We start from the raw sequence: 72,089 nt of genomic DNA, 5'->3' as shown, positions 1-72,089 counted from the left end.
ACTCACAACTCCTACATTAAATCTAAATGCAATAAATAACAATTGCAAACAGTCACTTGCTTGAGGTTGTCAGATACGGAGGAAATGGAAGGGCCTGAGTTGAAACTTAGGTCTATCCATATAGAAAAAGTGTTTAACCTTTTTGTTACATTTGCAAATCAATCAGTCTTTCAGAGCTTAATCTCAACGAAGTGATCTGTGAGTCATTTCTGGTCCCCAGGGTAGGGGTTTTAACTGGGCTCCTTTCTAGATCCCACCCAGCCAGCACTGCTCTGGTTTGGCTGGCCCTTGCTGACATCAGCCAGGCCAGGCAGAAGTGGGGGGTGTCCTGTCCCCTGCACCCTGCTTCACAGTTGGAGGGACACTCAGCACAGGCAGCAGAGTACACAGCCTTGGCCACACACCAGCTGAGCTCCAAGGACAAGGAAAATGAAGACACACCTGAGTAAGGGGTCGTAGGCTTGGCGTTCAGCCCGGGATATAAGCCTGCTCAGAATGTGGGGTGGAAGGAGGATGTCCACATCAGAGAGCAGCTGGGGGCTGCTTCCGTGGTCAACGGAGCCGGGAGTTGAGAGGCGAGTGTCCTTGAGTTGCTCTGAGCAGTCTGCTGCTTGCAGAGCCTGGAAGGCTGCCCCACAAACTCCTCCCGGGGGAAGTTGTCACCTCGTGAACCCCCAAACTCAAACTCAGAGATTGGAACTATTATTCCTGATTCTGTGGAGCTGAGACCTGGATCCCAAGACCCGGATCTTGCTGGTGAGAACTCTGGCCTTTGCTTCCCAGGACTCTTCCGGCCCCAGCACTCTGGGTTTCTATGGTTTGGTTCTCCTGGGCTGTGGAACCTCGGGGTTTCTGGCTCTCCACACCTCAGCTTGCGTGGAGAAGCCTACTGGCAGCCTTCCCGGGTTGCGTGTGAGAGAAACAGCTGAGAAATATCTTGCCTGTGCGAAGGATCAAACACAGCCTCTGCCCCTCAGTGGGAATCCTTGCTCTAGTTCTCCTTTCACACCACAGGGTGGGCGGGCATTGGGGGGAACTCCGACAAGAGGGCCTCCTCTCGCCGGGCTCACTCACCACTTGCTAACAGTCTTACCGTTCCCCCTGCTGTGCAGAACAGCCCCGGACTGAGCCAGCTGTTCCCTCCTCCCACGTCAGCCCTCCCGGCCCCGCTGACGGTGCATTGCAGCTCAGCCTCTGACCCCAGCAGGGCTCAGTTGCCCAGGGACCCTTCTGAGCACCGGCGCCTCGATTTCCCACAATCCTTTAAAAGCCACCCCCCTTGGCCCAGAATGTGACCTCACTTCCTACTTCCAGAGAGAATAGTCATCGCAGGAAACATGCCCACTCCTGCTGGCACCTCCCCCCTTTCCTCCATCCCAGGGCCCCTCTAAGGAGCCCCTCTTCCTGTCAAGGCACCCATCCATGGTCTGACTCCTCAGGAAAGTCAACTATTATTTCTGATTCTTCCTCCTATACCATCTGTATTAGTTAGGGCTCTGCAGAGAAACAGAACCAAGAGGATGGATGGATAGATAGATAGATAGGTATATATATATATATATATATATATGGAGAGAGAGAGAGAGAGAGAGAGAGATTTATTTTAAGGAATTGGTACATGTGATAGTGGAACTGGCAAGTCCAAATTCTGCACAGCAGTTCAGCAGATTGGAAACCCAGCAAAGATTTGATGCTGTTGCTCAAGTCTGAAGGCAGAATATCCTTTTCCTTAGTCTTTTTCTCTTAAGGCCTTCAATGATGTGGAGAAGGCCCACTCATGTTATAGAGGGGAATTTACTTTACTCCAAGTCTGCTCTTTCAAATGCAATCTCATCTTAAAAATACCTTCACAGCAACTTCTAGACTGTTGTTTGACCCAGTGTCTGGGTACCGTGGCCAAAACAAGTTGACACACAAACTTAATCATCACGCCATCGGTTACAACTATGGTCAAGAGTTATTGTGTGTTTACTAAGTGCCAGTCTTTGTGCTAAATTCTTCACATACAATATTTTATTTAATCACCTCCACAACCCAAGAGGTAGATCCACTTTACAGATGGGAACGTTAAGTCACACAGTGAGGGGCAGAGCTCTGCTTCAAACCCACATCTAGCTAGCTCAGATCATGCTCCTAATCACTAATCTACACCACCTGCCAGCTCTCCTTAGCCTGGCTTCTTATTCTCTGGCTACAAACATATTTGAATGTCTTCAATTCAACAAAACAAAACTTCCCATTATCTCTTTCCTCTCTTACCCAGGGAAGCATCTTTGAAAAAGTTGCCTCTTTTCAGTGGCTCAGTTCTTAATTCCTCCTCAACCCACAACACCCCAGCATCAGCCTCCACCAGAACAAGCAGACAATGCCGACCAAGGCCACAAATGCTGCGGCATTACCAAAGCCACCGGATGCGGCCCTTTAACCTACGCATTTATTGTAACACTGAAGCAACTGTCTACAGTTTTAAAAAAAATTAGCAAAGTACTTCTAGTCAGGACGGTGTTGGTGTCAACACACAGGTGTGGCACCCATTCTGCTATAAACACATAGCAGTTATAGATAAAACTTTTTAAAACAGAGCAGGTAAAAAGGCATAACTGAGCTCACAAAGGAGATAATCAGTTTTGTAGACCAGAAACAGAAGAAACACACAGCAGAGAGTGGGGCTAAGTGTTCCAGGGTAGAAGCAAGCAGAGGTGGACAAGACTTCGGCTCCTGGGTGTAACTAATCTGGCTCCGAGGACCCAGGAGCTCAACATGCTCCAGGTGAGGCAGGGGCCAGGGCTGAATGTAAGACTGAAACTAGGGTGGGCGGGCTCTCCAGTTAGGACAAGAGACTGATGAAACCTCCTGCTAACACCTGCTCAAGGTTTTAACGTATGTGAAGCTGAGTGACGTGGCAGGCAGTGACTAGGACAGAAAGGAACCAGGTCCTGAACTGAGCCACTTGCTGCTGAGGGGATGAGCCACCCACATTGCCAATAAACAAGAGCTACAGTCGCCAACATAAGGTTCAACCAGAGGTGAGGCTGAGGGAGGAAACTGCAAAACTCCTAGATAAGAAAAGGAGAAGAGTAGAGAGAAAAAGGGAAGAGAGAAGACAGAAGAGGATCGAGCTTTAAATAAACCTGAAAACCAAAAGTCCGGAAGACACAAAAAAATCTATCTCTACGGGATAATAGCCCATAAATCAGTATTGATAGTAAAACTAAAATAATAAACCAATCTGAGAAAGAATTTAAAATAAATGTGTTTCAGGTATTTGAAGAAGAAAGCAAAGGAATAAGATGAAATAAATAAGAATAAAAAGTTGTGAAACAAAAATAGGCAGAAATGAACTTTTTTTTTTTAAAAAAAGATCGATATGAAAAAGAACCAATTAGTAATTTTGGAAATATAAAATACAGTCCCTGAAATAAAAAAATCTAATAGAGTGGATGAAATCCAAATTGGTATAGCCATAAAAATAATTGAATTGAAAGATAATACCAGAGATTTCGCCCAAAAACATGACACAGAGAGCCAAAGTTTAAAATATATGTAAGAACAATTAAGATACATGGGGAGGCTACAATGTACAGCATACAGAAGTTGCAGAGATAGTAGAGAAAAAATAATAATAAAAGAATAATAGTTCAGAATTTTCCAAAATAGTAGAAAGACTGAGCTCCCAGACCGAACGTGCATTCTGAGTCAAGTTGCAGAACACCCGATAGAGAAAATCTTAAGGCAATCAGAAAAAAGAACTAGATTATCATAAAAGGAACCACAATTAGACTGGTAGTAATATTCTTATGAGTCACACAGAGGTCAGAGATAGCAGTGATAACAGCTTACAACTAAGTGGTACTCGGTGCCAGGCACAAAATACCTCATGTATGTTAACTAATTTAATCCCACAACAATTCTATGAGATAGGATTCTTATCCATCCCTTTTTTATAGCTAAGGCAACTGAGCCAAAAGGAAGTTCAATAGTTCCTGCCCAAGGTCTCACAGTTAGTAAGCAGAGGACAAAGGACTTAAACTAAGTTGATCTGTCTCCAGATGCTCCTAATCACTGCTCTGTACTGCTTCTCATTGTAGAGAAATGTGTTCAAGGGAACAAGGAGACATAGATACTAATAACAACCTAGGATTTTTTATGTCCAGCCAAATTAAGAAACGTTTTGGCATATAAAAGTTAAAAACACATATTACTCATAGGCATTCATTAAAAGAAATATATTTCAACAAGAAGAAATTCTACTCAAAGGGAATTCAATATATATTCAAAATATATTTCAACAAGAAGAAAGACCAACTCAAAGGGAAGGTGTGGGAATCAGAAACATTTGATGACTTGATCATCTGTGTTGGTAAACTTAACAAGGAAATGTAAAAATAATGAATTTTTAAAGAAGAGATAAAATTTAGGTGACAATAACGGGGTGAGTAGCAAAAGAAACTTAAAATCATTTATGTTTCTTTTCATGTTTTAAATGAGGATAGAAATATTGAATGAATTCAGATTTTTAAAAAATTATAGTTAAATTAAAGCTAACAATAAAAAAATGTAAATAGAGCATATGGCTTTCACATTGACAAAGAGGGAAAAGAAGGAATATAGAAAACTTTATCCATGCAGCAGAATGAATAGAAAGAAGAAAAAAAGCAAAGAAAAAGAATGGCAAATGGAAAGTGCAAAATAAAATGGTAGAAATGGCTTCAAATGTATCGGTAATTATGATAAATGTAAATGGAATAAATTCACTGATGAAGAGATTATCACAGTGAATTTCTTTTAATTCTGGGGCACACTGTCAAAGGCTCATAGAACTGTAGTAATGGTAGAGAAAAAGATATACAATGTCATGTAAATACTAACAAGAAGACAGCTGGGATTATAATAATTAGATCAGACAAAATAGAATTTAAGGCAAAAAACATTAACAACAACAAAGAGGGGAGGTACATAACAGTAAAAGAAATGACCCTCTAAGAAGATAAAGTAATCATAAACTTGTATGACCTTACCAATATAACCTCAAAACATAAAAAGCAAGGCTGGCAGAGTGGCTCATGCCTGTAATCTCAGCATTTTGGGAGGCCAAGGCAGGAGGATCACTAGAGGCCAGAAGTTCAAGACCAGCCTGGGCAACATAGTGAAACCCCCATCTCTACAAAATAATTTAAAAAATTAGCTGAATGTTGGGGCATGCACCAGTATAACCAGCTGCTCGGGAGGCTGAGGTGAGAGGATCTCTTGGGCCCATGATTCTGAGATTACAGTGAGCTATGAGCCACTGCACTCCAGCCTGGGTGACAGAGTGAGATGCTATCTCAAAAGAAAAAAAAAGAAAAAGTAAATATATATATAAAAAGCAATACTGATTAAATTACCAGAAAGGAAAAATCTATTATCATAATGGAAAATTTTAACTGATCTGAAAAATATGTTATATAAAGCTGACAAAAATATTTAGAATTCAAATTTAAACAAAAACATTCAACACTTTAAAATCTATATAAAATACTGTATCTATTAAATAGAGAATACACATTATTTTCAAATACATATGAAACACTTACAAAGTGATCATATGCTAGATCACAATATTTTCAAAGAAATAAAATAATAAGTTCTAAATTCTCTGTCCACAATGCAGTTAAATTGAATATCAAACTTCCAAAATGCACTCTAAACAACAGATGAGTTAGAAAGGAAACTGTAATGAAACAGAAAATGTTTTGAACTGAAGAGTATTAAAATCATTACATATCAAAAGGCTGGGCGAGGTGGCTCACGCCTATAATCCTTCACTTCTAGCCAGGGAGACAGAGGAAGATCCTGCTTCAAAAAAAAAAAAAAAAAAAGGAAATGAAAAAGTATTTTATGTATCAAACTTAAGTATACAGCTAAAGTGATACTCAGAGGTAAATATTCATCCCGGACCCCCACTCTCAGCCACCCAGTTTCCTTCCCTGGAAACTGCTTATGTTTCTGGTTCCTCTTGTATTCTTCCACAGATATTCAAAACGTATACAAAAAAAAATGTTTAGGCTTAGTAAGGTGCAAAACAATGTGTATAGTATGTTACCATTGGTATAAAAAGTTATAAGAAATATATACACATTTCAATTAATACATCTTGAAGATTTTCCTTTTTCTATGACTGTGTGGTATTAATTGTGCAACTTGAGAGCCATTTGCATTAAAATCAGAAACAAGACAAAGATACCCACTCTCAATCAACTGTGCAGTACTGGAACTCCTGTCCAAAGCAAAGCAGGGAAACAAATAAGCAGTGTAACAATTGGAAGAGAACAGTTGAAATTTTTATTTGCATATAATGTGATCATCTTCATCGGACCCCACCCCCCTAAACCCCAAGAATATCCACTGCCAAATTATTTGAATAAATGAGTTTAACAAGGTTGCTGGATGCAGTTAACATTTAAAACATGATTATGTTTTTATATACACTAATAACCAATTCAAAATTTTAATTGGAAAAAAATCCCATTCACCATGTGTTACATCACAGATCACCATGAAAAACAAGAAAAGAACATGGTACCTGTAGGCTCCAGCTGGAAAAATCTGAATAAAGGCTTTTTATAGGGTTGCTTCATGAACCCGTGCCTGAGCCTACAGTTGTGGTTGGGGAGAGACGGATCTGTGATTCACCGTCTGCAGTAGAGCACATAGCTGAGGCCAGGAAGGAACAATTCTCTCCAAACGGGCAGGGATCTTCAGTCGCAAAAGCATTTGTTATCTACTGCACATCTATCTCCCAGTAAATAGCTCATTAAGGGCAAAGACCATGTCTAATTGTCTCTGCAGCTCCTGGGCTTGGCACGGTGCCTTACTCAGGACAGAGCCTCAATAAATGTTCAATGAATGGGTGACCCTGGAGCAGCCTCTCCCTTCCCAAGACCACACGGAATCCCACGGCTTGGGACAGAGGTGTCTCCCCAAGCCCTAGCTGGGTGACTGGGAAATGAGGGAAGTAACTGTTGCCTGAGATGATACGACCCCTTGGAAGACAAATGTGACCTCCGTCTGAGGTACTGATGCTGGGCCCTTGAAGGGCAGTGCTCTGAACTCTGCTCACATTGAACTTGGCTGCCTCCACCAGGGCCAGTGGTTTCTAGGAGTGTAGGGTCCTCTGCTCACTGGGAAATGAAGACAGACTCCCATTCTGCCTGTGTGTGGGGGGGACTGATTCTCGTTCATTTTTTGGCCTAAGAAGTAAGTGATCCTGCCTTTTAAGTGTAGATGGAATCCCCAATGCTGCTCTCTTCAGCATTAATACAGCCACTAGTTAGGCACAAAAAGGGGAAATGAGAGAAAATTGACATTTGAATATAGCCAGACCAGTGGAAATCTCTTAGGAGCAGGGGCTCCTTCTGTGTCGTTGCCCAAGCCATACCCTCTGCTGTCTCAGCATTGCCTTCTCCCAGTGCCTGACTTCTCTTAGTCCTTTGAGGCTCAGCCTGTATCATGCTTCCCTGGGGAAACTTTCCGTGACTATTCTGCTTGCAAACCATCTCTCTGGACACTGAACACCTGTAGCACTGTCATGACTATCTAATTCTTTTTCTGTATCACCTTTTTTCCTCTTAGGGACTTAACTTCCTCCCAACACTCTGGAAATCTGATGGGCTGTCAGTCAAGGGACACTGCTTCTCCCGCCATATGAAAGGACGTAAAACTCAGACCAAGAGGCCATTGGGAGGAGAGAGGTCATTAGCAGGAGGGGCTATCTGCACGCACGGGTGACTCATCTGCCCACCCCAAGGCTCCCAGGGGCTTGAGTTCGAGTGGACTTGAGCCTTCCATGACCCTTTGACCACTTGAGAACCAGCAGAGCAAGGGTCTAGCAGCCACAGCCTTGTCTTTTAATCCATAAATCGTCATATCTCACAAATGAGGGGAGAAAAAGGTGGCTGAAGGCAGAGCCACAGCTAGCACTTTTGCCTACTGCCCCAACATTCATGGATTGCAAAAGTTATTTGGTAAAGGGGTCCAAGGATGGAACAGAGGAGAGGTCGGGAACTCCACTCTTGACCTCAAAGCACCCTTGACCTCAAGGGAGCTCCTGGTGCAGGCACCCTGCTCTTGACCTTGACCTTGAGTCCTGAGCCACACAGTCTTGTGTCCTCTCCCATGCCCCTGCCACGGCCTGGCTGACACCTTCTGCTGACTGCTATTCCCAAACCAGGACTGGCTTGGCTCAATATGCAGGGCATACTGTGGGTTCTAGAGCAAGTATTGGCTGAGTGTATAGTCACCCTCCTGCTGGCTGGAGGGTGCCTGAGCAGTGCTTCTCAGACTTTAATGTGCCTAGGAATTACTCTTGTTAATAAATGCAGACATGCAGATTCTGTTTCAGTGAGTTTTGGTGGACCGAAGATTCTGCATTTCTAGGAATCCCCCAGGTGATGCTGATACTTCTGGTCCATGACGGTACACTAAGAAGGAAAGTGCTAGAAGGCTCAGCAGAGTTTGCTATGGGGTCAGGACTTGGAATTCCCAGGAACAGAGGTCCCAATAGCACCCTCATTAAAATGACCAGCTGACTCCCTGCCCTCACAGGTGTAGCCACTTAGCCCCCACCAGCAGGCCCAGCCCCACACTAAGCGTGAGTACCCCATATCTTGAGAAATACATAAGATCAGTGGTGGATGGGGTCTTCAGGGTTGTTTCCCTCTATCCACCTCACCCTCCTCTTCTCAGTATTAGTTTCCCCTCTGCATCCTCCTGCTTCGGGAGTTGACCAGCCCCTCTGCTTCACCCTGCAGTGCCAGGCAGCAACGTGCCTCCTGGTGTTATGGGTCCCCCAAGTTCTTATGCTGAAGCCCTCATCCTCTGTGTGACGGTGTTAGGAGGTGGAACCTTTGGGAGGTAATTAAGTTTAGATAAGATCAGGAGAGTGGAGCCCCCATGATGAGATTAGTGTCCCTATAAGAAGAGAAAGAGACCAGAGCCTTCTTCCTCTCTGACATGTGAGAACACAGCAAGAAGGCAGCCGTTGGCAAGCCAGGAAGAGAGTCCTTACCAGAAAACTGAATCAGCCGGCACCTTGATTTTGAACTTCTCAGCCACCAGAACTGTGAGAAACAAATTTGTCGTTTAAGCCACCCAGTCTATGTTATTCTATTATAGCAGCCTGAGCTGACCTCGAGACCTGGAGCGCCTTGTCCATTCACGGGGCAGCACTAATGAGCACAGAGATCTCTCCATGCCTTTAGGCTCAGCCCCAGTATCTCTTTTTCTGGGACTCAGCTGGAAAGAGAAATATCTGCCTGCTTCCTGCACTACTGTTACCTGGCACATAAAACCATAATACTAGTCACGGTTCGATTGCAATCCTGCATCTATGTAACTGGCTCTTCCGCTCTCCTTGAGAGCAGGAAATAAGAGCACACTGCTGGGTGCGTAACGTATCTTTGTTGAATCAATGCTCTTATTTCTGGTCCCTCTTCCTCAGGAGGACCAGCCCTCACATCCTTGGAGACGCCACCCTGTCCATCCCACAGGAGACCTTTCTAGCTTACTAGGTTCAGTTAGGAGAGTTTAAGACACCACTTCTCAAGTGTGGCTGCTCCTTAGAATTAACAGGAGCATTAAAAAAAATTCTGATTCAGACCCTTAGAGCTACTGATTTATTCGGTTTGGAGTGTGACCTGGACACCGGGATTCCTAACATTCCCCCACCCTCGCCCCCACGATGCTAATGTGCAGTGCGGTTTGAGAGCCTCTGGGAGTCGGCAATTTCAGGTTACTACCCAGCACTTCCGTCTCCAGGCAGCACTGCCCGCTGGCCTGCTCTAGTCGTGGGTCCCCAGTGCGAGTGAGCAGGCTCTTGCCTTGGCCTGGAAACTAAGCTCCTTCCATGAAGGGAGGCCACGGGACTACCCTGGTAAGGGACCAGAGGCCGGCATAAGGCAGACCCACCATTTAAATAGACATTTCACTTGAGGCAATTTTCTCCATCTCCCTAAGCCTTGGTTTCCTAGTCAATAAAATGCGATAATGGCATAGTCGGTTTATACTAGGTAATAAGCCACCCCAAAACTTAGTGGCTGAAAGCATAAATGTTTATTCTTTCTCGAAATTCCATGGGATGGCTGGGCAGCTCTGGCCTGGACTTGCTTTGCTGGGGCTGGATGGTCTAGGAGGGCCTCCTGTACACGTCTGACAGTTGGCTTGACGTCAGCTGGGGTGACAGGGATGGCCTGGCTGGTGTCTGTGTCTCCCATTATCTGACATGCTAGCCGAGGCTCATTCACACAGTGGTCACCGGGTGCTGAGGAGCTGCGAGGGAGTGAGCTCCAACGTGCTTCCATGCCTGCTTGCTGATGTCCCATTGGCCAAAGCTAGCGTAGCGGCCAAGGGAAAACTTCCCCTTCACTCTCTGAAAGTCCACGGAAAATCAACTGACAGAAGGCAGATTCATAGGAAAAAAGCATACAAAATGTATTTTAACATGCTTAGCACAGGGAATTACAGGAGAATGATTACCCAATAACTCACTGGGGTCCGGATACTTATATAACTTTCTTCACGGTTCGGGGGGAGAATGGGGAATGTAGGTAATTCTCTGGAGGGGCAGTAAATGATTATTAGAAAGAGTGAATGGACCTGAGAGACAGAAATGAACTTGTAAATTATTCTCTTTGGAATTTGAGTGAGCCCAAGAGACAGACGTAATCTGGTGAAAAGGTGAATCCAGGTGTGGTTACATTCCTTAGTCTCCTTTTCCGTGACACAAAATGACATTTCAGGGAGGGGACAGGAAGTTCTTCTTGGTGGGTCCAGTCTTTATGCAGATAGGGAAAAGCCTCTTCCAGCATCTGCTGGGCTCCAAGGGGCCTTTAATTCGAAATACTCATCATGCCGGGGCGCCATATTTCATGGTGAAAGGACTCCTTCATTTGTCAAGGCCAGCCCAGAGCCAGTGTGGGGGAAGACTGCCAAAGGATAGGGCTCGGCTTCCTATAATTATGTATAATTCAAAAAAAAAATAAAACAACTTAAAGCCCCATTTGCACCCCAACAATTAGGACCTACCTGGTCTTTTCCTTAGTATTTATGTGCCTATCGATGATGATAATAATAATCACAATATTGGCCGGGCGAGGTGGCTCACGCCTGTAATCCTAGCACTCTGGGAGGCCGAGGCGGGTGGATCGTCTGAGCTTAGGAGTTCGAGACCAGCCTGAGCAAGGGTAAGGCCCTGTCTCTACTAAAAATAGAAAGAAATTATCTGGACAACTAAAAATATATATAGAAAAAATTAGCCGGGCATGGTGGCGCATGCCTGTAATCCCAGCGACTTGGGAGGTTGAGGCAGAAGGACTGCTTGAGCCCAGGAGTTTGAGGTTGCTGTGAGCTAGGCTGATGCCACGGCACTCTAGCCCCGACAACAGAGTGACACTCTGTCTCAAAAAAAAAAAAACAAAAAACAAAAAAACCCTAATCACAATATATATTGAGCCCCTAGGAGTTAAGTTACTGATGACAGTGTTCCTGGTTCTCAGGTCATAATGTTTGTTGCCGATGTTTCTCTACAAGTCACGTGATTGATTTACTTATCCATCCTAGAGATTAATTCATTTATCCATCCTAGAGATTCTGGATGTCTACTATGTGCCAGGCGTTGTATCAGGTGCAGGGAAAGTTTTAAAATGAGTGAAAACGGCCCCTACCTCTCAGGGCCTTCATCACCCACTGGGAGAGGCATGCAGGTAAATGGAACCCAGAAGTCAACTTGAACTTCAGATTTGTATTTGCATGTGTTTTCTCTGCTCTTGCCTGCGTCAACTTGCACACAGAAATCCTTCCCTTTGTAGTTGCACAGCAGACAAATGTGTTTGTGAGCCATGTGGACTTTACTGGTAGCTTTATAGGGGACACAAAAGAAAGGGTGCATGGTACCCATCTCATCAGTCAGCCACCAACTCAAACAGCCTGTTGGATGTTTCTGTTCTTCCAGGCTCCTCCCCAGTTGCTCACCTCTAGGAGTGTTTTATTTTCTTCCCAACCCTTCCTTGAGTCCGCCCCCAGCCTCGCTTGCTCGCTTTGCCAGATTCTCTTCCAGAAGTCCCTTCCTCCCCTCTCAGTTATACACAGCGATGCAGCTCTCCCCTGGCTCCCCTACATCAAAATATTTCCTCTTTTCCTGCTTGCAAATGATACCCGCCCGGCTTAGAGGTCAGTGTTGGAACCATTCTGTGCTACTTGTAAAAAGAAAATAAAAATCTCAGGACCATCCCCTCCCCCAACTCCTTATGCAAAAGAAAAGGGAAAGCCCTCAGGCACCTGTGAAGAACTGGCCCACAGATCATTCATTAAGGACATCCCTTGCTGGCCTCCCACAGGCAAGGACACGCAACTGTAACGATAGGCCTGCAGGCTGCGTCTAGCTCCTAAAACTAAAGTCGACTCCTACTCCACACTAACAGTGAATTGCAAGTTTATCTTCACAGGCACAGAACCGAGACAAGACACCTTCAGACATTCTTCCATCTACGCAGGGGCATCTGCGTAATTGATGCTTCCATCTCTCCCTTTTTCTCCTCTAACATTTGCCTTATCTTATGTAAAATGTAGATTTTCCTGAGTCTCACAAGAACGTGACCATTTTGTCTCACTCCCCGCCTCCCATCGTTTTTTTCCTTCTGTATGCCTTTAAACCCTAAAGTTTCCAAATTCCTCTTCAGAAACACAGCTGCAGCTTTGTCTGTGGTTTGTGTTTTCCCCAGGTGCATCCTTAATAAACTTCCATTGATTGAAGTTTTTGCCTCGGTCTCTTATTTTGGGTCGACACATTCAACCAAGCACTTTGAGATCTTATTCTTCACCTCATCCACAAGAACTTGTCAAATTACTTATTCCAGTGTTCTCCCCAAGAAGACTTCTGTGAGTAAAAATTTTCTTCATTTTCTTATACATACAACTACTAAAATTAAGCATATTGAATTTTGTGTAAGAGCACCAGGAAAAGGAGTGACACTTTCTAATGGAAGCATGAAGGAAGGCTTCCTGGAGGAGGTGGCATTTGAGTCAAGCTTTGATGGAACTCTTTTGAGAAGGATAGCTATTAATTTCAAGAACTAATGAGGTACCACTTAGCCTAATTCCTCAGGCCCCTGTCCTATCTCTGCATGCCATCTTTCACCCCACCCTTAATCAGAGAATTGGAGTAAAGGAGTTACCAAGAGTGCCTTTTCTAGTTAGCTACGGGGGGCAGGGAGGCGGGGGTGGAACAGGCTAAGCCTCCTCCTATTCATGACACAGAACAAAGAAGAAAAAAATATTGGCCCTGTGGTTATAATTGTTCACCAAAAATGTCTGTGTGTCATTTGTTACCTTGGTTTTGTTTGGCAGGGATGTGGTGGTGTTGCTTCTCATATGCTTTGGGTCCAGACTAATCTTGGCACTTAGATGTCCCTTTGGCCTCACAGAAAATGATGCTTGGAGTCAGAATAAGGCAAGGAGTGCAAAGAAATTCCTCAGTAATTGCTACATTATTTTGTTCTTTGTATCAGAAGCAAGTTAGGTGAGAGAATTCATTCATCTTTCACCACACAAAAAGCACAGAGGCAGCTTTTCTCATAGGATTCGGGGCTAAAGTAGATTGTCTTCTGGACTTCTATGCAACGTTTAACTGAAACTGCAATTCACACACACACACACACAAATCTTCCATTTGAGAAGATCATTCTGAGTAGTAATAACAATTTTTTTTTTAAAAAAAGAGTAATAGTCCACTTAGAAGATGCAAAAATTGGCTGGAGGGGGTGGTGGCTCATGCCTATAATCCTAGCACTTTGGGAGGCCAAGGAGGTTGGATTGCTTGAGACCAGGAATTTGAGACCAGCCTGGGCAACATAGTGAGACCCCATCTCTAAAAAAAAAAAAATTAGCCTGGTGTGGTGGTGTGCACCTATAGTCCCAGCTATTTGGGAGGCTGAAGCAGAAGGACTGTTTGAGCCCAGGAGTTTGAGGTTGCAGTGGGCTATGATGATGCCACTGTACTCCAGCCTGGGCAACAGAGCAAGACCTGATCTCAAAAAATAAATAAGAAGAAGACACAAAAACATAAGTTCATTTGTCATTTTGAGGGGAGTGTATGGGGGTGTGTGTGTGTGTGTGTGTGTGTGTGTGTTTTAGGACTCTTTCAGTTGTAAGATAAAGTAACCCAACTATAAGTGACTTAAGCAAAGTGGGGAGTTTGTTCGTTTGTGTCCCAGAAGAGTCCAGGATAGATTAGTTTGCAGTCACGACTCCATCTAGGGGCTCTGATGATACTGTGTGAGTTTTTATCCCTCTCTCACTCAGCTCTGCTTTTCTTCTTGTCAGAGAAGACAAGACACATTGCCATGATGTCAACGTGACCACCAGCAGCTTCAGACGTACACTCTGCCAGCTAGACAACCCTGGAGGAATGTGTGCTTCTTTCCTGGTAGTCTTTGCAAAAGTGCCAGGCTTGCATCTCATAGCCTAAATTGGATTTAGGGTCCATCTGTATACCAGCCTGCACGACTCTGGTTGGCCAGGCCTTGATCACACCTAAAGCAGGGTGGGTGAGACAGATCCCAACCCAACTGCGTGGACTAAAATTTGGGGGAGGGTTTGATTAAAAAAAAAAGATGACATGGATGATATTACCAGCAAGTAAAATGGTTGGGCAACGACAAGAGATTCCCAATATAGTGGAATGTCTGCTTACTGGTGATATGGGAGAAATGAAGGCCCAAGTCTATACCAAGTGAATTGGGGTTGACAGGCCTGGTTCTCAAACCAGTCGCGTTGCTTAATGGTAAAAACAATAATATCTCAGGACCCCAAAACTATCCCTTTAAATTGTATCTGATTGTGCAGTAATTGCTGATGCTCATCGATGTCACTGTCACCCAGGGTTGCCGGTTGTCCAGGAATCGCCTGGTGAGCAGGCAGCTGTCTGTCAAAACCAAAGGCTAGAGCTTCGAAAGCCAAGGCTCGAGCTCGAAGTCGAGAGCTTGGCTGTGTGGTGCACCACGAAGGAAGGAGGGGAGAAACCTTGGCAATTTGTTTTTAATATTTTTGCTTGTTCTGGACGCCATGAAAGCTGCATGTATTGGCTCCTGACTAACGAAAACAGAGGGGAAGCCAGGCTGGAAACCTGGCCGTGTTTCCGTGCACAATTAGGTTTGTTTGTTTAGGTCTCTTTTATTTGTTTTCAGATGACTCAGATAGGAACACTGCAGGCCTTTCAAAGTGAAGTGTTTGTATGTGTATTTTAGGTCCAGGGCTTCGCCAAGTGCAGAAAGACTTGGCTCCCTGAGGTTATTTTCCTACCCAGGGGTTTTCAAACTTTCAAGTGGAGCTGACAGATGCCGTGGCAAGCCCGTTTCTTTTTCTTAGCAGACCCTGGCTGGGGGTTGTGGCGGGGGACAGGGATCGCAAACATACAGACACAAAGGTCCCCAAACTGCGCACAAGAGCACCTATTGTGCTGATCTCGGCACCGCCTCTCCCTGATGGCATTACCATCTGCGAGCTGCCGTCCCCTCTGGAAAGCTCTTCATGAGTCGGCCTCCCTCTCACCAGACAACCGAGTCCAGAGGTGGACTCTCCCTTCCTCTGTCTCTGGATCTGTCTATAAACTGTTCTGCTTTCAAGATTCTCCTCTTTCATTGCCATGGTTTGGAGTCTGAAGCCTCCTGTAAAACGCAGAGATATTTACAATCAGGGAAGCTGCCAAGCACCTGGCTGTGTGCCTCGTTCTAAGGGTAGCATCTCCTGTGGGGATGACTTGCTGCTGGCCAGTGGATCCAGGGTCCAGGGCCTTGGGAGGGGCTTGGGAAGGGACGGTCAGTGGCCTTTCCCCTGCTAAATAAGCAGAATGCAAACCAAGCAGTGATGGAGACCACTGGTCTCCCGTCTCTGAGACGTCTTTCCAGTACCCGGCCTCTGCGCGATGAGTCAGAGGGGACAGCCCGAGTGGTCCTGCTGTTTCCAAACACTCAGGATCTATGCAGGCCGCAGGGGCAGGTTTCCTAAGCTCCCGGCAAGCTGGTCCCAGCCTAAGAGTCTCTGACAGGCTCCCCTGCTCGCTGCCCGTGTGAAATGCAAGAAACTGGCCGGTGCGCTGGCTGGAGAAGCACTTTCTTACTGTAGTCACTCCACTGAAGCTTCTGGTAACCAACGCTTCGTTTTTCACTGCTCTCCTCCCTCTGAATGTGTCCATAAACTCTTCTGCTTTTAAGCCTCTCCTCTTGCAGCGTTCCAGCTTGGAGTTTGAAGCATCCTGGAAGTTTTAGGAGAAAGATTTATTCTATCAAGATCCACATAGTTCAGGAGTGCCTTTTTACAAACCACTGGCTTACAGAACTGTATCCTGGGTCAAACAAAATTTGCCCCATCTCTTGCACCTGCCACCCCTATACGTCTGTGTCACGATATGTGGCGATTGGAACAACAGCCCGGCGTCTCAGCAGACTCTGAGATGAGGATTTGGGTGCATGTAGTTTGGTCTGAAGGTGAGCCCAGGAAGCATTCAGTGGGGAGGGGACCCTGGGCCACTTGGTCCTTCTGGGGACCATCTGAGAGACTGAGGGGCAGTGGGAGATTCCTCAGATTGTCTCGCTGAGGGACAGGGAGGCCGGCCCTCACCGGCTGAGGCTTGCTCCTGGCATCTCATTTCCCTGGCACATGCTACAGCCGGGGAACGTCCTCAGGCAGAAAGAGGTGTGGAAATCTGCAGAGGCCACTTCTGGGGTAGGGTGAGGAGACGTGGGAGGGGCACCAGCTGTGCCTATAGTGTCTTCTATACCCTAAGACGGCACAAGGAAGGGAACAGTCATCAGAAAAAGCTGTGCTCACCGAGGCAGGGAGATGGACTGATAGTGATACTTACTAGCACTAGTTGGAACAACAGGGCTGAAAAGCAAAAAGTTTTGGTTCAACTCTCAGTTTGTTGTCTATCCATTTATTTAGCAAATATTTAAGGGCTGTTCTCTAGTAGGTGGTGATGGGGTCTCACTATGTTGCCCAGGCTGGTCTGGAACTCCTGGGCTTAAACAATCCTCCCGCCCTGGCCTCCCAAGGTGCTGGGATTACAGGCATGAGCCACTGCACCAGGCCACCACTTCTCTTTTGAGAGATCAAAGATATATAAAACAAAGTCATTGGTTGAAACTTCGAGGAAAGCTTATTACGGCAGACAAGCCAAAACTGAGAGACACACACTTTTCCCCTTGACCCTTCCTCTTTCCAGCTACTCGAATGTCACTGTGATAGCTAGAGCTGCAGCAGCCATCCTGCAGCCATGAGGTGACATTAAAGTGGAAGCCTATGTTAGGAATGGTGGAGCAGAAAGACAAAAGGATTCTGGGTCATTGGTGATAAAGTGTTGCCACCATACCAACCCCGCCCCAAATTGCTTCCTCCAGACTCTTTAAAAGGAGAAATTAACTATCTTGTTTAAGCCACTGGTACTTGTAGCTGAATCTAGTCTTAACTGATAAATCACCTGACCCTGTCTTGGGATCTAAGGGCAATTCCCTGCAGATTATGAAGGATAAGTAGGAAATAGTTCAGATAAAGAGGAGGAGGAACATTAGAGGCTCTAAAGTATAGATTTCATTTAGCTTAAGAGCAGCAGGGAGCCACTGAAGGGGTTTAAGGAGAATTTCGGTACTGAATTTCAGTTTTAGGAAACAACAAGTGTTGCTATCTCATTGCTAGCTACACTGGAGGGAGGAGGAGGCTGGAAAACCGGGAAGAGTGCTGATGAGACAGTCTGTGCCGGGAATGGCAAGATCCTGAGATAATGCACATAACAGCTGAAAAGCAAGAGCTGTGCTGTCAGCAAGACCTGGGGGCCCATGTGGGCTTTGCACATGACTTAACTTCTCAATGCCTCTGCTCCTTCCTATTTCCCCGAGATTTCTAGAAGAATTAAACCAGGCACTACCTGGCACTTAACAAGCGCTCACTAAATTATTATTGGGACTGTTGTTGCCAGCTTGGGCAGCGGAGAGCAGATTCCAGGCAATAAGGGAGAATACGACGGAATCAAGAGAATGCTGAGGCGAGGGGGATGGGGAGGGGGGGTGAGCAAGAGAGAGAAAGAGTTAGAAATGCCCCTCAGATTTCTGTGGCAGAAACAATTTGGAGAGAAAGACAACGAGTTCAGCTTTGGACCTGCGGAGTTGGTGGCAGCTCCGGGCCGTCTGCATGGGGGTGAGCAGGGCTCACCTGCAGGGGCGGATGCAGAAAGGTGAGGAGCTGAGCTGGGGACGGACTAGAGAGCCTGGGGCGGGGAGATCACAGAGTGAAAGGAGAAGAAGGCGGAGAGGAAGCCCTGCTGCGGGTGGGCCGTTCTGTATGACCGAAAGGAGCCAGCAAGGAAATTGAGGAGGACTGGATGGGAAGTCGTAGCAAAAGCCCCAGGAGGGTCCCGAGGAAATTCAAGGGGGGAGAGAATTCGCAGAAAGAAGCGGTGATAGCACTAAATGCTGCCGAAACATCCAATAAAATCTGAAAAGGGGACACTGAGCTGAGAGGCAAAGAGGCCGTTAGGGACCTTGGCCCCAGCAGGCTCAGGGGTAGGACGGGCTGGAAGGCAGGTGAGGTCAGGGGAGGAGTAAAGAGAGCTAAGGAGCAGGGGAGTTGTTCCCAGTGAGGTTAAGGAACCGGCCCGAGCTGGCAGAGCCAGGGCCCTAACCTGCCCGTCTGAGCCCACAGTGGCACCCTTAGTCACCAAGCTCCACTGTTATGAGGGACAGAGACAGTAAAACTGGACAGAGAAGACACAGGAGATGCAGCCCAAAAAGGGAGAATAGGCTTAAGTGATTTTGTTTGACTTATTTATTTATCTTTTTTGAGGGAGGCTGAAGCAGGAGGATCACTCGAGGCCAGGAGTTCAAGACAAGCCTGGGCAGCATGGTGAGACCCCACCTCTACAAAAAAAAAAAAAAAAATAGAAAAATCAACCAAGTGTGGTGGCGCATGCCTGCAGTCCAGCTATTCAGGAGGCTGAGGCAGGAGGATCACCCCAGCCCAGGAGTTTGAGGCTGCAGTGAGCTATGATTGTGCCACTGCACTCCAGCTTGGGTGACAGAGCAGAAACTCTGTCTCAAAAATAAAAATAAAATTAAAAACTAAAGGAAATAACTGAGGCTAAGTTAATGCAAGTAGAGAGTTTATTTGGGCCAAGTTTGAGGACTGCAGCCCAGGAGCATAGATTCAAATCACACGGGTGATTGTAAATGGCCCTGAAGCAGAGGGGCCTGGCAGGACCGGCTGAGTGCGGCCTCGGGGAATCACCCTGAAGGTTACAGGCGAAGCGGCTCCAATGCACGAAGGACCTGCAAGTGTCTCCCAGGAGGGGGCAGCAGCACCTTGCGCAAAGCCGACCTGCTCTGCTCCCCAGGCTGCAGAGAGGGGAGCTGCAGCTTCCCCGGGAAGGGCCGGTCCCAGGGGACCTGGACCAGTCTGGGGAAGCCCTGCCTCTGGGCCGGCTTCGTCTGCTGCTCCCCCTGGAGGCCCCGCGCCCTGGGGAGCAGCCTCCCCACCCACACTCCTGGAGCCCTCCCTCCTGGGGAAACAGAGACCCTCCTCCTGCCCCCACGGGCTTCCCCACGGGCCTCACAATTCCGCCACAGCCGTGAGCAGAGCGGCCTGTGCTCTGCCAGGGAGGCCCAGCTGCAGACCCCACCCTGGCACAGCAGCCCCGGGGCCTCCTCACAGGCCGGCCCGGCGCCTCCCTAGTTGGGCCCCGAGGTCCCAAGAACTCCAGCAGCCAGGCTGCACAAATATAACTCGTGCCACATATCGGATGTGAAGGGAAAATGCAGTATCATTATTTTGCTCAGAACTAATCTGGTCTTTCTCTTCTGGGCCTCACCCACTAGTTAGTGGGATGGGAGGATGAATTAAATGTCCAATCCAGTTAAACTTTAAGCTGATATTTTCAATCGCTCAGATAATGTTTGGTCATTGGGAAAAACTCTGAGAGTCTCTGTTAGCTGCTGGGAGCTCTGTCTCTCACCCTAGGGGCACTGGGCGTGTGGGGCAGGGGACCTTCTCCCAACATGGCACTGGGGCAGCCGGTTCATTGGATGCATGGAGGTCCTTCGATGTGTGCCAGCTACTGTCCACGGGTCTTTGAGGGGATGTTCTTTCTTGGCCAGGGTCACGGGGGACCTCCTGGCCTCCAGAACGGAAAGTGTGATCCATTCTTCCAGCCCAGGCTGTGCTACGGGTACTGATCTTGGTGCTCAGCCTCAACTGGGCTGCCACCCCGGGGCTCTTCCCCCGTCCTGCATGGGCTCTCCAGTCTGTTAGCGGGAGGTCCACCCCTTAGGTGTGGCTGGGAAGTTGCCTCCTCTCCTAACAGCAAGCCCCGAGGTGGGCCCACTGGTTCCCCGCTCAGCATCTGAGCCCCATGGGACTGAGGGTGGCCCAGGGAAGCCCCCCACCGCGCCAGGCTGACTTCCCTGTGGCTGCAGCCTGGAGTCTGATGGGGCAGGGGAGCTTGTGAAGTGGCTTATGCTCAGAGTCCCGAAGGGTTACACTCATGTCTCTGACACTGTCCAGGCCCAGAGGCAGGAAAAGCAGGACACCTCTGCTGATGTCTCAGCTACTCTCGGCCTGTCCACTTCCTCCTCTTTGTCTAAGATTTCCAGGTACAGATGAGGAGTGGGCTTTCCCTTGAATTCTTTCTCCGTCCAGACTCTGTGAGCTCTCAGGACTGGCTTTGATATTTACTATGTATATGGGAGAACGCCCAGCCCCGGGCTTTAGGCTCAGTTTTGGTATAGAAGACAGGAGGAAGAAGAATTTGAAAAACCCCCTTTTGGGATGATGGTCTGGCTCCTATGGCAGAAACTTTCTGCATAATCCTGTTTTGTTTTGTTGTTGTTTTCTTTTTTTTTTTTTTTTTGTCACCCAGGCTGGAGTGCAGCTCACTGCAGCCGCTTGACTCCTGGGACTACTGGGCTCAGACCATCCTCCTGCCTCAGCCTCGCAAGTAGCTGGGACTACAGGCGCAAGCCACCATGCCTGGCTAATTTTTAAATTTGTTTTGTTTTTGCTTTTGTTTTGAGACAGGGTCTCTCTCTGTTTCCTAGGCTAGAGTGCAGTGGCATCATCATAGCTCACTGCAACCTCAAACTTCTGTGCTCAAGCGATCCTCCTGCCTCAGCCTCCAGAGGAGCTGGGACTACAGGTGCAAGCCAACATGCCTGGCTAATTTCTCCTATTTTTTGTAGAGACGGGGTCTTGTTATGTTGCTCTGGCTAGTCTCAAACTCCTGGCCTCAAGAGACCCTCCTACCTTGGCCTCCCAAGGTGCTGGAATTACAGGTCTGAGCCACCGTGCCTGGCCCATGATCCTGTGTTGAGTGACCAAAGCTGAACTTTGCCTGGGTCTCTCTCTCAGGATTCCTGCCATAACCAGTTTGGATCTGCCGGCAGAGACTCCCCTCTCGCCTCTCACTCTCCTCCTGCTGGGGCCCCACTGTCATTCCTCCTCCTACAGGCAGGAGGGTATCTGGGGAGAACCAGGGCGAGTGGGAACCAGGTGATGAAGCATGTTACTGTCTTAAAATGGGATCCCCTTCCCCTCTCCTGCAGCCTAAAGAACTCGGTTCTCATCTGGGCCCAATCACTCAGCTGTTCTTCTTCCCTTACTGTGCTGTTAAACCCCCAGGTCTCCATCTCTTTTGCTCACTTCCCCAGAGGAACTTAGCAACGTCACTCCTCCAAGATAAGGTGGCATCTGGGTGACTCCAAATTGTAGCCGCCTGCGATTCCCGCCTGCTCTCTTCCCCCCTCGGCGCCCCAGTGCACCCTGCAGCCTGGCCTCCCGCCCTGCGCCGTCAGGAAAGTCCACACCTTGTCCCGATCGGGGTGCCCGGCTGCCCTTTCCCGCCTCCCTGCCGCTGCCACGCTGTGGCCCCGCCTGCAGTTTCCACTGTCCAGCACTTTCCAAGGCTCCTCTCACTGCCCGCTCCTTCTGCGTGAAGACTTTCCTGAACTAAGTCGGACGGGGCTTCTCTCTCCTCTGGGGCCGGCACCACTTCGGGTGGCTGCCACCCTGCCCTGTGTTTACAGCTCCGTGGGCCTTTATCTCCTGGCAGGCTGCGATCGCTCGCTCAGCCGTAGATCTTCTGTGGGGTTATGGGCGAATCGAAGTGGAATACGATTATCGACAGGAATAGCCTTAGACCAAATTTTAAAGTATGCCCAAAGCCCAAAGCACATCAACACACACAAATACTTGAATTTCTTCGGCCTTAGTTTCCTCATTTGTTAAATAATTGAGTTGGTTTCCATAATGTCTTAGGTCATCTCCATCCCTGACACTCTATAATCCTATCCATGCTCTTCTGTGGTGTGTGTGTCTGTATGTGTGTGTACATATGTGTATGTGTGAGTCTATATGTGTGTGTATCTGTATGTGTGCATGTGTGTGAATGTGTGTGTCTATATCTGTATGTGTGTGTATCTGTATGTGTGCGAGTGTGTGTGTGTGGTGGGCAGGGTGACTAGCTGGGGAGGGAAGCAGGTGGAATAGTGGGATTGGCACAGGCTTTAGATGAGGACAAACCTGGGTCCAAATCCAGGCTCAGACACTCACCTGCTGGGTGGCCTTGGCCACGCTACCTGCTCTGGTTAAACGGGAAACGAGGCGAATTGTTCATTCACTCAGTAAACCTTTACTTGGTGCCTGCTAAGTACACGCGTTGGCTTTGTAGAGGGAAATATTCAGTAAATAAGACATGTCCCTTCTCTCTGTAGGAGGCCAGAGTCCCTTAGAAGGGGACAAACCTGTAAACAAGCAAGTGTCCTAAAGTGCAGAAGTGCTAGAGGGGAGAATGTGCCCGACCCTGTGGGACCAACAGAGGGAGAGACGGATGATGAGATTAAAGGGACAGATCTCTCTGGGAGTCAGACAAGGAAGGCATCCCTGAAGAGGTGAGACCAGGAGGGAGGACTCCTGAACCTTTCCGGTGGCAGGGCAGAGGCAAGCGTTCCAGGTCTGTTCCTGTCATCGTGAGCCTCCTTTGACCCAGCTTGGTGAGGCCTGGCAATCTTGGATCCCAAATGCATTTCCAAAGAGGTAATCACAGTCAACATCTAATGCCTGGCCTGGCCCCTGAGCCCGTTGGTCCCACTCTCAAACCCCAGTCTCCCTCCTGGTTGTAGATGCGTCATCTCCAGTGCCCAAGTAGTCTCTGAGCCTCTTCTTCTCAGGGGTGACCTTTGCCCAGCTAATCTTCTCTTGGGGGAGAGCAGTGCTTGGTAAAATGCAATTATTACCATAAGAAGTGACTCCTCCCCCAGCTGCCCCCTTTACTGGGTCCAGGAGAGAAGTTTTCTGTACAGAATCCACAGGAGTTTCTGCCAAGGGACAGTCTGAAAAACAACTCTAGCTGGAGGAAGCTGTTCAAACTCCGTGCATTTAGACACTTGGCCAGATTAGCAAGCACCTCTTGCCTCGGAGAATGGGAAAGTTTCCAGAATTAGTCTGCTGGCAGAAAGGGAGGTTGAGCAAACAGGCATATTGTTTTTTCATAGCTGTCTCTCTTGTTAATGTTTGGTTGGCCAGCCGTGCATTTTTGGAGTGTGACATAGGCTTACGCTCAGCCTTCATCAGAGAACAATTAGGACAAGTGTGGGGGAGGCCAGAGGGTCAGGGCCAACAGATGGGCCACCCCATAAGTGGGTTAGAAGTTCAGTTGCTCCAGAGGAAGAAGACCCGTCTTTGGCTCGAGATCCAGGGGCTGGGTAGAAAGGGGCAGAATGGAAAGGAGGCAGAGGGCCTCTCCTTTCTGAAATATCCCTTTGGGGCAAGTGCCTATATCTCAGGCAGTTGTTTTAGTTTTCCGTGAAGAAGTATCGGCAGCGCTGGCTGAATCAAAAAGCCAGAGGCCTGGTGCCATTCTAAAATAGCAGCATTGCTGCACTTTCCAACTGAGGGATTACTCCTTGGTGAGCCAGAGAGCTTTGGAACATCATTTGGAAGCAAAACCACATTTTTTTCCAAAAAAAAATTTTTAAAGGAAACTTTGCATGCAATGAAGTCAGGGCTTAACCCTTGAGAGGAAGCAGTACAGGGAGAGTCACTGGTCTTTGCTGATGGAACCCATGCTCTGAGTTGGGGGTGAGTTTCCTTTTGGTGAAAGGTTAGTTGAGGTGCCTTTGAGGGGCAGGGGGCACTTCTTTTAGAAGGTTGGTTAGCAGAAAGAAAGTGCTGGTGGTTGCTAGCAAAGGACAAAAAGTGGAAAGAGAATTCTGTGAGCTAGCCTTTATAGCATAACAAAAAACACCTCAAAGCTCTGTAGATGAAGACAACACCATTTCATTTACCCATGATTCTGTGGGTCAGCAATTTGGTCTGGGCTCAGGTGGGTGGTTCTTCTGTTTATCTCACCTGGGGGTCATTCTTCTGGCCGCAGTCATTTGGTGGCTCACAATGGGGTTGGGCAGTCTAAGATGGCCTTGCTTGCTTCGCTAGCAATTGATTCTGTCTGTGAGCTGGGCCACGTGTCTCCAGAGACCAGCCTCGGCTTCTTCATGTGCTGCCTGGGTTGCAAAATCAGAAAGAGAAAGGAAAAGATTCAAGTGACAATGGTTTTTCCAAGTCTCTGTTTGTGTTACATTTGCTGTCTCATTAGCAAAAGGAAGTGGTACAAGCTCGAGTCAAGGTGGGAGTGTGGATACGGGAGGGAGCCCCGGCTTCCCTGGGAGCCATTACTGCAACTGTCTACCCACAAGAAGGAAGTAAATCTGAAATGGAATTGAACACCCTAACCTCAGTAGGATGCAAACCATGCGAGTCAGAGTTTTTATGAGCTCCATGTGAGGGAAGAGAGACCAGAGAATCATCTTGTTGAGTTTTCAAAATAAGAATCATCTTGTTGAGTTTTCAACACCTGGGGGTGTTGGGGTAGGGAGATATGGGTTACTAAGCCTCAAATAACTCAAGTGGGCATCATTTTTAGCATCTCATAAAATGTGTAACAGCATCCTCTTTCTTGCTCTTCCTCCATATTTACATATTTATCCAAATAGAGCTGGCCTGAGATTCCTCAGGCCCCCCCCCCCCAGCCTGTGGGAAAGATGGTGGTGTGGCCGTAGAGCCTAAACAGGAAAACAGACACCACTTCCAGTTTCTGCTACAGAAGGAATTGTTTATGCTGGTGATGGAGGAGCAGAGGACCACACAGGGGACAGTGAGGCAACTCAGGGATGAGCCACAGCAGAAGATCACTGCTGCCCCGAGGCTGGAGAGGCAAAGAGAGGGCACCAACTTATATAGCCCAGGTACCAGGGTGACATGGCACAACTAGGGCCAGAATGGACCTGTCCGACGGGAGCCGGAGCCCTGGAGAAGATGGAGCCACTGCTGGAGGAGCTGCCCAAGATGGAGAGGGAGTGAGGGCAGAAGCCTGGCTTCTCTCCTCCTCCCAACTCACCTCCTGCCAGTTCCTCTCATGAACTGAACCCGGCCAGAAGCCCACTGCTGCAGGACCCCTGGAACACAGCCTGCAAGGGCAGCCCCTGTAATATAGAGCAGGGACAGGAGAGGAGCGGATCCAGGGCGACGGGGCCCGAGACCAGCACATGGGGCACATGTGCAGGAATGATATGAATCTTATGCCTACTTGATCCCGCAGGACTCCTTATGCCCCTCCGAGTCCCACTGGTAGCTTCTGTGCCTCCCCGGGGGTGTCTCTTGTGAGATCAAGAAAAACGGTTCATTCCCCTGATTGATGCCCAAAAGCTATTGCGAAGGGGTGCCTCCCTCCGTGACATGCTGCCGTCTGCTGCCTGAGACTGAAAACTCTCGAGGTGCCAAGTGCCAATGTGGTGTCGAACACTCCCCTCCATGAGCTAGAACCTCATCAGCTCTCTCAGAAGTGGAGAGATGCCTTTCCCGCTCTGCGGTTCTCTTCGTCACACAGCTTTTCATAAAAATAATTCATTTGGCTTCTTGCTGCAGCCCCTCCTCAGACACCCACTCTGAGACCAGGTCCGGGAACACTGTCCAAGGCTGATGGCCCTTTCGCTGCCTGACCGAACCATCCCGCATCCTCCTCCCGGCAGCACACCTTCCTGCAAACCCATTCCCGGGGTTCAGCCCCATGCCCTTTACCAGACACCTCCAGTCTCCCAGATGGGTGACTCCCAGAAGGGTTCAAGCTGGGACCACATACTCAAACACACATACATGCACACATGCATTCACACCATTACTGCCACTACTTCTGCATGAGCACACAAGAAATAATAAGGATAATCGTTGATTAAGCACCTCCAATGTGTCACATGCAATCCCACAAGTAGGCCTGATTCTCATTTACAGGTGAGAAAGCCGAGGCGCTCAGAGGCTTTGTGACTGGCGGTGGCTTACACAGCAAATAAACAATAAGATCGAGAAGTCAGGTCTATATAGCACCCAAGTCCATACCCTTCCCCTACCATGTTGTCTCTCTGTATGAATGATATTTTATTCTTGTCTTGGCCCAGTTTCTCATTTTCCTAGAGAGACCTGAATAAGTAGTTATTTCTAAGGCTTCTTGCACCTTTGAGTACCAAAGAGTCCTGTCTCCTGGTGAGTGGTTCCTAGATTTGAGTTTAGGGACCACCTAGAAATAATTGTAACCAGCGCACTACTTCACGCTCCCGTGTTGTTTTCCAAGGACTGCTGCTGTTGCTGTGTTAAGGTGAGCATGCTGGAGGATAGCCCCTGGAGGTGAGACAGCCTGGGATCTGGAGGCCATTTAGCATTGCTGTTGAGAACACAAGCTTTGGCACCGGGCACAGACTTGGGAAAAGAATTTTCCGTGTGCACACAAAGCTGCATTGTAGCTGGAGTGTAGGTGATGCCAGCGCAACTCTCACAGCCAAGCCAGGCCAAGCCTGAAGGAGCTTAGCAGCCGTATGGATGTGGAGAGAAGGGACGGGCTGGGAACAGCACAGAGGTCGGTCACTGCAATGAACGGTCCCTGTAAGCCGTGATGGTCGGGGAGCCTCCAGTTCTGGGTCAAGGCTTTCTGAGCCTGAAGGGCAAGTGTGAGCAGCACAGCTGTTGGGAATGGGGAATGCTGTTTCCAGGGCGTGAGTGTCCTCCTGGCTCTCCCAGGGGCCGTCCTTCAAGTCTGGCCAGGCTGTCCCTTCCCTCAGATAAGCAGGTCTGATCCCCAGGGCTGGGACCTCCGCTGCCTTGTTCACCACTTTATCCTTGTGCCTGTGCACCGCAGGTGTGCAGTAAACACTTGCTCAATGAAGGAACAAATCCAATGGGTCAATTTAAAAATCTGTTATAAATTTTATCTGCATTAAGTCTTTCTTCCCATGACCTTGTTCGTACAATGCAAGGCTGCAAACTTCAGTTCAGTTCATTTAAAAAATATTTTATCATACTAAGAAAACAATATTGCAGAAGGATTAGGAGTTGAAGGAGAAAAAAGGTACCCATAATTGCTCCTCCAGAGGAACTGTTGTGATGCTATGTTTCCCTTGCATCTTTGGTCAAGTGCTTGTACAATTTTACACATTTGCATGTCGATGTCTGTTCCATTTTCTTTCTTCTGCGTGTATGTGTTTTTCACCACAGAACGTTATACCATGAGTATCTCTGTGTTGCAACCCAATCTACATAATGGTTTGCATTTCCTCAGTGCCCAACCTTAGAGTCAGGGCTTCACCACTTCGCGCCTGCTCCCTTGGTGTTTCTCTTTCATGGACTCTTTCCAGTGTCCGCACTTGTGGGAATTTCTTCCATTTGTTAAAATCAAACTCTTTCTTTTCACACGTCTCCTTCTGCTTCCATCCGCAGCAGAAATTCTCTTCAACGGTGTCTCTCTACCATTCGTGATCCTCTGTTCCTCTCCCTTGCGCCCACTCCATGCAGGCCTTCGTCCCCACCGCTCCACAAATTGCTCTTGCCCACGTCCCCAGTGATTTTGATGATGCGAAACCCAATGGGCAATTTTCAGATCTCGCCTTACCTGGCTTATCAACAGCATTTAACATCGTCATTCCTTCGCTCCCTCCTTCTTGAATTTCTTTCTTCTCTTGAATTCCAAGAAAACTCACCGGGTTCCTTCTCATATCCCTGACTGCCCCTCCTCTGTCTCCTCACACTCCAAATGTGGGCGTGCTGCAGAGTTGCGGCCCGAAGCTTGTCCTTCCTCCATCCGCCAGCACCCTTGAGAGCTCAGCCCTGCTCCTGCTCTCTGCCCGCCCGAAGGTGCTTCTCTACCTGCAGCCCAGACCTTTCCTCTGAACTATGGACTCTCATGCCACCTGCCTGCTCCACACAGCCACTTTGATCTCTAACAGGCATCACAACTCTGCTGTGTCCAAAAATGAAACTCCTAACCCTCCCCTCTAACTTCTTCTCCCGTAGTCTTCTCCAGCTCGGTAAGCAGGATTTCTGTTTTTCCTGCTGCTCAGACAAAAGCTCTGGGTATGTTCTTTGATTCTTCTCTTTCTTTCCCACCTTACGTCCAATCTGTCAACAAATCTGATGGCTCTTCTTAAAAATATATACAAAAGCCATTCATTTCTCATCCCCTCCGCTGGTCAAAGCCACCATCCTGTCACACTTGAATTACTTCAAGAGCATCCTGACTTCATCTAAATTTGTCCCCCGTAGTTTATTCTCAATGCAGCAGCCAGCGTGAGCTGTTGTTAACCTAACTGGTATCGTATCATTCCTCTGCTGCAGGTGTTCTGACTGCAAATCATTGCATCAAACCATTGCACAAGGAACGACGCCACTGCCCCCACCGTGGCCTGCAAGGCCTCCTCATCTGACACCCCACAGCCAGACCTGTCTACTGCTCCCTGCCTAGCTTCTCCAACTACACTTGAGCTGGACTCTTTACTGTTCCTCTAACATTATGCCTCTACCACAGGACCTTTGAACTTGCTGATTTCTCTACTTGGAATGCTCTTTCCAGAGATACCTGACCTTTCAGCTCTTTAGGGTATTTGTTCAAATATGCAGCCTTTCCTGACTGCCCTAGTAAAAATCACAGCCCAGTCCCCCGTGCCTCCTATTCCCTTGCCTGCCTCATGCTTGTCCATATGATCTCCTATATCATTTACTGGTTTATTTTTGTACTGTGGGCCTCTTCCCACTAGACTACAAGCCCCCTGTGGGCAGTGATTTTTAGCTTTTTTTTGTCCACTGCTTTGTACTCAGTGCCTAGAAGAGTGTCTGACACATGATACTTGTTGAATGAAGCAGTCTGGGATCTGGCATTTGAGAGCAGGGCATGGTGGTGAAAAGTGTGGACTGGCTCTGGGTCTGTCTGCTTTGTTCATCTCACAGTAATCCAGCTGTCTCCATCTGTCCCAGGACACAACTGTGAGTGACGTGTGGGTGACGACTGTGTCTTAGCATCCCTGAAGTCCTACGACTCAGCAGGAGCTCCTTATTAAATACTGAAGTTCATTAAAAAACAAGAAAAGGGCTCCTGAAAATAGTCTGGAAGCGCTCAGACCAGCTCCATCTCCTTCCCGGTTTTGCCTCGGGCCAGCTATGTACGAAATTTATTCACTTATTTACTCAGTCAGTCAATAAATGCGGCTCTGCAAATCATGTGATTGTTGTTATTATTATAAACAGCGTTTCTCAAAACGCAAATGAAAAGGGCGATTCCTCTAATGCTTTCCCTAAAAATGTTTTTGTTCCAAATAGAAACTTAAATGACCCCATCCAATCAGCACAAATCCCAAATGCACTGTCTGGCCAAGCATAGGAAATGTTTAGCTCACCATCCCCTGCTCCAGAATTTTGGAGAACGTTTCCCTGAAGAGAGCCCTCCCCCACCCCTTAAGTGCCCTGACGGCTCCCCACCCCCCACAGCAGATGTGTGGTCACAGGCGATTAAGTGGGTGCAGGCTGGTTAGTGGACAGACGGCATGAAGCATGCACACACGAGCCAACCAGCACAGTGGAAACCCCAGAGTGGCGAGTGCCTGTGCCACCCTGGCCGCTTGCAGAAGGCTGAACTCGCTTTCTCATTCTTCATAGCCGCGCTAACCCTCCAGGTAGCATTACAATCCCCGCTCCACGCAGCAGACAGCAAGCAGTGGAGAAGTTCACCCTGAGCAAGTGGCGTTGTCCTTGATGGTCATGGACATCCTGTCACCTTTTCAGTTGTCAACACCCGAGCGAGGCCGAGAGTGGCTACTTTATGGGAAGTTCAGCAGCAGTAGATACCCTGGCCGACACTTCCTACTCGGATTGGGAGCCGTTGACTCCGTAATTCAAGTGTCCGTCTTAAGGAAGAACTGATCTCAGAGGCAGATAAACCTGCCTTCTTCACACCGGCTCATTCCTCATGCCAGAGAAGCACGTTCCAACTGTGCTTTTGGTCTATATCCATTCAAGTCCTCTGGCTTTACTCTGAACTATCATATTTTTGCAGGGACAACATGCAGTAGCAGTGGTCGTGTAGGTAAAAAGGATGAAACTATGGATGCTTGCACCAGCATGGATGATCTCAAATGCAGTGCGCTCGGTCCGTGGTCCCCAACCAGGGGTGATTTTGCCAGAGGGAAATTTGGCCGTGTCTGAAGAGATTTTTGGTTGTGACAACTAGAGAGGGTGGTGCTACTGGAATCGAGTGGGTAGACAGCAGAGATGGTACTAAACATTCCACAATGCACAGGACAGGCCCCCACCAAAACAGAATTATTTGGCCCACAGTGTCAATAGTGCCAAGAATGAGAAACCCCACGTCAAGAGAAAGAAACAGACTCTGAAAGCTTATACATGCTGCATGAGTCCATTTATGTAACATTCTGGAAAAGATCAAACTGTAGGGCTAGACTCCAAAGGGGCATGAGGGGATTTGGGGGATGATGACGTGTCCTCTGTCTTGATTGTGACAGTGGTTCCACATATGTGTGGGTTTGTCAAAACACACAGAGCTATACATTAAAAAGGGTGTGTTTGACCATATGGAAATTATAATTATACCTGAAACAAAAACCGAGCTCTCTTTAAACCAAGGCAATTCTGGAGAAGGTAGGGGAAAAAAAGTAGCCACACCCTTCAAAAAAGGGGGGAAGGAAACAGAGGTTGCAGTAGTAAGAAAAATGAAGGAAAACACAGAAAGACAGGTTTTTGTTTGTTTTGCAAAACTAAATTAATTGATTTTTCCTCAGCAAGTGACATCTCATCAAAAGTTACTTTGTTGTTCTTGACCAATACTTTTATAAAACAGCTTTATTGAGGTTTACTTATCATACAATGAATAATTTGAAATGTACAATTTAAAAAGTTTTGACCTATGCTTCTACCTGCTAAACAATACACAATTGTAATGAACACATCCAACACCCTCAAAAGTTTCCTCTTGTTGTTTTGAAATTCTTCCCTCTCATTCCTCCCCAAAAAACAATAGTACTGATCACATAAGATTGTTATGAGAATTTAAATGAGATTCAAGCATAGAAAGAGCCATGTTATACATGTTGATTTCTTTCTTTCTTTAGGTGGGAGAAACCATTAAATAGTGAAAAAGAACTTCACAATGCAAGACCTGAATTCCATGCCTGGATTCACTGCTTATTCTTGGTTAGGGCTGGGCTGGAGTTGAGGGTTATGTAAGTGTCGTAAGCAGTGAGAATATGCTCAACAAATGCTTACTGAATGAATGCACCAGATCTGTGTGTCCAAAAATCCAACTTTAGAGACAAGTGAAAGAAATAGAGACAAATAAAAGGCATTATATAATCACATGGCACTAAACACAAGTACATGTGAAATTAAATAGGTCTCAAATTCATTTTGTTTTCTTCCCCATAAAACACACTCTGCTTCCTGAAATCCTTATTTGTGGCTGGCCCCACAGTCCACTCAGTCACCCAAACCAGAAGTCTTAGACCCAGCCTCAGCTTCCCACTCTCCCTCAATGTCAGGTTCAAATCCACAGGCACATAGTCCAGTCAATTTCACTTCATCTCTTGCTGCTCCTCCGTCCTACGTTCATCTCCATGGCAGTTCCAGTTCCCATCAGATCTCACACCAAGTAGCCTCCTACTTGGCCTCACCTCTGGTCTTTCTTCTCTGTAAGCTAAAATTTCCCTAAAACACCATGGTCCTTCCTGACTTCTCTGCTAACTTTCCTTTACCCCCAAGATGAAGCCTCACCTCCTTAGGTACAAAACTTATGATTACCTGGACTAAATTTACGTTGTCAGTCTCGCCCACACCTGAAACTTCAGCCTGACCTATGAATTTACCTTTTTCCCTAACACACCACAATCCTTCCTCTCCCCATGTCTCTTTTCTTATTAATTTTTTAAAATTGTGATAAAATATACATCATATAAAAGTTACCATTTAAATCATTTTTAGGTAGACAGCTCAGCGGCATTAAATACATTCACACTGTTGTGCAACCATCACCACCATCCATCTCTGGAACTTTCCATCTTCCCGACTAAAACCCGGTGCCCATTAAACACTGATTCTCCATTCGCCCCTCCCCCCAGCCCCTGGCAACCACCATCTACTTTCTGTCTCTATGAATTTGACTACTGCAGATATCCCACCTAAGTGAAATAATATATTATTTGTCCTTTTGTGTCTGGCTTATTTCACATAATGTCTACAAGGTTCATTCACGTTTAGTGTGAGTAAGAATTTCATTCATGTTTAAGGCTGAGTAATATTCCATTGTAGGTGTGTACCACGTTTTGTTTATCCATTCATTCATCAATGGACATTTGGATTGTTTTATCTTCTGACTATTGTGAATAATGCTGGTATGAACATTGGTGCACGAGTCCTGTTCAAGTGTCTGCTTTCAATTCTTTTTCCCCCCTTTTAAAAAAAATATTACATTTCCTTCCGGCTAGAGAGTCAGTCCAGAGGCATCTTCCACCCCTCCTTGTGAAGAACTCTTACTCATCCCTCAAGACTCCATCTCAAACGTCCATTTCCTAATTTAATCAAAGCGAGGTAGCCGTGCCCTGCTCTGCACTCCCTCAGCCCCACATACTGTGCTCTTGCAGTTCTTATTTCATCGAATCACAATCATTTGTGTCATTGTCTTCCTCCATTACTAAGCTATTCTTCAGTGAAAAGGGAGCTTACCTTGTTCGTCTTTCTCCTCCAGATATCATGCCTAGCCCTCTGTCAGAACCCCATAAGTATTTGAGAAGAAATATTTTAAGGACCGCCTCTGGGTTCTTCAGTCCCAACCTCTGTGGGGACTCAAGTAATGTTAATCAACATTGATTTTTATTATCTATCGGCTCTGGGATAAAAATCCAGCATGGAGATCTGAACCTAGAAGTACTTTCTGGCTGTCACAGCATCTTTATTTCCTTGGGATCACTGAGGAGGTGACTCACCATGGTTGGACACTCTGCAATGCAGCCCCTTGGAACCCTGTTATTCATCTCCCTACACAGCCCTGGTGGGAGGCTCAAGCCAGTTGAACTTTGATTTCCACCTTCACCCAGGCAGACCCATACCTTTCTACTCGTGCCAAGACTGAAGACCTGGGGAACACAGTGAGCAAAAGAGTTGGAATGAGCTCTCAAATTCAGAATTAAAAAGCACTTTCTTGGCTTTTCCAAGAACTATACTGCTACAGGCAAAGAATTTAATAGTTACAGGAGAGCCATGGGAAACTTAAAAGACAGGTCTTGGCTCCCCATCCACCCTCCTCTTTCCCCTTTCCTTGGCTCTGTTCCCTCCCTGCCAGCTCTATCTGTCCTTCCCAAATATCCCAGTGTGTGCCCTTGGCCCTTTCCTTGCCTGTAATCCTGACTCTCAGGAAGGAGAAAGCATTTCTCAGCCACTTTGAATGGTGATTTGTCCAGCACACCACAGTGCGTGGCATTTGTTTGCTTATCCATTTATTCAATGACTTAACCTCTTGTCTCCAGGCGGGGGGAATCCAGGTGTCTGCTCACATTTGAGAGAGGGGAGGAGTAAGGGTGCACACCCTCCCCTAACCGGGGAAGCCCATGCACGAGTGTGTGCATGCCTGCACACCTTTGAAGAAAGTTCAATCACTTCTTAATAAAGTTCAAGTGCTATGCTACTGTCCACCCCTATTTGAGTCCAGAATGTGTAGAGCAGTTTTGAGTGGACTCCTGGGATAACTTAACTCATCCCCAGGTCATACTAACCTCTAAAATATTGGCACTAACCCCACAGTCACCTTTCAGACAGCAAAGAGCCCCTGAGAAGCTCTACTTGGATCCTATCTCATCTCCTTCATAGCCCCTAGAGCTTCTAGTTTCCTCTTCCTGCCCTTCCCATCCCACTGCACAAGATGCCCATCTGGGCAGTTAGTCACTCTCTACTTCACCAGTCCAACGGCTGGCTGGGGTCAGAGGGACTTGGAGTATTGCAGGGTGAGGAGGAGGAATACAACGTTAAGATGGAAATTTGTTCTGAGATTGGAACGTCTTCAAAAACATTCCAGGTATGTTTTCAGGGACAACGATAAATCAGCTGACAGAGTTTCAGCACCTAAGAGTGCCATAGAACCTCCTCTTTAGTTATATTACAACGGTGTTCAATTCCCCCAGCATAGGAGGCAACAACTCCAGAAAGTCAGGGAGGAGGAGCAAGAGGGGGAAAGAAGTCCATCCTCTCCACGAAAAAGAAAGAGTGCAGGGAGGCTGGATTGAGGGGAGACTTAGGAGGTGACCACAGGAATCGTGAGGCCCTGAATGAAGGCAGTGGCTCTCGGCTTCAGGCCTAGATACCCGGGTGGCTGGCTGAGAAAAACTAGAGCAGGTGTGAGGAAACCATGATGACCAGTTTGTGCTATGTTGAGTCTGGGCTGGTGCCATCAACTCTTACTTACTTACTACCTGGGCATGTACATCTGCTCTTGTCCTCTCCGGTCTGTTTTCCATGATCAAGTCTAATCGGGGCCTTCTCGGTCTCTAGTCCAAAGTCCTGTAACGTGGTAGCTCCATGAGGCCAGGGGGGATCTCTTTCCTGCTCTTGGCTTCACTTGCAATACCCAGCACATATTTGGTTCTAGAGAGAGAGTGGAGGAGAGAGAGCAGAAGAATAAATAATATCCAAATGGAGATTCCAGCAGAAAATTTGAGCTATACATTTGGGGCCATTAGCATAAAGAGAGTAAATGAAATAATGGAGGAAGTAAATGAGTTTGTGTACAGTGAGAAGAGATGAAATCTTGGGGCTTGATGACATTTCAGGTGGCCACCTGAGTGAGGAAGAATAAGCAACCCTAAAGGAGGCTGGCTGAGAAGGAGCCGCTAAGGATATAGGCAGGGCACCCACAGAGAGCAGCCACAGGGGGGGCACCAAATGTTACCGAGGGATGCAGTGTGAGAAGACTGACCGAGGCCATGTCTGCAGTCCACACAGGGGGTAGAGGAACAAGTCAAATGACACCAGGAGGAATTGGCCAAACAACTACAGAGCATGGGACACTCTACAAGGCAATCAGAGTGGTCTCTTGAAAAGAATTTTACTTTTATTTTTATTTTTATTTATTTATTTATTTTTTTTGAGACAGAGTCTCACTTTGTTGCCCAGGCTAGAGTGAGTGCCGTGGTGTCAGCCTAGCTCACAGCAACCTCAAACTCCCGAGCTCAAGGGCTCCTCCTGTCTCAGCCTCCCAAGTAGTTGGGACTACAGGCATGTACCACCATGCCCGGCTAATTTTTTCTATATATATTTTTAGCTGTCCATATAATTTCTTTCTATTTTTAGTAGAGATGGGGTCTCATTCTTGCTCAGGCTGGTCTCGAACTCCTGAGCTCAAAGGATCCGCCCACCTCGGCCTCCCAGAGTGCTAGGATTACAGGCGTGAGCCACCGCGCCCGGCCAGAATTTTACTTTTAAAAAGAAGCTAAAAAGACTCAACTACAAAAAAGCTTCTGATTGAGCCTCCCAGGACAGATGAGGACTTTTGTCCCTGTAAGATTGGGAGGTCCTGCTTGGCACCCTGCTGTCCCTCCTGCCACAATGCCCTGGAGGACGGTGACCCCAGTGTCCTTCCCACTGAGCCTGACCCAGCCACCTGACTCTCAGCTGAGAGCTCCAGGCAGCCATTTCTATTTCTTATTTTGTTTTATTATTATTTTTATTTGAGACAGAGTCTTGCTGTGTAGCCCAGGCTGGAGTGCAGTGGTGTCATCATAGTTCACCGCAGCCTCCAACTCCTGCCTTCAGCCCCCCTAGCAGCTGGGACTACAGGTGCATGCCACCACACCAGGATATTTTTTTAAATTTTTAGTAAATACAGGGTCTCACCATGTTGCCCAGGCTAGTCTCAAACTCCTGGCCTCAAGTGATCCTCTTGCCTCAGCTTCCCAAAGTGCTGGGATTACAGGTGTGCACCACTACCCTCAGCCTTCTATTTCTTAAGAATAGCTTTATTGAGGTATAATTCACGTACCACACAATTCACACATTTAAAGTGTATAACTCCGTGGTTTTTAGCTTATTCACAGTTGTGCAGCCATCACAGCAATCAACTTTAGAACATTTTCATCTGCCCAAGAAGAAATCTGTACCCCTTAGCTGTGCCTGCCCGGCTCCTCCAGCCCGAGCACGCCCTACTCTACTTTCAGTTTTCTGTGGTGTTGCCTATTTGTGGACATTTCATATAAATGAAATTATACAATAAAAAAAATGCTTCTGATTGGACTCTGGTTCATGAAAAGAAACTAAAGTTAGCTGTGTGGCTGTCTGGGGGAAGAGCCGTACAGGGAGAGGGGGACCAGCCTGGCGGGTGTGGCTGGAGGAGGGTGAGCAGGTTGGGGGAGGGGAGGATAAGTAGGGTCTTGGACGCCATTGTAAGGACTTTGGACTTGACTCTGTGTTCAGCATGTTCAGTTGGAAATATCTATTCCACGTCCCCTGGGCATGCCGAGCAGGCAGTTGTGTACGCAAGTCTGAAATTCAGAGGAGAGGCCGGCAAAGGAGATAAAAACTGGGGAGTTCAACCTGTTAGTTGATCTCAAAGCCATAAGACTGGATGAGATCACTGAGGGAATAAATAAAAAGAAGAGAAAAAAATCCAAGAGTGAGCACCGGGGCATTCCGAGGGCAGAGGTCAGGAGGAGAGTGGGGACCGGCCAGTGAGGCAGAGGAGCAGCCACAGCAAGTGGTGCCTGGGAGCCAGGTGAGGACAGTGGCTCGGGGGCGTGGTCACCTGGTCTCCTGCTGCCAGCAGGTAAGGGTGAGGCTCTAGACCTGGGTTTATCCACAGGGAGTCTCAGCTGACCTTGACCTCAGCAGCGTGGTTTTGGTGGAGTGAGGTGGCAGAAGCACGGCCAGCCGGGTGCGGGAGAGATTAGGAAGGGGACACAGGAGCAGAGAGCTGGGGACCCAGCCAAAGGGACACGGAGTTAAGAGAAGTTTTGGGCTTTTTGCTCTCTATCTTTTTGCTTTAAGGTTGGAAAAGAGACAGCCGGTGCAGAAGTTGATGGCACGGAGTGAGGAATGAGGGAGCGAATGTGTGAGGGACCAAGTGCAGACTCGGGGTCAAGCGAGGTTCTCTGCCGTCGATCTGAGCAGGTCTATAAACCGAGGAGGAGGTGGGCGACACCCAAGGGAGAGCAGACGCTGGTCCCCAGCCACCCGCCCTGCCTCCAGGGACCCTCTGTGTCCTGCCCTCCTCTTGCCACCAGCATCTGGCTCTCCCAAGAGCCGCTTTGCCCGGAGCCCAATTAGGGCAAAGATACAAATTCGCTGGGCCATGGCCCCACGAAGTCTGGCCGCGGGGCTGCAGCCCATTTGGAAAACGTTTTAATTTCATTTGTGTGTTTTTTCAATTTGATTATTAAGTGCCGTTTACACACGGACAGGGGCAAGGCCTGTTTCTATCCGCTGATGCCGCTTCCTCCCTAGCCTGCGTGCCTCCCTGGTGAGTAATGGGGAGACTGCTTTTCTGGAACACAAGGGAAAACTTCCAGCAAATTGCAAAAGCATGTTCCTTCCTTGAAAAATCCTTTCACACTTGTTTTTCACTCCGTTTGTAAAGTTCATGAAAAGCCTCCATAAAAGTACTTTAAAGGCCTTAACTTTCTTTGTTCTCCTTGTCAAACTTTCTTTTTCTCTCTTGAGGGAGGTATGTAACTTAAAGGGATAACAAACAAAACATCCATGTGGGGCATGTGCCGCGATGAAGGGAACAAGCGACTTCAGAAATGTCAGAGGAGCACAGGTTGGAGGCGCAGGGAGGGGAAATTTCCATCTGCACTTTCAGAAGATGACAGCCTGGCACCCCCCACTCCCCCTAACTCTCGGATTTGTTTGTGAGCTTATTAACATTTCACACAAGCCTGGGGCAGCCGGGCAGACAGACAAAGTGAAATAATAAGGGCTCGGGAAGAGCTACAAATCCTTTTTAGATACCTTTCAGCTGCCCGAAATATCAGGGGAGTAGGAGATGGGAGAATAGGAAATAGTGCTGCCAAGAATTTGCCAAGAAGGCTCCCTCCTGAATGCCAGGGCGGGGTGTCATGCGGATGGAGGAAGACAGATGGATCTCAAAGTGGATTGGCGCCATGGAAGGAGTTTCCCCCTGCAGGGGCAGACTTCCCTCTGGTGTGGGTCCTCCCAGGAGGTGGCTTTCTGGATCTGAGCAGGGGAGGAAGGAGCAGAGAGCTTGAGGCTCCCGCCAGCCTCTGAGGACGGCCCTGGTGCCGGCCAGGGGAAGTGCCGTGGGGCCCCGCGGGCAGTGCTCAGGGCTGGGTGGCGTGCCTCAGCCAGCTGTTCATCTAATCCCAGTCACTGCGACCTGCCTGTCCTGGCTTCTGGGTGCATCTGAGGCTGCGTGTCTGTCACCAGCCCTCCTGGCTCCTACTTAGGACTCTCCTCCCCCTCGGGGCTCCCTCTTCTATCTCTGCAGCACCTGCTTCCCTCCTGGCTGCCCCAGCCCTCCACTTCCCCCCTCACCCACTGAAAAGGGCACCCAAGGAGGGGTTGAGGAGGGGCAGGGAACTGCATTTTAGTAAAGGCCTGAGATGGAGAAATGCCCTTTGTTTGCTGGGGGACTGAAGACACACACAGAGGCTGGGCAGGAAAGGGGAGGGATGGAGCCCCTCTCCAGCCCCTGAAATCCAGGGGTGGGTGCTGTGGTACCCAAGGCTGCCCTGCCCCCTAATCCCATAACTAGCTCTGGGAGGACAGGGACCAAGCCTTTATTAGCATTGTCTGCCCTGGGTTCTAGAATGTTCCTACAGGACATTAGTGCTCAATTAGCCAGCAGTGACCACGTAAGTGACAGGTGGAAAGATCCTTAAATCTCCCTGAACCACGGACATCTCGTCTGGGGCAGAGGGAGAACCAGCAGCACCTCTGTCCCCTCCCTCGGGGGCTGGGCTGGAGCAAAGGGCCCCGCTGCTGAGGAAGCTGCCTTGCCTTCCTCTGGCCTCGGGGCTGCCTCCTCTTCCTCTCCCCAGCTGGCCTGTCTGCTGCCTCTCTGTTCCGCCTTCTCCTTGCCCCCTCCTTCTTTCCCTTCCTCTTTCTGCTCTCTGATCTTCCCATTCCCCCTCTCCTTCCTCTCCCCCGGCAGAAGTCCAGGGAGGAGTCGGGAGTTGCCCCTGGGGCCTCAAGCTTGGGGCTGGTTTTGTGCTGAGCCCTGGCTTCCCCAGAGGCCCCTGGGCCCATCCACACACTGGGCTTTTCCCCAGACAAACCCTCCAGGGCACACAGGGGACAGTGGCACAATGGCTGTGTCTTTCTTTGTGCCAGGCCTACGTGTAACCCGGCCAAAATCACCTGCTTCTTTACACTCCTGGCCTCCTAGGGCGATGTCCACTTTGCACATGGAGAAACTGAGGCCCAGAGAGATGAATTTCAGTGCTCTCGAGAGCTGCCCCTGCCTAATTGTACCGAAATAAGGAATCACTCACTGAGCTCATCTCATCCCGTCGTCTTCTCAGGGAGGATCTGGTCAACATGGTGTTGCATCGGAGTTCTTCACTGTCCTTCCGCAGCCTCCCAGCACAGGCCTGGCCTGTGCATTTACGTACCCTGGGCTCCACCAGAACCCACAAGGAGAGAGAGCGAGATTGTTTCTGTTTTGACCCAGATCCCAGCTCCTCTAGTTTCCCGTGAGCCACTGGAACGCAGAATGCATTTGTGCGTGCTGGCACCAAGATCCTCAGCCCCTTCGCAGCGGATCCTGCGGGTATGGGGAACCTAATAAAGAAGTTTTATTAAACGCAAAGAAGATCATCACTTTCCAATGTCCCCGCAGAGAAGCCCGAGCCAGAGCTCTGTGATTATTCTTTGGAACTGACCGGTTCTGTGAGGGGAGATGAGTGAGAGCATTTTTGTTTGTTCAAGCGGCCAGAAGAAGCCGCCCCCCTTGGCCCCTGGAAGGCTCCTTTGAGGGCACGCTGGGTTCTGCGCACGCCAATGGCTGTTTCTTATCCAGGCTAATGGGCTTGACGGAGCGATTGCCACACAGCCAGCACACGCTGCACAACACGGTTGGGAGGGAGTGTTTATGGCGATCGCCACTAATGATTCCCATTTATGGAACATGTGCGGAGCAGCTGAGTGGGCGGCTGAGACAGGACATCAGTAAGAGCCCAGCTGCACACGCAGGCTCTCCGGGGCAGCTGCAGGGACGGCTCTTGCACAAGCTTCTGGGGGAATCCTGGGCTCCCCAGCATTCAGGCCTTCAGCACTGACCATGCCCTCACGGAGACGGCTCTGCTGGGGAGGCTGTGGCCGGGCTGACTGTACGAGGCTAATCATGAAAACGACTGCCATTATGAGAATAAACGCCAGCATTTACTGGGTGTCACCTCGCACCAGACTGTGGAAAGCCAGCACTGGCATATTTTTTTCTTTCACTTAATCCTCACCACAAGCGTATGAAGTTGGTACTATTTTTTTTTGCTTGTTTGATTAATCTTCATTGTACAGAAGAGGAAACACTCAAAGAGATGAAGTATCTTGCCCAAAGCTGCAGAGCTGGGATGTAACCCTGGTGCTCCAACTCCAGAGCCTGGTTTATAGGTGTGAAAAAGTGCATTCTAGAAGTTGGCTCACATCATTTTAGGTCACAGTCGATGTAACAGTAAAAGGCATGCATTTTGGTATTAGAAAGACCTACATTTAAGCTTGAGCTTTGTCCCTTACAAGTTACATAAACTCCTCAAGCCTCAGTTTCCTCACTAAAAATGAGGGTGGTGGTAACACCGACCACAAGGGTGTGAAAAGCCGTAGCCCAATGCCCGCCATAGAATGAGCCCCAGTGAAGGTATAACAACACGTCCACACCACATCCCTGAGGTCAGTGGAACCGTGGAGCTGCGTGCGGACCCCAGGAGGCAGGAACATGTGCTGGAGCTCTGCTTCTACATCCTTTTCAACCACCCTGAGCCTCAGTTTTCTCATCGGTAGAATGGGACAATAATAGGACCAATAATCACAGGTATGTCAGGGACCACACAGAGTGGGGTATGAGGAACAGAGGAGCCCATTTGAGCAAAACACATTTTGCACCTTCCAAGGCATGGCGGAAATGCTACTTGTTGTCTTTGGAAAAGAAACCTGGTTGGATTTCCCCCTTTTGAGCACAGCCGCCCTGCACATTGCACGCTGTTACGAGCAGAGAAACAGAAACCCGACCTTCAAAGTTCTTGTGCGCTCCAGGGCGAAGATGGGACCAACAAAAATAAAGCATTCATTAAAAACAAAAATGACATGCCCATATACACACATACTTGCAGATAATCACTTGCAGCCGTGCAGAGACATGTGCAGGGCCTGCGGGATTTTGCTGGAGTGCTTGGGATGACATCTGGGAAGGTTTCTGGAAGCAGGGGGACGGATTCGAGGCAGAGGAAGGCAGGTCCCCCCTACGGTGGGAACTCAGGTCTGTTTCCTTCTCATCTTGTCTCCGCTGCCCCCAGTACACAGGAGGTGCTTAATGCATGCTTGCTGAATGAGAACAGGAAGTGGAGAGAGGAGGATACAAGCAGGGGAAGTGGACGGTGTGGTGGTGACTCAGAGGGGAGCAGGCGCTCCACTAAATGCTGAAGGCATGAGTTTATTTTTCTTTGGTGTTTTCTGCCAGAGGTTGGCCCATGATAGGCCCAGAGGACCAGTCTTCCTTTCAGGGGAAGAAAAGAGAAAGAGGGAGGGAGGGAGGGAGAGAAAGAGAGGGGTTTGTGCAGTGTTGCTGTGTCTCACCTTCACGTGCACCAGCACACACAAACCCCTCCTTTCACACTGGATTCCAGGACAAGGCCGCTGACAAACTGCTCCCCTTGGGCCGGTTACTTTTGGCGACCGAGGGAGTGGTGGCTGAGCCTGCAACTGCTTCACCTTTGCCTGGATCGTCCTCAGCTCCCCCAAGGCCCTGGCAGATCTCAGTGACAAAGGGCCCTGGCAGATCTTCTCCTGCAGGACATGGAGGTCGGAGGCCGTGAGAACTGACACCGTTTCCAGTCTGTCCTGGGGGGTCTAGTTTGTCCTTGCCCTCCTCTGCTTGACATCCATCCCCTCTTCCCCGATTCCTGCCCCACAAACCGCAAGCCACAGCACCAGCCCTGCAGAGACAGTTTAACCAGTTCCCACAATTGCGGAGGGTCAAATCCCTGTAACAAGTCCCTCATCGCCTATTTTTGTGTAGAACCACCTGTGAGTGTCTGCCTCTCTGACTGACACACGCGTGCATCCCCAGCTCAGCAGTGAATCCTGGCTGGCCTGAGTCACCTGTGGTGTTCCCAGTCCTCTCAACGGTGACAGGTTTAGGGGCGGGCACGTGACCTGAAACTCCAGCAGTAGCTTCCGGGAAAGGTTTCTTTGATCTGAAAAAGAGACACAAAGAGAAGATGGTGCCCTTATTCTGCCGGACACCATACTAGATAGCATGCTTGGAATTGATATTTTGATATTATAACCATGTTGGGGCATTGCCCAAAGAACCAAGCTGAGGATCAAAACAGCGAGAAAAGATGGAAAGAACCTGTGTCCTCCATGGTCTAGCTGAGCTGAGGAATTAACCTTCCTAGAAGCTGCCTGGCCCTGGAGTTCCAGTTATGTGAGATGACACCCAGTGGTCCCCACTTCTCCACAGGGGACACGTTGCAAGACCCCAGTGAATGCCTGAAACTGTGGAGAGTACAAACCCTAGTGTACTCTGCTTTTTCCTATACATTCATACTTATGATAAAATTTAATTTATAAATTAGGCACAGTAAGAGATTATCGACAATAATTAATAATAGAATAGAATAATTATAACAATATGTCAGCATCATTACTGTGTTCGGAGCCATTATTAGGTAAAATAAGGATTTTTTTTTTTTTTAACACTGAGCTGCCTCAGTGGTCGTTCTGATAACCCAGACGGCCACTCGGTGACTCGTGGGCACGTGCCGGGTGGGTCCACTGGACAGAGGGGTGATTGTTCCAGGTGGGATGGAGCAGGACAGAGCGGGACTAGGAGATTTCATCAAAATAACTCAGAACCGCATACAATTTAAAATGTATAAACTGTTTATTTCTGGGATTTTTTGTTTAATATTTTCAAATCTTGGTTGACTGTAGGTAATTGAAACTGCAGAACTCGAAACTGTGGATAAGGCAGAATTACTATATTTTCCTATTGTTTAAGCCAGTTGAGGCAGGCTTTCTGTTTCTTTTAGCCAAACAACATCATCATCCAATTTCTGCCCCCAAAAGAAGCCTCAGGTTCTCCTCTTGCAATGGGGGCCCCCTGCAGTCCCTCTGCCCTGGGAGCCTTTCCAAAAGGGAAGTGGTGAGCTTGGCGTGAACCTGGTGTCCGGCCTCCCTGCGCTTGCTCTTCTCATCTGCGAGAATGGAAGATGAACACCCCAGCAATCCCCGGGGGGGGTTTTAAAGTAGACTGTAGAAGTTAGGATTACCAAAATGGTTTCCAGATTATAGCCCAAGGAAAAACAAGGTAAGGCTATAACTCTGGTAATTGTGATCATCCAGGGGATCAGTAGGACGCAGGTCACGAAAGTCCAGCTGGAGCCGGCTAGACCATCACACCTGCTCCTTTCCTCCCCTCTGTCATCTCTAGGCCACCCTTCTGCTCTGCTAGCTGGCTGCCCGTGCGGGTCTCTAATAGAAGGCACTAGAGGGAGACTGGGGCAGGAGAAGTGGAGAAGGACCTCACTGCTGTCTTTCACTTCCCGCCAGCGTCTCTCCAGCCGCAGCGACAGTGGGTGCCACTTCCCAGCTCTGTTCGGCATTGCCAGAGCCCCTGGCCACGCTCCTGCGCAGCTGCTAGAGTGACCGTCAGCCTTGGCCTTGCGAGGTGCAGGACCGGCTGCACATGCTCCTCGCCCACTGGGCCTCTCGCTCAAGGGCATCAGAGCAACCCCTGGCCCACCACCCTGGGGGTGTGAGTACCCACTGAATCCTGTCCCCTCCTCTCCAGTGGTCAGAAGACAAGCTATCCGGTTTTCCCCCAAGAGCCCAGCACCAGTCTCACAAGACCCTCTTTCAAGATCCTAAGTTCTAGCAATTCCCCTCTCCCCACTTTTCTGCCAGTCCTTGGGGTTATCAATCTCTAAGTTACCTCATTTTGATCTCTCACAGTGTAACAAATTCTTTTGCTAAATCCATGTCGTGAAATATATAGTATGGTTTCTCTTTTCCTGACCAGATATCCTAGGAGAGAGTATATTCCTTGGATCCTGTAATCCAAAAGTCCAAATCAAGGGCAGTCTTCAGGCACAATTTGTTCCAAAGGGTCTGACTATGATTAGGGCCCCACTCTGCTTCCTAACATTTTCTCAGCACTGATGTCTTCTGCATGTGGACTGTTTTCAGGACGGCTGCCTTGTAGGTAGCAAAAAAGGCTATACAAGCCTATTCTTCATCCATACGCCATATGTCCTCTAAGGCAGAGACAGAATGCCTTTGCCACAAATTTCTAGACAAGAGCCCTGAACTTCACCCTGCTTAGATTAGCTTCTGCCATTTGAAACAGTCACTGTGGCCAAGGCACCAGCGCACCGATCAACTTAGTGTGGGTTTCACGCTCCCTTCCTAAAAGTGGGGTAGAGCCCACTAGGGAGCCACAGGTGGAAATCAGAGCTTCTTGGGAAGCTGTAGTCGGATGCTGGTGGGATGAACCTCTACAATTAATCTCAGACTGTCCGGGGCAGGCCCAAGTTCATATTGCTGTTGTTGCTGTTTTTAAAATACAATACCTTTTAAAATAGATACCCCAGTGTAATTTGATTTTTATTCCTTTTTCACATATCTTCACAAATGAGAAATAACCCTTTGGTTAACCCCATGTCCCAATTAGGTTTCAAAAGTGATGTTGCCCAGAGCTGTGCGGGAAACACAGGCTGAGTTCTGAGCCTCAAATAAGTTGTCTCCTTTCCTCTGTGGTCAGAGGAGTGATAAGAGATGTTGAGCAACCACGATGTCTAGGAAGTGCTTTGCTATTTTTAAATTGATTCGTGTTCATTGGAAGCGTAACCTGGGAGAGCTCGTTTCTGTCTCTGCTAGCGACAAGCTTGTCCACGACACTCGAGAGTTTGAAAGATAATAGATGAGCCACTGTCATTGGGCATCAACATAAAAAACCACCTAAGATTTCTAGACTTTCTCGTCTTCCGTAGGAACTAAGCTGTTCTGTGAGCTAACAGTGTATTTTTACTTATTGTTTTGGTTTTCTCTTTCTCTTTCTTTCTTTCTTTCTTTTTTTTTTTTTTTTTAAGGCTCAGGAAGATTAATTGGTTTGCCCAAGGTCATGCAGCGATGCCAAGACCCAGTGTATGTTAGAACATGAAGTTATTAGCCCCTGGGCCACATCCCAGCACAAGGCCATCTTGTTTCCCAGATGAGCCTCCTTTTATCTGGAGATGCCCCAAAGCTTCACATACCCTTTCAAGGGCACCTAATGTATTTTACATATCATTATTCTCTTCTGCCTGAACTCATTCTACTGGGGAATGACATGACCATTCATATGGCCCTCATCACGTGCCAGGCCATTTTTCAAACCCTTTACAGTTATTAATTCACTCAATCTCAAACGGCCCTGGGAGGTAGATGCTATCGTTATCCTCACCCACACTGCACAGATGAGGAAACCAAGTCACAGGGAGGCTACGTAACCAGCCCCAGGCAGCAGGTGGGAGAAGGGTGGAGACAGACAGAGGAGGGAGACCCCGCGGAGGGGAATGAGAGCAACAGCCTCGCTCATCATGTTCCTGTTCTTGTTCTTATTGCTCCATAAGCACATTTTCCACCCAAAAGTTATGCTCCAATATTTTCATTCTCTTTTACTGAAAGTTCTAGGCTAATTCCGGCCACTCCTAGGGTACCCAGTCAGAAGCTGCAGGTCAGCAGGTATCTTGGTCCATCTGGGCTGCTCTAACAAAATACCATAGACTAGGTAGGTTAAAAAAAACAGAAACTTATTTCACAGTTTTTTACAGTTCTGGAGGCCAGGAAGTCCAAGATCAAAGCATGGGCAGATTCAGTGTCTGGAGAGGGCCTCGTCTCCAGGTTCATAGACGGTGCCTTCTGTCTGTTTCCTCACATGGGGGAAGGGCCCAGGGAGCTCTCTGGGCCTCTTTTACAAAGGCACTAACCCCATTCATGAGAACTCCAACCTCATGGCCTAATCCCCTCCCAAAGGCCCCACCTTTTAATACCATGATCTTGGAGGTTAGGATTTCAATATATGAATTTAGGGGGAACACAAACATTCAGCCCATAGCAGCAGAGACGGTCACAGAGGGAACTTCCTCGCGTCTCAAGAAAAGAAGACGATGTGAAGTGAAAAAAACCCGTCCCTGAGAGTGCACCCTCAGAGCCTGCATGATAAATGGGCAGTGGCGGCGTCGAAGCTGAGCAAGAGGCCTGCGTTTACGGTCAGTCGCAGCTCGAGCGAATCCACAGCGAGTGCTGCTGCTGTGTCATGGTGTCAACAGCAGGCAGGTGGCTGCAGGACTCACCCAGAGAGTCATTGCCTGTAGGTCGTGCGTCGGTCCAGCTCATCTGTAACGACTTAAGCATAAAACCGTCTTTTCCCTTCCCCGGATCCCAACTGACTCTCAGAGAAGATGCTGAAACTCAGAAGGATGCTTCTGTACACATCCTGTTCAACACCTATTAATTGAGCTCCTACTGTGTGCCTGGCACTGTGGTGGGTAAACAGACCTAAAATGCATGGTCCCTGGCCTGAAGGAACTGTCCCTGGAGACAAACTCACGTCAACCAGATATAACACATGTGACAAGAGCTGCCCTAGAACAGTGGCCTCCAAACTTCGTGACCTGGCACTTCTACCACTGAAAACACAGCCAGGCTATGAATGCCGCACACACTCCTGACCCCCCATCCTGGCCCCTGAAATAGGCCCCCCAACCCGGTTAAAGGGTCCTGAGGGCCCTGGCTCACTAGGTTGTATCTTACAGAAGGAGACTGGGTCTTGTTTAACAAGGCTTCTACTGTCCTAGAGCTGTCAATCGCCACTGCCGTGGGGCCTTCCCGATGACTCGAGGGTGTCGCACACAGCCCTACTCAGCGCGGGTGCCAGGACGGGCTCCGCCATCAGGCCTCACTCTTGGTCTGGAGGAAGCCAGACACAAGGCAACATGTCATTTCCCCCCATTTGACACTCATTTTCTTTTTCTCTCTTTATCGCCTCTGGGAAGCAGTGTGTTGCACACGCCTGTTCGCTCACACGCATCGATGATTCTGCTCATCCCAGCTGGCCCGGGGGCCGGGTCTCGTGGGGGCACAGTCCCCACGCACACGCATGCGCACACGCACAGCCACGCCTCGCGCCTGGGAAACACGCTCCCACCTTTCTGCCGCCGGCCCCTCCTGCCCACCCTGCGGGCTCTCAGCCCACATATTAGCTCCCCCAAAGCCTTCCGGGGCAGCCCCCTTGCCAGCCTTGAAACATAGCTTCCTCCACGAGATGGTCTGATTTTGTAAGAAAATGATAGGTGACTTTAAGTGACAATTTAATTCTTGCATGGAAAAGGCAGGCGTTACTTATTAAAACTGAAGTGGCACGTCTGTGAAAAAGCCCTGATGACTATTTACAGTTATTTTCCAGACATGAAAAGAGAACAAATTATAACCATTTTTTAGATGCTGTTTGGAAAGCCAGATGTAAACACTTGTGCTCGTGAACCAGCATCATGTCCCTCCCTCTTTGCTTTGAGTACCAGGATGCGCAGAGATGGCGGCTGTGTTTGACGAGGTGGCTTTCCTCAGCCCGGCCCGGAGGAGCTCGTTGTCCCCTTGGTCTGGGCTTTTGTCTTCTGTGAGAGCCAGTGGGGGCGGCGGCCAGGAGGCGTGGACACAGCTCCGACTTTGCGGCCAGTGCTGGGTCCGGTTCCTGCTCTCTCCCTGGACATGCGCCCTTGACTCGGACCTGCTTGTCCCAGAGGCAGACCTGAGACAGAGGTGAGAGCAAGTCGTTCCTCCGGGCAGGGTCACAGGGAACAGCTGGGAGGGAGTGGAGCGACCTGGAAAGGAGAAGGGTCGGAAGAAACCCAGGGAGCTTTAATGAGCAGGTCGCCGCAGAGGGCAACTGAGGACTAATCCCAGCCGCGACCTTCAGGCGACTGGAACACGCCTCAGAGACGGCCTACCCGAGGGGTGAGGAACCCGGGGCACTGAGCCACCAGCTGCCATCAGCCGCAGGGCGAAGGCTGCTTCCAGGAGCATTAACTCATTGGCACTCTGGCCCAGCCCCAGCGCAGGCTGAGCCGGAGAAAGCTCTTTGGCAACGTGACGAGCCGAATGCTGTGTCCCCTCCAAACCTGCCTTCGCCCAGGTATGGTACTAGAAGGTGGCGTCTTTGGGGGTGATTAGGTCATGAGGGTGGAGCCCCCCCCGATGGGATTAGTGCCCTTACAAGAAGAGACACAGAGCTCGCTCACTTTCTCTCCTGTCCTCCAGGTGGGGGTGCATCTGCAGACCCTGAAGCCGGCCTCCCCAGACACCAGCTCTGCCCCGCCTTGGTCTGGGACTTCCAGCCTCCAGAACTGTGAGGAATCGGTGTCCGTTGCTGAAGCCCCCCAGTCTCTGGTATGTTTGTTATGGCAGCCCAAAGAGACTCAGACAGGAAGGGACCCCCAGGGCTCACGGTAAGGAGCCTCCAGGCACGGTGAGGGCCCAGGGCATGGGAGGGGCAATGTCAGTGTCCGCTGTAGACCAAAAAAGGAAATAAGAAGCAGAATAAAAATGTGAGCGATAACTCACTCAGTGTATGGCCAGGAAACTCAAGGAGGTGATATGTGGGAAACCACTGTGTAAATTAAAAGGCATCATACGAATGTTCCGTTGATACCAGTGATGGGGACGACCTCGGCATAACAATGAATCACAAGCCCGATGACTTGCTCCTCTCCCTCCTGGGAACCTCTAACCACCGAGTGAGTCCCCCAGGAGCTTTCGTCTTAGCACCACCACTCTCCGAGGTGGCTGGAGGTGACATGTCCCTGGCTTGGCGGACTCTCTCTCAGAGTGAAACCTGAAACCCGGCCCGGGCACCTCCCTCTTCCCCCAGCCCCGGGCCTACAACTTTCAGCAAATAAATGGGAGTGGTTTTCATTCCGAACATCTTAAAATTCAACTTTTTGAATTTTAAAAAAGTTATGTATTCAGATTTATTATATTTATGTAAACTAAATTTTTTTTTTCTTAAACAAAAGATTTTATTTTTTTTTTTTTTTTTTTTTTTTTTTTTTTTTGAGACAGAGTCTCACTCTGTTGCCCAGGCTAGAGTGAGTGCCGTGGCGTCAGCTTAGCTCACAGCAACCTCAAACTCCTGAGCTCAAGCGATCCTCCTGTCTCAGCCTCCCGAGTAGCTGGGACTACAGGCATGCGCCACTATGCCCGGCTAATTTTTTCTATATATATTTTTTAGCTATCCATATAATTTCTTTCTATTTTTAGTAGAGATGGGGTCTCGCTCTTGCTCAGGCTGGTCTCGAACTCCTGAGCTCAAACGATCCGCCCACCTCGGCCTCCCAGAGTGCTAGGATTACAGGCGTGAGCCACCACGCCCGGCCAACAAAAGATTTTAAACAACACATACTGTTTTTCACTTGCTTTTATATCCCAAGGTGTACATGGAGAATTTTCTTTTTTTTTTTTTAAATAGTTCTATAGGACTGGGCATGGTGGCTCGTGCCTATAATCGTAGCACTCTGGGAGGCCAAGGCAGGAGGAACACTTGAACTCAGGAGTTCAAGACCAGCCTGAGCAACAGTGAGACCCCATCTCTAAAATAGAAAAAAATAGCCAGGTGTGGTGGCTCATGCCTGTATTCCCAGCTACTATGGGATTGCTTGAGACCAGGAGTTTGAGGTTGCTGTGAGCTAAGCTGACGCCACGGCACTCTAGCCCAGGCAACAGAGCAAGACTCTGTGTCAATAAATAAATAAATAGCTCTATAATATTCCATTCATCTGTTCATTCCAGAAAATGATAATCTCCAGCAATGGCTGAACCTGCTATGAAGTTTACACACACAATCTTATTTCGCCCTCACGCAGTCCCAGGAGATAACTAGGGAACGGAGTCACCACCGCCATTTTACTCTAAAGCACTGAGGCCTGTGGAGAGATTAAGTAGCCCACCCAAGGCTGAACAGTAGGGCAGTGGCAGACCAGCCTTGGAGGGGAGCCTGAGGCTGTCCGACTCCTAGCGTGGCCCTTAACCACTGCACTGCCCTCCCTTTGGAGAGGCTGGGGCCTGCCATTAAGGCAGTGAGCTGTGCAGTGTTCTAAGGTGCTTGGCAAAGGCCTCGATGCCAACTTGAGTATTTCTTTGGCAATAAAGTCATATTGCATTGTGTATGCTTTGTTTTATTTGGGTGCATATTAACATGATTTCCTGCATTTTTACCTTGAAGAATCCCATCTGAGGCATGAATTATTGGCTAGAAGTTGGGGAGGGACAGGCCCAAGAATTTGCAGTTCTGAGGGAGGGGTGCAGTGGGGTAGCCTTCCTGAGCCAGCTGAGCACTGGGGAGCCCTTGGCGATGGTGGGGATGGGGGACACTGTGGGGCCAGAGCCCTGCTGAGGCCAGGCAAGGATCCAGGGCTTTGGGCGAGGGGTAGGTATAAGGGAGGGTGCTGGGAAGGTGTCTGGAATCATCTGGTCCAAGGCCACATTTTTCAGGTGAGGAAATTGAGACCCAGAGCAAGGTGCCAGTGTCCCCAAGTTCACAGGGAGCAAAGCTGAATGAGAAGCCAGGTCTCCTGACCACTAATCCACTGCTCCTTCCACTGCCACTCCGCAGACAAAAGCAAAGAGACTGTGTGTGTCTACGTGTGTATCTGTGTGTGTGTGTGTGTGTGTGTGTGTGTGTAGTCTGGGGGAAATATATAGCTGCATGTAAACCTCTCTGGGTGTGCACCTTCAGCACACACTGAGAAATGGAGAATGAGAGGAACTCAGGGCCAGGAAGAAGAAAAAGGATAAAAATGAAATAAAATCCAGAAATCCTTCCAACATGCATGCAAGTCCCAGGGACTTCCAATCTGGAATTTTGCCATCCTTAATTCCATGACAATGTTTGACAATATAACTGGTATTCACTTGAGAGGTTGTTATTTATTTTTACGACTCCAGCAACTGCAGACTTTAGAGTTCTCAGGCCCTTTGGCAGCTTCGCAGAAGCTCTCAGTTATTCCCGACCTTGATCGTGCACACATGCAGGAGACGTGTTGCTGGTGGCTGTGCAGCACCCACTTGCCCTTCTTCGGGTGAGGCCCCATGGAATGATACAGACTAGAAGTAGAGGAAAGCATTCCCTAAAGACTTTTTGCTAGAATTATTGGGGAGGAAAAGCACTTTCCCCTGCAGTTGCTTGGTGTCAGCAAATAAGCCTGGAGACAAGGAGGCCTCTTCATTGGAAGAGCATCTGATGACGAAGCCAACACAGAGAAAAGCACAACACAGAGAGTGATTCCAATTGATACATTTTAAGCACCTGGATGCAGCTGTGCCTGAAGCAGGTTATACCTGGACTTTTAAATTACAGAAGGTATTAAATCATCTTTTTTTGTTATATACATAATGAATGAAAACTAGGCTGTCTGGGCTTGATTTGGGGATCTGCCACTTACTAGTTATACAACCTTGGACATGACACTTAACCTCTCTGGGGCTCCATCTTCTCATCTATAAAATGAGATCAAAGTAGTATCTACTGAATTAACAAATGGAAAGCATTTAGAACAGTGCCTGGCATATAGCTAGCAAAAAATTATTGCTATCAGTTATTTTGCTGCAGTAACAAAGAGCCCCCAAATCTTAGTGGCTTACAATAACAAAATTTTCATTTTTGTTCGTACTGCATGTCCATTGTGGATCAGCAAATACTGTGATTATCAAAGTTACTCGAGAATTTGGACTGACAGAGAAGCTACTGTTTCTAATGTTGCTGGTCACCGTGACAGAGGAAAAACAGAACATAGAAAAGGGTACACTGGCTCTTAAAGTTTCTGCCCAGGAGGGATACAGGCCACTTCCACTCGCATTTCATTGGCCAAAACAAGCCACGTGGCCACACCTAACTTCAAAAGGGAGGGAAGGGAAATCCTTCTGTGTTCCCAGAAGGAACAGCCCTACTGACAACGACATTATTATTGTTATTTTGGAACTGGTTGAGTTTTGGACACTTGCAATGGAAAGGTGCACAAGAAGAAATTCTACGTTTCCCTGATTTTATACTCCCCAGGGGCCGGGTGCTACGACTGCACCACGCTCTATTTAAGCCCCTTCTCCCCACACTGCACCAAGCACTTTGACGTTTTCAGCAATCACCTGATGGTTGAGTCCCAGAGAAGAGGAATGAAGGTGACTCTGGGGCCCAGGGTCACAAGCCAACAAGAGAAAGAGAGACTTGAGCAGAAAAGCGGGAAGGCTGTCCTTGGGAGAGGTGGCGCCTGAGGTCGGGAGGACAGGTTCTGAGGGAAGCTGGGCAGGGCCAGGGAGAGTGTTATCCGAGGATGTGGAGTCGGCTGGAGTCTAGTTCAGCCTGTTTCCGTGGGCAGCTCTGGGGTGTGAGTTGCACACACAGTTGGTCCTGCCTTGGAGCAAGGGAGCTGGCCTTTGTCCCTCATTGTAACCAGTCATTGCAATGACCAGGGCTCCAGAGGTGGTCATAGAGGGCGAGTGTTAACTTTCTGGGCCAGGCAGCTCCTTGAAGGGGTCAGCTGGGACCTGTCATCATCCAACACTGACAGGCGCTGGGGATGAGAGCAGCAGCCCCGTGGAGGGAACCTGGGCGGGGCAGCAACAGCATCTGCTTCGGGTCGTCAGAAAAGCACTAAGAGGACCCATCTGCCCTCTTTCCTGCTGGTGTAACTGCGCTTTGCAAGCATGAGCTGTACTGGCATTAGTGGGGTGAGTAATGGCATCCAATGGCTCCCATTTACCTGCTAGATCACATGTAAATTCTACCATCAACCGGTGTGTCCAGGCTTATGTCCCAGTACTCGCGCAAGCCCAGCCTGCAGGAAAGATCACATGGAAGCTTGTCATTTCCTGACTAACCTCCGTGCTCAGACGGTTGCCTCTCTTCTGCCACGAGTGCCCTCTCCACCCCCAGACGCACGAAAGTTTATCCTCACGTCAAGGCCCTCTTCAATACTGACTACTTCATAAAACCTTAAAACCTTTTCTAATCCCACGACAGGATATGAGCTTTTTCTTCTTTGAAACTTCAGAGTCCTTACTGTATGGAATGGGTCCCATTTCATGAATTTGAGTCATTTGATCAGTGCTGTTCCCCAAATCTTTTGTGAACTCTTCAGGAAAAAGTGAGCCTTTTTCTCTTGGCAGCATCTGGCAAACACCCTGAATAACAAAGGCACTTAATTAATCCATGTGTGATTCAATAGCCACTTTGGTGAGATTGAATGTGCGTGCTCAATCAAAGCCTTTGTCTTACGTACATCACCTATAACTGACATTTAATGAGCACTCGCTTTGTGCCAAGCACTGTGCAGGAAGTATTTATTTTCTTTGAATAAATTATCTCATTTAATTCTACTATTAATGATCTCCACCCCTCAGATGAGAAACTGAATCTCAGAGAGGACAAGCGACACAGGTAACAGGCGGTAGATTAGATGGGGACTCAGGTACGTCTAAATCCAGAGCGCACACTCTTAACCTCTGTGAAGCAGCTATGGAAGGGACGAACACAGGCTTTCAATCAGAAGACAGGGCTTCACGCACAAGCTCTGTCGCTCACCTTGGACGTATTACTGGACAAACCTGGCAAAGACTGGCAAGCTGCCCACTCACCCCATCCCCTTTTCTTCCTGGGCAAAGAGCTAGGCCAGTGATTCTCAGGTTTTGTCATGCATGGGATTCCTCTGGGGCTCACTGAGAATGGGGTAGACCAGCAGAAAACACACACACACCCCACGTGCCACAATATGGGAAAGGCTGCTATAGAAATGTACCCACAGTAGGGAGAAGAAGGCCCGAGTGCAGGCAGGGATGAGATGAGAGAGTAAGGAAAAGTGCTCCAGAAAAGGTAACCCCAGAGCTGAGTCTTCAGGAGGAGGAAGAGTCAGGAAGAAACTGTATTACAGGTGGTGGGTTCAACACAGGCAAAGGCAACAGATGGGAGGGTACGCAGGGACATTTCGAGAACTGCTGGTGGCTGAATACAGCTAGAAGGTAGAGCCAGGGGACACCAGAAAGAGACAAGCCTGGAGAAGTCAGCAGGTCCAAGAAGCACCTGAATTATGTCCAAGGATAAGGGGGCCAGGCACAGTGCTCATGCCTGTAATCCTAGCACTTTGGGAGGCCGAGGCAGGAGGATTCCTTGAGGTCAGAAGTTCGAGACCAGCCTGAGCAAGAGCAAGACCCCATCTCCACAAAAAAATAGAAAAATTAGCTGGGTGTGATGGCCTGAGCCTGTAGTCCTAGCTACCTGGGAGGCTGAGGCGGGAGGGTGGCTTGAGCCCAGGAGTTTGAGGTGGTAGTGCACTATGAGGACACCACTGTACTCTAGCCCAGGCGACACAGCAAGACTCTGTCAAAAAAAAAAAAAAAAAAAAAAGCCTAAGGGGACCAGTTGAGATGAGCAACAGTGTCAGCCTGACTTTCAGGAATTTCCCTCCAGCTGCCCTTGGGGGAGCCAGATCAGAGGAGACAAAGTTAGGGGCTGCTCAGGTTATTTGAGAAGAGGAGGTTTCTGGGTTTCTGGGTTCCAGCAAGCCTCACTGCCTGGGACCCCACAGCAGGGGGCTGTCCTTAGCATTCAGATGATCTACACAGGGCATTTCTGGAGCCACAGAGTCACAGAGCCACACAGCTGCAGACAGCCTGGGGACAAGCAAGCCCCCTGGGGAGGCTCCCGGAACATGGAGGAGAAGAGAAAGGAGGCTGAAACTCTGCTGGGGTGGGCCGAGACAGGACCGCCCCAGCGTCACCGCCCCAGCGTCACCGTCCCAGGATCAGTCTTAGTTCTCCCTTCACCAGGACGTTGGTTCTCAGCCTCTCTCCTGGAGAGACATATAAGGTACATGACCTTGAGCCCATGTCCTTGATACACCCCGGGTTATACACATTTCCTGGCGCCACCAGGCCCTGCAACTGAGAGTGACCTTCACAGAGGGAGAGCCATGAGCTCACTCTAATTTACAAAAGCAGCACCTCACACAAGCCCTTGGTGCCTTCTCCGTTGCTGGAAGTAGATTACAGTCTCGGATGTCAGACAATCTCAGGTGTCCCCCTCGCATACAGGCTGTGTGGCCTCGGGCATATTACTTAACCTGTCTGAGTCTTGGCTTGCTCATCTGCAGAATGGGTTGATAACAGAACTCCTACCACGGAGGGTTTGTTGTTAGGACTAGATTCGATTTTGCAAACTAAATGCTTGGCGATGTGCCTGTTACGTGGTAAATACTCACTAGACGATAACTACCTCGTTACTGGCATTTTATTTTTGTCATTAGCAATATGCCTCACAGCTGATGGGAGCACACCAGCGAGTAGTAACACTGTGGTCACAGATTAGTCGCTTAGAGAAAGAAAAACCCTTTTGTGTATGTGATTCCTAATTGATTCACCTTTGTCCTTGAAAGTTACCACACTGTGTTTCCTTTAAAACATACTATAATTCTAAGCTCTGTCTAATTCACCTGGCCTTCCCCTCTACTCTCAGCCAGTAAGACTTTCGCTAGATTGCGAACTGGGTTGTTCATATGTACTAAGCCAAATCCAGTTTTGATTTCCCTATTATAGACCTGTCATCTTCAAGATCTGCTGGGAGAAAACAAGATCAGTGATGGGCAGAAGGAGCTAGTGAAGGCTTCCTGGGCCTTGCTGAGGGAAGCAGTTACTCCTGCACTGATCCTCCGGCAGCCCACACACCTGGGCTCCATGTGGCCTGTGGTCTCTGCCTTTCCAAGACGCTGTTTCTCTTGATCAGGGCCCCCTCGAGCAGTCTCCCCATCTGAACAAATGGGAATGCTGCCCACTCATCCCTCCAAGGATTTAATTACTTCTCTTGTTGGCAGGTCCCCCGAAGATGAAAAGAGCAAGAGATTCCACCACCTAATCCAAGGCCACGTCATCTCCGGCCCAGACCCAAACAAGAGCCCTCTAACTAGTCCCACTGAGCCCACTCTGACCCTTCCAGCACATTCTCTCTATAACAGAGAGATCTCCCCAAAGATGCAATCAGATCCCATCACTTCCCTGGTCAAGAACTCTCACTCGCTTTCCATGACTCTAAGGCCCAAATCCTTACAGGCCCACAGGGCCCACCTGTATGGCTTCTGCTGGCCCAGCCTCACCCAGGCCCCTCTGCCTCTCTGGGCCCAGTCACCCCGCACTCAGGCAGCCCTTTGGATGTGTGGAGCCCCCACCCACCTTAACCTATGACGGCATCTTGGCCAGGAGGGCACATCCTCCCTCCCCCTTCCCACCTCTATCAGCTGCAGCACCTAGGACCTCCCGGTTCCTTATTCTTCCTTGCAGGCTCAGCTCTGCCTGCCCAGTGCAACATCAGCTCCACGAGGGCAGGGACCGTGTTTTGTTTATCTCCCCTTTCCCAGCACTCACCGCCGTGCCTGAGTGACAGCTAACAGAGAATCAAGAAACATCTTTAAATGGCATTCTCATACAAACATTGGGAATCGCAGATGAAGAGCTCTTTGTTTCCCAAGGAAAATGGAGTGGGAGAGTCAGTTATTTCACTCATTTGATTGTTGTAGATGGAATTATTCAAATGACAAATGCAGATCTGCCTACTCCTCTAAAATATTATGCTGTCAGGAGCTATTTCACTAATCTTAATGCTCCCCCCCAGGTCCCTCAAACTCATTCTTCACCGGGAGCCACTATTTATCGTCTTTTCAGCCATGAGGTCTCAGGTCTCTCTGGTGGCAATTATGTCAGGAAGAGGAATCTTGTCAAAATCAGATGGGAAGGAGGCAATCCCGGGAAAGGACTTTGTGTGCTACACGATCACCACTGCACACCGCTCCTGAGTCTAGGACTGGGGTGTAGGGAGGGGGAGGAGGTACCCTAACATACGCTACCCCAAAATGTTACCAGACCATGTTAAATACAGAAATGGAGGGTTTAGAAACCCTTAGGGCAATTTTACTTTGCCACGATGTCCAAGCACGTGTTCAGTGGACCTGTCTCAGTGATCAGGGCAGTAGGGACCATTCTGGTTGCTGTTGAACTTGTGAGGTGACTCACACACACATTAGGACCGCATATCCTCCCTCAATATTTTGGAAATTTTAAAAACCGGTCGCTAACCACTGACAGTTTGGAAAACATGTATAAAAGGTAGCATAGCCCTAGCCATATAGTAAGGAAAAGCCAAGCGTTCAAGAAACACCTAGAAACTAAGAATCATTAAAGGCAGGAGTGCAAAGGTGGATAAGAGAATGGTCAACTGTAGGTTGAGGTGAATCAGGAAAAAGATCCTCAGAGATGAATTTTGAGTTGGGTCTTGAGAGAAATTGTTGGCAGGTATTTAGGGACAAGGGGTAGAAGGACATTTCAGGAAGGAGGAAGCACGTGAGCTGAGGCATGGAGGGTCATGCAGATATGTGAAAGGCATGTGTGTTCTGTGCTCGTTAAACTGAAACAGAGAGATCAAGAGGCAGGGTCCTATCATCTGGCAACCATCATAATTATCACTGATCCAGGTGAGAGCATCCGTGGACCCTGAGTAGTGGGGCAAGTTTGAGAAATAACAGACTATGTAATCTCAGAGCATCTACCTTGCAGATTCTAACTAATGACAAAGCAAAGATAAATAATGCTCCAGTGAAGAAACCTAGAAGACACCACCTTAACTAGGTGACCAAAGTTAACCTTACCAGTTTTGAGAAAAATCAACAGCATTTGCCTCCTGACCTGATGCACTGGGAAGAACACAAGCCCACATTTGTGTTATTCCTGCCAAAAAAAAAAAAAAAAACATAACCTGAATCTGCTCATGAGGAAACATCAGAAAAACCTCAACTGAGAAACATTTTACAAAACAGCTGTCTTGTATTCTTCAAAAACGTCAGTATTGTGAAAGACAAAAGTTGAGGAACTGTTGCAACTTAAAGGAGACTGAAGAGACATGACACTGAATGCAAGGCATGATCTGGAATTGTCTTGTGCTTTAAAGGACAGTATTGAGGCAATTGGTTAAATCTTACTAAAGCCTGTCCATTAGATAATAGTATTGTGTCAACACTAATTTCCTGAATTTGGTCATTGCACTATGGTTAGTTCAGAGAATGTTCTTATTTTTGGGAAGTACATGCTGAAATATTTAATGGGGTGTCATGGCCCAAACACATCAGAAAAAATATACCATGGATGAGGATACAGATAAAGCAAAGTGGTAAAATGTTAACATTTGGGGAATCTGGGTGAAAAGTACCTGGGTATATGGGGATTCTTTGTACTATTCTTGTAACTTTTCTGCGAGTCTGAAATTACATCAAAACCACGTTAAAGGAAGAGCAGAGAGCCAGTAGTCTCCAGTCCCTTCTTGGCCCTGAATATGTGTGTAATTTTGGTTAAGTCTCTTCACCCCTCTCGATCACCTCCTGCCTGTTCTGGATGCTCCCAGCTAATTTCCAGATTTACACCTCGTGTCCTCTTCCGGAGTCTAATGTTTCTTTCAGACGGCACCCTGATAGCTGATCTCTTTGGCTTAACTCCCCGTGAGAAATGGGCCATCACGAAGGCTTCTGCCCAGTGTCCTGGACACCCCTGCTGACCTCTGCTTGTGGCCCACACAGATCAAGATAACTCACACTTACTGGAGTCCGTCTATGTGGCCAGTATCACTCCAATAACCGAAAAGGTAACTTCTCCATTGAGTGTAGCCTGGTCTCACTATCATCTCCACACAAATTTCAGCAACTCCAAAGCCCTCCTTCCTTAATCATAGGAAGTTCAATATTTAGTGCGTCCCTTTCCATATATTTCTGTGAAATCTCCAGGCTGCGCAAACATGTTGTGAATCCCACTTGGTTGTCCACTTACCTGCATGGCTCCCAGAGCTAGGATTTTTGGCCTTGGGTCCTCAGTGTTCCATGAAAGGGCCTACAGGCTCATGGTTCCAGCTCTGTCACCATTTCTTGGGTAGGATTAGAGCTGAAAAATTCCTGTGCCTCAATGCCAGAGACCTTTGTCACCCCTGAAATGAAGAGGAAAGTGCTTACTTTGTGTCACATTCAGTTACAGTGAGAGTTAGGAGGGAGCCACAATCAGTTGCTTGAGCTCCAGTGCAATGGCATTTACGGCAAAGCTTTTATAATTGCTGGGTGAGGCTGGGATCTGATATCAGCCACAACACAGGACGGAAGCCACACTGCCTCCTGAACACACAGATCTGCTCCTGACCCATCTCTGCAGGCAAGACCACTCCCCTTAGGGTGAGTTCTTTCCCAGCCCTCTTGACCTTCCCTCCAAACCGAATCTTGTATATGTCGGAGACAATGATCATGGACATGAATAGACATGTGAAGGGCGTTGCCTATCACCATCGGCAAGAAACCCCCGGGGGCCACATTCTGCTGTTTACATTTGAGGCTCAGAGGGTCCCACAGGTCGTAAGTGGTGAGGTTAAGGTTTGAACTTGGATCTGCAGGGCCCTTTCCAACCCACTGTCTTGCCTTCTCTTCAAAGTGAAGCCTGGCCAACAATTTGAGAAATGGAGGCCTTCCCACTTGGGGCTTTGTCAGCTAAATGAGGTTTTCCTGGATTGGTCTGGGATTCTGCAAATATTTGGGACAATTGTTTATGCTGCTGCTGATGATGATTTAGTGTTTGGATCATCCACTTATTTTTCTTTCTTCATAGTATCTCTTTCCCCACAAGCACTTTATTTACCCAAAAAAAGGTGACATCAAGGTGGCCTATTTTTATATAGTTCTGGAAAATGCTTGGGGGAGGTGGGAGGAAAGGTTGAAATGACTGGCAGTGTGGTTTTAGAGAAAGCGCGTGGGCATCGGAGTCAGACAGGCCTGGGTTCAAATCTGGGTTTGCTACTTACTGTTTGAGTAAATGTTCAGAAGTTAAAGGTCTTCATCTGTAAAACAGAGAAATACCGTCTAGCTCTCAGCATTAAATGAGAAAACTTATTTAAAATCATCAGTCTCATCAGTCTTGAAGAGGGGCTCAGTGAAACTTACTGTCCCTTGCCTCAACTGACCTTTTTCGGATTATATGAGAATTTTAGCTGCTTATATTTTTCTGTTCATTCCTCTTATGGACAACTCTAAAGTCAACTAGGAAGCAGGCCTTGTTTCCATGGAGACGTATTTAAGGTAAACAAATTTGAAAAGGGGAAGCACAGACACCCATCCCCAACACCCACTCAGAGCCAATGCACAGCCTCAGCAGAAATGTTTCCAAAGAAATGTTTCACAAAGCTTTCGGGGAAGGCCAAGTGCTCTTTCAAAGCCTTGAAATGCTTTTTCATTGTACGGCTCTTGAAATGAACAATAATTCAAAACAGATAATAATGAACTTCACACAGCAATGGATCAAAAGTGGAATTACTGAGCTCACCATTGTCTAGTGTAAGTAGGCTGACATGCTGTTGAATCCAAATGGATGGCTCTTTCTTCCCTCCCTTTCCATGTGCACATTTATTTGAAGAAGAACTTTTAATGGGCAGAATATTACAAGCTTTCTGGGCCCCACATGGTTTCAGTTCTAATCCAAACAGCTTACTTTCTTCTGAAACGCTGGTTTTCCTTTCTTGCCCTCTTCTTCTTTTCTCTTTTTCTTTTTTGGCATCATTATTTTATAAATTTCAAAGGAGAACTGCTTCCCTGAGTGTCCATGAAAATGTAAGCACATAAATCACACGCTGAATTTACTTAACAAGCAGCAATAATCCCACCGCCACTTCCCGCTGAACAATGCCTTCTTAGGGAAAATGCTGCAAACCCTTCAGAAGACCAAATCCAACGCATCCAATCAACTCACTTTTTAAAATTCCACAAAACAATTTCTCTGTTTTAAATAGCTTATTAAACATAGCAGCAATTAGATAATAGATAGTTCTCAATTAGACCTAAATTGAGATCGCTCTTCAATCATTGCAGACAGCAGACCAGCTAGTCACTTTATAGGGATGTAAACATTCATTTGAAAGCCTCATAAGACAGTGTGTTTCTCTATTTTCCATCTAACACCAGGGCCAGCTTTTGATGAGTGAAAATCAACTTGTCCTACCCAGGACATCTGTCCTCAAGATGTGACACTTAAAATGATATGGCAGAAACAAAAGTCACCAAAGGCAGCAACTCGTAAAATTATGGCTAACAATAGTAGACAGTCTTACTGTTGCATCAACCACAAAGAAGAAAGAGAAAGGGCATCTAATAAAGCCGTTATTAGTCGCTTTATTACTCACTGGTACATGTCTTGAATTTTCCAAAGGCTCTAACAGGAGAAATAAATTGGCCCATGTTATAGAACCAGAGGCAGAAGATTCTTCACTACCAGGGATATAACAGTGGTAGGGAGAAAGATTAGCAGAACAGTTTTCTTAAAACCAGAACATCTAGATGTTCCTGGGCAGACAGGTTATTGCCACCATCCTCAAAGTGGGCTCTGACCCTTAGCTGGCAGGTGATAAGGAGCTACAGCCAATAAAGAGAGAAAGGCCCAGGCCACTGGTCACTAACGTCCCTGCTCCAGCCACCAACATCAGATCCAGAGCAGAGAATGAAGAGGAAACTTAGAGTCCTTCCATTTGTCATACAAACACACTATTAGACGAGATGTTAGAAGTGTTGAGTAGCCACAAAATCATAGAATCACCAAATCTTGGAAAATTGTAGAAGAGGAAGCTTCAGCTGAAGGTGGTGAAATGACTCGCTCAGGATCACAGAGAAACCACACCACCCTTCACCACTTGTGACTTGAATGGAAATAGTCTTTTTCTGACCAAAAAGAAAAAAACAGTGAGTACACTATGTGTCAGCAAATGCTATGCCACATGCAGCTAGATCATTGCCCAACAAAGGAAATGTGGATTCACAGAACTAGCTTCCTACTTTCAATGCTATTTTTCCTGTAACTGGGTAAAGCTGGGGGCAAACTCTGGTCAAGCCCCACAAAGAGAAAGGGAAGCTCCGTGTTCATAGATGCAGGGACTGAGGCCCGATGAAGGCTTCTCAGCCACTCATCAACCCTGTATTGCTTGAGGCGTGCGTAACGTGGCCCAGGTGTTTTGGAAAATGTAGCAAAAGCATAAGACACAGTCTTTTCTCTCAAGAAAAATTTGAACAACTGTAGGAGAGTAACAAAGATCCAAGTGCAAAGACCAGGTATCAATGATGCTCCCAACAGGAGTTCAGAGATGGCAGAAATCACAGGGTACGGGCAAGTCCAGGATGGCTTGACTGACTGGAGATCTGTCGGGGCCCTGTAGGGGGTTGTACAGGGACACGGGTAGGGGAGAGAAAAGTTGGGGATAACTAAGCAGAAACAAAATTTCTGATGTAGGAATTAATAAGACTCCAGAGAGTCTGGTAAAGAGACTCAACAAAGTGGCCTGCAAGTTGGGTTTTAGGACATAATGAAAAACAACACTGAATCCATAGGGAAAAGCACGATGAATGACTTACCAAATCATCGGCTGAAGCAACACAAAACAAAGCTCAAGAGTGTAGACCCATTTTCTTGGAAACTCTTGTCTCTCTGGTGTGTTATGAAAAAATCAAATTTGCAATTTTTAGATGTACATGTGCCAGAATCGTCAAAATGTCACAGATTCTCCTTCGTATCATGATGAATATCCTGACCTCTGTACCAAGAATACAGTTGGTCTGAGTCATAAGAGGGATGGTTGCTCTTTCCCTCCACCACTCCTCAAGAGGAAATTGACTAGTTTAGGAGCCATTTCTAGACCCATAAGGCCCTAATTCAGCAACATAATGTATTGCCAAAGCTATTAAATATCTAAGAAGCTATCCAAATACCTTTATATGCCCTTGGACATTCCTTCTCTTTGACTTTAAACGTGCTCTTAAATCCATCAACCCCTTCCTCCTTCCTGTCCGTGGCCTTCCTAGTCTTACCTCCAATTTGGGGGGTGGGCAAACTGAGGTGCCAAGGAATTACAGAGTCATCTAAAGGGGAGACTATTTCAAGGTTAAAACGCGGCAAGCCCAAACGCCCGCTGTACACAAAGGCTATTTATAATAGGTCTGATTTTAAACTTGAATTTATAATGAAGTTTGCAGCAAAAAGAGCAAAATTCCAGACCGAAGAAAAATTACAGCTGGAAAAATCATTTGAAAATAAAAGTACCAAGAAAGGCTTCCAAGTAGTTACTCAATTTGGGAATTTAAGGAAGATGGAGGTTCGTGTCCAAGAAGAAACTGCTTTGGGGGGAATAAAGGAATGGAAAGTCTTGCCTTCAGCCTATTTTTGTAGCCCTGGCTTCAGCCATCCACACACTGGAATCAAGAGAAGGCATTCCTCGCCACGGCTTCCAATAAGGCACACGCGAACAGAGGCCTCTCGTCGCACTACGATGAGCCCGGTGCAAAAGCTTCAGGTGGTCAGGGGCTGTGGGAGACGAGAGAGCAGCTTGCCCCCGGCCTCTGGCCCCCAGCAGACCGTGTGTCTAGCCGCTCGTGCCTCCTGGATCTGTTCCACGCATCCAGCTCCAGGTCACGCAGGAGTCGTGTGTGTCAGAGAGGGGAGAGGGGAGGGGATGAGAGGGGGAGGATCTCTCCTCCTCTTCCCTTCTTACCTTGTCTTAAGTGGGAAGGAGCTTTGGGGTCATGGTTAATAGTGGCTCAGCACAGCTGCTTGCTCTCTGGAGCTTGCAGCATTTAAGTACAGGATGGAAAACGTGTAGTTCCGATGTTGCCATTTCTTCCCTTCCCGTGGCAGACCTGCCAATCGAGCAGAGAGCTCATTTGCTTTGAGCAAAGGCTCAACTTTAGAATCCTTCTCAACCTGGCAGTCCAGGCTGCCATCACCAATTAGAGTTGGCAAGTGGCTTGCAACTTATTTGCCAGAGCAGACAGAAAAAGAGAAAAGGAGAGGCCAGGCGTGGTGGCGCATGCCTATAATCCTAGCACTTTGGGAGGCAGAGGCAGGAGGATCACTTAAGGCCAGGAGACCAGCCTGAGCAACAACTCGAGACCCTGTCTCTACAAAAAAATGGAAAAATCAGCCAGATGTGGTGGCATGTGCCTGTAGTGCCAGCTGCTTGGGATACCTGAGGCAGGAAGATCCCTTAGGCTCTGGAGTCTGAGGTTGCACTGGGCTGTGACGATGCCACCGCACTCTAGCTTGGGCGACAGAGCAAAATCCTGTCTCAAAAAAAAAAAAAAAAAAAAATGGAGAGAAGGAAGAAAGAGGAAAGTAACATTTACTGAGCACCAACTGTATGCCAAGCAGCAGCATGCCAAGGTGGGTGGGGAAGTCAGCCCTGATTGGGGAGTGGAGTATGTCATCACTGGCATTGCATAGTCATCATCAACAGAATTTTATCAGCTTTATGTTGGGCTCCAATGAACCACAGACAATGCACCCTATTGCCTGCACCCCGGCTGGACCACGACGACTGTCCCCACTCTCCCTTCTTGCAGAACCACCAGGACCAAGACCTGCGGGGAGCCCTTTCACACGGCTCACCTCTCAGAACAGCCTGGCGATGTGGCAAGGAGCTGGCAACAGGACAGCCATTCATCTATCACTGATCCACCCCCAGTCGAGGCCAGACTGCACCTCAGTTTCCCCATTTGTGACACGGAGACAGCAAAGCTGTACCTTTCTTAGGGTGCCATAGTGACAGTTAGTACTCATGCAATTGTGAGAGGGCGCAGAACCTGGCATATGGGACGAGTGTTTAAATGCCAGGTTTTCCCTCTAGTTACCAACTGAACTTGACTGCCCCTGCCTGAGTTTTAAGATCATTATAGTAGAAAAGAAAACAATTTTAACTATGCCATATTGTTGTGTGATTTAGAAAACCAAAGAAACAAAACAATACAGTTTTAAATTTGAATTTCAGATAAAAATGAGTAATTTGGGGGGATGATAGTGGCAAAAAAAAGAAAAACGATGAATAATTTTTTTTAGTGTATTTCCAAAATAGTGCATGAGACACAGTTACACTAAAATGTATTTTTTAATGTGAAATTCAAATTTGAGTGTCCCATATTTTTTCTGGCAATACTAACATCAAGCCTTCAGGTGTGTGGAATGAACAGAGAAAGAACTCGTTGGAGATAAAAATGTCATACTGAAAGGAATGTTTCTCCAAATTGATGATTTTCAAACTTTCTCAGCCACATTCCACAGCAAGAAATACATTCTACATCACCGTCCAATGCACACATACATATGTGTATTAACTGAAGTCAACATTTCATAAAACCTTTTTTGTGTACAGTGTACTCAGGCATTTTCTGTCCTCTTCATTTTATTCTATCCTATTCCATTTTTTAAAAAATTCTTTGTCCAGACTCAACTTAATTGATTTCATGACTTTCCTAATACAGGGGTCAAAAACAGTGGCCCAAGGGCCAAATCCAACCAGCCATCTGTTTTTGTATGTCCTGCAAGCTAAGAATGTTTTTTACATTTTTAATGGTTGGAAAAAATAAAAAAGAGAATGATATTTCATGAAATGTGAAAATTATGTGACATTCAAATTTCAGTGCCTATAAATAAGGTTTTATTGGAACCCAGCCACACTCATTCGTTTATTCATTGTCTATGATCACTTTCACATTACAAAGGCAGAGTTGAGTAGCTGCGAGTTGAGAACGGCCCACAAATCCTAAAATATTTACAATGTGTCACTTTGCTGAAAAAGTGTCTCCACCCTTGTCTTAATGGATTGCAACCTGAGCACGTTTCTGTTTTTTAAGAATCTCTCGTTAACCTCACTCTTCTCAGTTCCTCCTAAGATAAAGCCAGATGAACGAACTCTGGGCCAGCAAACCGACTTGGATCCAGCTGCCCTTAGAGTATGGGTAAGGCTTGGTCAAGGCCCAGGACGTCGCAAGGGTTGAAAGGCCGTCATTGATTGTTATTCCCAGTCACTCCAGGTATCCACTGTTACCAGGGAAGAGAAGGATTATGAAGAACAAATGTCAAATTCTTGACTTTGAGCCATTTAGGCTCTTTTAAAAATTTTAGCTATTTATTCATTTTTGTAGAGACAGGGTCTCAAACTCCTGGCCTCAAGCAATCCGCCTTCCTCGGCCTCCCAAAGTGCTGGGATTATAGGCCTCAGCCACTGCACCTGGCCCCATTTTAGGCTCTTCACTCTTATTGCAGAGATTAGAGCCTCCACGGCCAAGGGTTCTGATGGCAACGTGTGATCAAATCCAAAGGCTAAGCCCAAGTAAGTGTGACTTAAAGTTTGTACTCTGAACAAAAGAATGGAAAGAGAGAGGGGGGATGGCTGCTCTGGCCAGGGAAAGAGGAGAAGGGAAGGAGAAGGCTTAGAGGCTGACAAACCCCTGTGGGGTCCTGTACCTTACCAGCTCCCCCATCGCGTGATTTTCTAGGGTAGTAGCTGATAAATCCCCAAGATAGGTTTAGGGGTGCCAAGACCTGAGAAAATGTGTGCCTTGCTTTCTGGGAAATGCCTGGAGTTAAGGGGGACCTCATGGATACATATATTGAGGTCATGAAACTACTCCCCAAGGGCCAAATTCAGGGTGCTACCTATTTTTGTAAATAAAGTTTTATTGGAACAGAGCTATGTCCATTTGTTTACCTACTGTCTGTGGCTGTTTTTGTGCTACAATGGCAGAGTTGCTTAAAATATTTACTATCTAGCCCTTTACAGAACACAGTTTGCCAACCCCTGCACCCTGTCCTAGCCATGGCGGAGAAGACAGGGCAACAGAACAAAGCAGGCAAAGGGGCCCTGAAAAAGCCTCATGATCCTCCAACAACTCCAAACATGTGCAAGAATATCTGAAAGTGTCCCTTCCTCCTGCCCCCAAAATGGGCATGACATAGCTAGAAGAGGGCAAGCGGACCTGAGCAGTGCTTGAAGTTGGGGAAGGAGGATGCATTTCAGAGAGAGGGGGCTCCCTAACAACTGAGGCCTTGGCGGCATGCCACATGTGGCCACCTGGTGCCAGCATGAATAATGCCAAAGACCAAAGACCGGGTCTAAGGGTGCCTGTGGACCAGACCCCCCATCTCTCTCTCACCACCCCTGCACCCCATTTTCTGCACCTAAATAATCCTAAACTTCTTGGTTCTTAGTGGCAACCTCAGGAAGGAGGGAAGGGAATGCATCTTTGAATTGAGTGAAAGCCGCACTGGCTGCATAAACACCAAAAAAGTCACTGTGTATTAAGTTTCCTTCCACTAGCAGAATGTGGGCTTAAACTGGAAATCAGATTACAGAAAAATGAAGAGAGTTACGCTCTGTACACCCGATAGGAAGAACAGGAAACTGACTTAGCTGCTGCAGGAAATTGGAACTTCATTCACAGCAATTCTGAGACCACAGAAGTTTAAGTCCCGATCGCTCATGACTCACTGACTCCATATCGACTTATTTTTTCTACTCTACTTCTTCCTAGAATAAGACAATGTAAGCCAGTGCAAATCTCCCGGTGATTTTTCCCATTCCATCTTCAACTCCATGAAAGGAATCCTACGCAAGTCTAAGTTTTCACCAGTAGGTGGTGCTGCCATGGACAGCGCTCTAGGACTCCTTATCTGACCATGGATTTGGGAGACACTAATTAAAGCTCCCTGAGTTGACTCTTTCCTCTACACCCCGTTCCCTCTGGTCTAATTGAACTTTGTGATTAAGTAGGCCCTGAGTGGTTTTACCTCCAGGCTAGCTCTCCCTCCCTGGAGTGGTATAATGGAAAGAATTCCAGAGCTAGGAAACACGGAATGTGGATTTTGGCTGTCCTACTAATTAGGTGAATTAGCCAAGTCACTTTATCTCTCTGAGTCTTGGGATCTTTGTTTTTAAAAGAAGTGAGTTTGACTTGTTGTATCCTTATTTTTCAGGTTTGAGCAACCACTATGAGATAGCACTTTTTACCTACCAAATCAATAAATTTTGAGGAAAAAAGCCAAGATTCCAAGAAGTAGGCTCTTTGACACAATGCTGGAGGGAATGTAAACTGGCACAGGCTTTCTGTGTGGCAATTCGGCAAGGGGCAGCAGCACTCCTAGGAAGGTATTTGCCCCGTGACCACCAATTGCACATCTGGGAATTAATCTCAAAAATTACAGACGTGCAAATATACAGCCACGGGGACGTTCAATAAAGCGGAGCATTTTGGCTGTTTTGGGGACTTGGTGTATCTTTGTTAACTGGTTTCTGAATATTTATATAATCCTTAGAACTATATTCTAATACTTGTATAAGGCAACAAAGCAAACTATTGCTTAATCATATAATGAGAGGAAGAAGTAGGGCTTAGGATTTATTGAACGTTTTTTTTTCTGTTCCAGGCACCATGCTAGACAGTTTTTTAAAGTTCTTTCAATATTCTTACGATATCCCTATGCAAAAAGTATTATTAATCCTGTTTTACCGATAAGGAGTCTAAGTCCCAGACAAGTTAACCTTCTTGCCCAAAGTCACCCAATGCTGATTAAAGGAAGAAGAAATGCATCTTCTGCTTTATGAAGATCAAGTTCCCTGTGGGCTGGGGGAAAGCTTTCCCTGTACTGAAAATAAGGGGAGGGAAATTCAGTATGTGAACTTTGATTCTGCCTGAGAAATTGGATCTGGGCTCTTCGGAGCCTTTGAGGAAGAACTGTAATTTTGAAGCTTCTTCCAATTCTTTGTGCTGCTAAAAATGGAAACCCAAATTGGTCTGTGGGGGCCAAGGCTTTCTGATAGAGAAAAAACACTTAATTGAACTTTTATCTGTGCAAAAGGAAATTCCGTTCTGGAATGGGAAGACCTGGACTCAAGTTCTGTGTCTACCGAAGTAAAAGGGAGGAGGTTGTTGCAATGTTAGTGGATTTGGGGCTGCCTCTTGTGGAGGGAGAGAGAAGGTGGTGGGGCTTGGCACTGGGGAGGAGGTACACAGTCAATGAAAGTCCCTGGGTGGAGATGGGGAGGGAGCAGAGAGCACACCCGGCAATACGCTGGGAGCCTGAAGGTCAAGGAAGACCAGTAGGAATCAGGTGATGGGGTGTGGCCCAAGGAGTTGGGGTGTGGCTGGTCATGGCTGACACTGAGCTTAAACTTGCCCTCTCCGTACTGGCATTCCTCCAAGCTTGCAGTTGAGCCAGAAAGCCTCATGTTAGCATTGGCCTGGGGGTGAAGGGAGGCACTGAGTCCATTTTGGGGATCAGGGACTGACATTCAGATGGAGAAAGGGTAAGGGAACATCAAGACTACATCTACACTCCTTGGAAAAGCTCTAGGCTTCCTGAAGTCTTATGGTTTGAAAGTTGGAGTTATTTTATTTGCATTTTTTTTAAACAAAAGAATGGCCTTGGAAGGTTGTAATAAACTCAGGGACACATGGATTCTATGTCGTTATTATGTTCCAGGGACTGAGACTGAAGCTGGTCTGCAGGATGGCTGAAACCATGTAGCAGGATGCTTTTTAACAAGTTTCACCTGTTCTGGGGACTCTGCGACCACAGGCACTTGGCGGCCGACAGCAGGCTAGGTGATCACAGCATTAGATCACGCTCCTAATGGAGAAAGGCTTCTCCTCTCCAGCTGACTAATCAGCTTGCCATTTTTATTGCATGAGCAGTATCAAGAGACAGCGATTCTCCCTCAGCTGCCGGGGTGTATGCTAGCATGACAGAAAGAACAGCTATATCAGCAAAGAGAACAGGTGGAGGGATTAGCGAGCTCACTTAAAAGGTCAAGACAGCTTGGTCCCTGGTGGCAGAGCCGCAGGAAGACTGGAGAGGCCGTGGGGAAAAGGCTGCTAGGCCGTTTTTAAGAACAAGAACAGCTACTATAACAGATACCCACACACCGAATCCTCTCTAGGCACCTTGCCTTTTGCCTTTTTCTTCATATTATTTTAATGTCAAAAGTGTTCTGTGCTCATTATCAGTCTGTAGTAGTGTCTTAGGGCTGCCATGACCAAGTACCACAGACTTGGTGTTTTAAATTAAAACAGCAGAAAATTATTCTCCTACAGCTCTGGAAGCCAAAGTGTCTAGAATCAAGGTGTCAACTGCGCTCCCTCTGGGAGCTCTTGGAGAGGATCCTTCCTCACCTCTTCCAGTGTCCCCGGCATTCCCTGGCTTGTGGCTGCACCACTCCGGTCCCTGCCTCCGTCTTCCATGGCCTGCTCTTCTCTGTGTGTCTCACAGGAGGACACTTGTTATTGGATTTGGGGCCCCCTGGACAAGTCAGCCACGATGATCTCCTCTTCAGATCCTTAGTGCCATTACATCTGCCACGACCCTTTCCAGGTAAAGTCACATCCACAGCTTCTGGGTACACATGAATTTTGGGGGGACACTATTCAATCCAGTACTTGGGGGTATTCTTGAAAGTGCTTCAAAAGCTTTTGAAAACTCACGTTCAAATTCTCAAGTGCAAACAGTGTACCTGTGAAGAGCAGTGCTAATGCATCCAGAGCCACCTGAGTGTGGACAGTGGGGCATCCAGGGTGCTGGGACAGGGACAGAACCTCAGGGTCGGCGCAGACTCTCACTCCTGCCTAGTCAGCTCACACCAGTCACCAAGCTACTCAGCGCCACACAATTACATTTTCTTTCCAAAGGCCAGGCCACCCAATTCCAATTCCTCACCTGAGCAGCAGCAACATCCTCTGGGAGAGATTTTTTCACCTCAAATCTTTCCCTCCTCCCATGTATTCTCTAACTTCCAGCCCAAGTGATCTTTCTAAGTTAAAATGAAGAATGTGCAAAGCCTGCCCATTGCCCTCAGTCTGCAGCCCAGGCCTCTCGGCTGGGCTCCCCAGGCCCTCGCTTCCCCAGGCAGCCCCAGCTCTCTCCGTACCTCCAGTATCATGAGATCCAGGCATCCTTCCCCTCCCCAGAGCCCAGCAAGCCCACAGACACCTCCCTACCTTCACATGCTCTGCTCCTCCCATGTGAAAAGCCCTCCCTTCCTTTCTTTGCATGGTGTAGTGGGTTACATAGTAGCCCACAAAAAGACATGCCCATGTCCTAACTTCCAGAACCTAAGAATGTGACCTTATTTGGAGAAAGGGTCTTTGCAACTTAAGATCTTGAAATGAGATCACCTTGGATGATCTGAGTGGGTTCTAAATCCAGTGACAGGTGTCTTTATAAGAGAAAGACAGAGAGAGATTTGACACGGGGGGGGGGGGTGGTCACTTGAAGACAGAGGCAGAGATTGGAGTGATGTCACCTCAAAGCAAGGACGGCCTGGAGCCACTGGAAGCTGGAAGAGGCAAGGGAGTGGTCTCCTCTGGGGCCTGCAGAGGAAGCATGGCCATGCTAGCACCTTCTTGTTGGACTTCTGGCCTCTAGAACGGTAAGAGAATAAATTTCTGTTGTTTCAAGCCCCCCAGTTTGTGGTAATTCGTTAAGCATCACTAGGAAACTAATATGCATGGGTAATCCCAGGCCCCCATGGAAGGCTGTGCAGGTTGCTGACTTTACAAGGCACCTGGCTGAGAGGGTGAGTAGGG

Source organism: Eulemur rufifrons, chromosome 19, assembly GCF_041146395.1.
Source record: "Eulemur rufifrons isolate Redbay chromosome 19, OSU_ERuf_1, whole genome shotgun sequence".
Classification (NCBI taxonomy): domain Eukaryota; kingdom Metazoa; phylum Chordata; class Mammalia; order Primates; family Lemuridae; genus Eulemur; species Eulemur rufifrons.
This window is presented reverse-complemented; position numbering follows the sequence as displayed.